The sequence below is a fragment of the Polyodon spathula genome, chromosome 19 (assembly GCF_017654505.1).
Source record: "Polyodon spathula isolate WHYD16114869_AA chromosome 19, ASM1765450v1, whole genome shotgun sequence".
Classification (NCBI taxonomy): Eukaryota; Metazoa; Chordata; class Actinopteri; order Acipenseriformes; family Polyodontidae; genus Polyodon; species Polyodon spathula.
Window position 1 is genome coordinate 18,344,385 of NC_054552.1, and position 72,089 is coordinate 18,416,473.

The following is a 72,089-nucleotide window of genomic DNA, read 5'->3' on the forward strand; positions in this document are numbered from 1 at the left end:
TATTTTTACACTAGAAGTTTTTCACTTCCCCAAAGTGTCAGTATCCCACTCAGATACTACAGGTTCAGTGCCAGTTAATGCCAGAAAATTGATTTGATGTGTATGCCCTCAATATTCAATGGTCATTGAAAACCTCAGAATGCTAACTGCAGATGCCGGAGAGACAGAAACTCTCACCATTGCTCCTGAACCTCCCTGGACCACCCTGTCATGTTCCAGCTTTAAATTCTCATTTTATCCCTCTCAGGGCTAGCTAATAAACTGGGAGTCTGTGTTAGCTGGGACTTGCAGGACTTGGGCCTCTTTACTTCAACTGTTTTCCCTTATGAAGATCAGTTGTTTGCAGTTGGCAGGCCCTTGCACATTATCTTTACTGACTACACTGTTTCTACTAATGGTGGATCAATTCACTAGTTTTAACAAGTCATTCTTACTGTGGCAAAGTGGCTGGTAAAGGGAACAGGAGTAGCGGTGATGCGATGCAGGAGTGATAGGCAGACAATGATACCTCCGTGAATTCGTGTTTATTTATATTCCAGGTCTAGTGACAGTCAAATAATAAATCCCTGGCAATACACAACAATGTGTAAAGCACAGGGATAACAAAACAGGGCACAGTCCCGAACAAAAACAAAAAGACGCGGTCACCAGTCCTGGGTGAGTGCAGACGTGCAGATGTTCGGTGCAGACACAGGTTGTGTGGTGTGCAGTGGTGCTCCGGAATGTGCTGACCCTGGCGACAGCTCCAGAGGTGTGCTTAACTGTCTAGTAGTGAACACAAAAACAGACAATTATACGAACAGACACAATAACACACAACACATATTTAATTCACTCTGAGAGCTCCTCTATCAGTCCTTCTCTCTCCCACCGTTTAACCCAAACAAAAGAAAAGATCAGCATTACCCTGGCCCCTATATATACTCCCACATGACATCTAGGTAAATGATTGCAGCTCGTTTACCTTTCAGGTCAATGCGGTCTTACAACAGAGTTTCACTTCTTTCCAGGCTGACCGACTTACCAGTCATAGAAACGAACTGTCAGGCCAGCCCTTTCAGATACTTCTCCTCCTGTTCTTTAGTGCCCTCACAGGTCTGGAGGTAGATTTATCACCAGAACTCATTGTATTTCTGTCACTCTTACTTACTGGTATCACAAGTTATTGATAAGAAGAAACAATGAAGGGTCCCTGATTGGCTCCCCTACTAAAGGCACGATCGTGTAGTGTGAAGGGTGAATCATGCAATCCAGCTGTTGATGCTATTATACCATTCTTCCACTGCTAATACCAAGCATCGCAGCACCTAGTCATGACGTTAAGTGAAGGGAAGAAGTTGTTTCACACACTTGGTCTATTGTTGTTTTTTTTTTTTTTTTTTTTTTTTAATAAAGCTATAACCCTAACCTTAACCCTAACCCTAACACTCTTCTCTCCCACAGAACAGGGGGACTGAATTAAAGTAGTTTTAATTGTGTTTGTTTGTACTTTTCACAATGGATAGTACCATGGAGTAATGCAAAAGTGCCACAGAAAACCCTAATATCGTATCCTGCTGTTTTCATTCTTTATCCAAATTGAAAACAAACATTAAATCTACTAAAACAAACCTAATAAATCCCATCTTAAAGACACTGAAAAAAGACCTTGTCAAAACATGTCATTTAATTTCTCTTTCTCTTTCTCTCTCTCTCTCGTGGAGGATTGTGGGAAGGGTTTGCAGAGAGGTGGAACGCTAGTGCGGTAGGACCAGGAAATTTAAAACTTTATTTATTTATTTAATTATTTTGTTTGTTTTGATAGTTACTTGGTTGTTCTTTTTGGGGTATGTATGTGTTTGTTTGTTAATAGGTTAGTGGTGTGTGTGTGTTTGTTTGTTCGTAGGTTAGTGGTGTGTGTTTGGAGATCCCGTAATGGGGTCTCATTCAAGAGGGTTGGGGGCTCTCACCCGCCAACACAGGGTCCGTTGACTGCCTGACCCCGGGTTTTCGGTGGAGGAGTGCCTGCTGGCAGTAGGAGAGGTGGTGAGGTTTGAAAATATTAGGTCAGCATCAAGGTGTCGCTGGTAAACAAGCTGGTAGAGGAATGCTTTACAGTAAAAGGTGAATTTGTTCAGGTTTCCCCTCTAGTAACCCCAGTAATGAAAGTTTTATTTCTAATGTGCCCCTGTTTTTAAAAAATTAGCCATTATAAAAGTATTTATCTTGTTATGGTAAACTTGTGTCCCCAATTAAGGGAATCCCGCTGGGTTGTAAAAATAACAGCGTTAGGCACGTCATGTCATTTAGAAGACAGGCGTTTGTGTTACTAAAAGATCCTAATCAAGTAATAAATGTAGTCTGGAATTTTAATGTAGACGGGACAAATTGTGTGGTGTTGTGAGACGATGAGGTGTTTTTACTGCGGAGAACAGGGACACCAGAGGAAAGCCTGCCTGAGAAGGGAGGCTAGAGCAGAGACAGGGCAGGATCAGGGCAATGTTGGTGGGGAGGAAAATCGGGGGTGTTGGGGGTGAGCGGGATGAAAAGTCAGCTCCTGCATCACAGTTACAGAGCGAGCCCTTGCTGACCAAAGAGGAGATGATCCAGTTGCTGAAGGAAACCGGAACAGAACCACCAACACAAAGAGACCCAGCCGTAATCTGTCACTGACAGGTTCGGAGTTAAATACAGCTACTACTGAGAATGGTGAAGAACCATTCAAGGTAGTAGTTAAAAATAAAAGATTTCAACAGAAGGCTGCAGAGCTGCAGGATGGCAGAGAGCAGCCGGTGCAGAACTCTGAATCCATGCAGATAGAGAGACTGCGAGCTCCAGACGGGGCGTCAGTCCCTCCCAATGTGGAGGAAGAGAACACAGCAGGCGGTAAGCCAGGCGCAGTGCAAATTTCTCTGCTTGCTGAATCTCAGACACCTGAAATAGTGACAGCTGTGGCAGAGACCGGTGTTGAGGAGTCGGTGGGAGCTGCGGAGGAGCGGATTCTCAGGGGTGAGCAAGAGGACGGCATGGAAGAGATGGAGGGGGAGCACTCTGACTCCTCATTTATCTCAGACATACCTGATAGCCAACCCATCAGTAAGAAAAAATTATACACGCTTGAGCAAGGAAATGATTTTATGACAGAAACAAAAGGGAAAACGTAAGTAGAAACAAAGAGTTTTTTCCCTGATTTAAGGTTATTTATACACTCCGCTCACATTATCACAAGGATTGCAACACTAGAAGAATTTGATCAGCCAAAACGTTACAGACTCAAAAAAATGTGGTTCAAAATCTCTTCTTTAAAAATGGCTGTGTTTTATGAAACTTATTTTATTACTTGTTTTAGTCTGTTAGTTTTTTTAGCCATCATTGAAAAGTGCGTTTTTGTTTCTTTTAATCTAAACGGCTGTAGAGAGTCTTTTAAGAGGGCACAGCTAGTAGAGTTTTTAGAGCAGAAGCAGGCAGGGGTGGTGTTTCTGCAGGAAACGCACTCTGATCAAGAGAATGAGGAGCTATGGCGAACGAAGTGGAAGGGGTTGTGCGTGATGAGTCACGGCATTAGTACTAGTGCAGGGTTAGCCGTGCTTTTTAAACCCAGCCTAGGGGCAGTTTTATTAGATATGGAGTAAATCGAGAAAGGGAGGATTTTAAAAGTAAGTGCTAGGCTGGGCAGTACAGTGTATGTTTTTATTAATATTTATGCCCCCAATAGAGGGGGGGGCAAATTTTAATTTTTTAAGAAATTAAAGCAAGCTCTGTTTAATATTAATAATAATGATGTGGTGGTACTAGCAGGAGATTTTAATTGTATTGTTAATTTTAATAGTGATAGAAATAATGATGATTCAATCAGAACCCAGCAGAACATCGTACTGGCATTTCAATGTAAAATGACTACAAGATGTAAAATTCAAACAACAATTCAAACTTTTTTGGATACTTTGGAAAAAATAAAAAGGACAATATAAAGATTTAAGACAGTGGTGGGACATTGGCAAAATACAAATAAAATGTTTTTGTCAACAATATACTATAAATGCAACCAGGTCACTGAACACAGCCATGATAGAGCTGGAGTCAAAAATCCTCCTCCTAGAGGAAAGTTTAAATTCAGAATTTAAAGAACAGACCCTGGAGAACCTAAAAGAGCAGAAAATCGCGCTGGGGAGCTTGCTGAAGGAAAGGGTGAAGGGAGCGATTGTGTGTTCCAGATTCATGGAGTTGAGAGACATGGATGCCCCCACCAGTTTCTTCTTCAACCTAGAAAGGAAGAGACCTAACAAAAGACAGCTGTCCTGTATCAGGACTCCTGGTGGGAAAGACCTGCACACCCGGGAGGAAATCAGCAGACAGGCGGTGTGTTTTTACAAGGAACTTTAACCTAGTGGATACTGAGAGGCTGCTCCAGGGGTTACCCAGCCTCAGTGAGGAGGAGCAGATTCAGCTGGATGCACCGCTGACCCACCAGGAGATGACCGCCACTGTCAAGCAGCTCTCCAGCAGAAAGGTTCCCAGGATTGATGGACTGCCAGCAAAATTTTCTAATATTTTCTGGGATATAATGGGGGAGGATTTGCTCCAGGTTCTGAGAGAGGGCCTCAGCCACAAGAAACTGCCTCTTAGCTGCCGTAGGGCAGTGGTTGCACTTCTGCCCAAGAAGGGAGACCTTTGCCAGCTTAAGAATTGGTGACCTGTGTCACTTTTATGTTCTGATTTAAAGATTTTATCAAAAACAAACGCTAATAGATTAAAAACAGATTGGAACTGTGGTACATATGGACCAAACATATTGTATACCGGGTCGCTCTATTTTTGATAACTTGTTTTTTATTAGAGATTTTTTTATCTGTAAATGACATTTGTGATTTTAATTTAAGAATGGTCTCCCTGGATCAAGAGAAGGCTTTTGATAGAGTTGACCACACCTACCTCTTTAAAACACTGGAGGCCTTCAGGTTTGGCCCTGGTTTTATCTCTTATATTCGGCTTTATATTCCAACATTTTTAGTATTTTAAAGACCAAAAATGGGCTGAGTCACCCCTTCCCAGTGTGCAGGGGTATGGCAGGGCTGAATCCTGTCTGCTATGCTGTATTTGCTGGTTATAGAGCCCCTGCTGCACCTGCTCACGGTCAGGTTAGCTAGATGAACAGTGCCCTCCTCGTTCTCCACACCCTCCTCTGCCACATTGAAGGTGTCTGCCTACGCAAATGATGTGACTGTGTTTGTGAGTGGGGATTCTGATGTCCAAGCACCTCAGCAGACTCTAAATGAGTTCCAGAGAGCATTTTCTGCCAGAGTAAACTAGGCAAAATGTGACACCTTCCTGTCGGGCAGCTGGGATGAGGGCAGCCCTCCTGTCCTGCCTGAGGGGCTGGAATGGAACAGAACAGGCATTAAAGTGCTGGGGGTGCACCTCGGAACAGAAAACTACATGAAAAAGAACTGGGAGGGTCTGTTGGAAAAGGTTGTGGGGGGGGCGGCTGCAGAGATGGAAGGGACTGCTGGCCCAAATGTCCTTCAAGGGCTGGGTGCTTGTTATTAATAATCTGGTGGCATCTAGTATGTGGCACAAGCTGGTATGCCTGGACCCACCCTGGGGCCTGGTGGAGCAGATCCAGAGAGTGCTGCCGAAGTTCTTTTGGAGTGGGAGACACAGTTTGAGGCCAGCAGTCCTGTACCTCCCTAGTGATGGGGGGGGGGGGGCGGGGGCTGGTCAGCATTTTCAGCAGGGTGGCAGCCTTCAGGCTGCAGGCGGTTCAGAGACTCCTGTACACTGAGGAGGAGGCTCATTGGAAGAGGCTGGCCTGTTTCCTTCTCAATAGAGTTGGGGGTCTGGGGTTAGGAAAACACCTGTTTTTAATTGAGAACACCAGTTTTTATAAAGCAGGACTTCCTCCTTTTTATCAGAGTATTTTAAATGCTAGGTAGTTGGTGAGAGTGGAAAGGGATGTGGAGCCCTTGACAGGGCAGGGCCTGTTTGAGGAGCCCCTATTTTTTAATCCACTCTTTCGAGTTAAGTTCCTCCAGTCGATGGCGCTCTTTGCCAGTTTTTTAAAAGCAGGTGTAACCAGGATGGTCCACCTGTTAAACCTTGAGCTCTTCTGCCGGCTAACTGCCTCCCAGCTAACTGCACAGCTAGGCTGGCACTCAGAGATGCTTGCGGAAAGACTAATGGGTGAGTTGAGGAGCTGCCTCTCCCCTCGGCTCAAGGCAGTCCTGAGGGAGGAGTTGTCCAGAGGCACAGAGTAGAGACAGCTTTACTTATTTCCAGGGATGATTGTGTCACCAGCAGTAGGTGAGGAAGGAGAGGGAGGTGGAGAGAATGGAGGGACTTTGTTAAATTGCAGAATGTGGAGGAAATAGTCACACAATGAATAGCAAAAATATATACAAACTGTGTGTTAAAGCCATGGAGTATAGTAGGCTAAGGGGTCTGGTAGACTCCAAGTGGAGAGCTTACTTATCTGTAGAGGAGGGCCACAGACCGATGTGGAGGGTGCTGTACAAGTCGCCCCTCGCCCAGAGAGTAGGGGATCTGCAATGGAAGATTCTACACTGCATTGTGTCCACAGGCAGGTTTCTCCATACAGTGGAACCCAGTATTAGTGAGCAGTGCGCTTTCTGCTCAGCAGAGGAAACTCTTTTTCATGCCTGCAGTGAGTGTGAGAGGCTGCGGCCACTTTTTAATTTACTGCAGGGAATCCCTGAATAATTTAGGGGTTGTTTTTAGTAAGGAGCTTTTTATTTTTGGGGTCCTGTACAGTTTTAAAATGAAAAACAGGTGTGTTCTTATTAATTTTTTAATTGGACAGGCAAAATTGGCTATTTTAAAGACAAGGAAAATTAAACTCTCTGGTTCTGGACTGACCAGTTTAGTGGTTCAGTTCAGGGTGCTCGTGGTCAGTCAGATCAGAGCAGAGTTTGAGTATTTTAAACTGGTCAGTAACCTGGAGGTCTTTCAGGAGAGGTGGTCTGTGGGAGACGCCTTGTGTGCTGTGAGTGAGGAGGGGGAGCTCCAGTTTTTGTTCTAATTTTAATTTTATTTTTTTACAGAGTTTTTATTTTGGCTTTAATCTGTTTTTAACAGAAAAAAACACTTTTTTATATGATCCTTTTATTTTGTTTATAATCAGTTTTTAAGGAAAACATGATATATTTTATTTTTAAATTCTGCTGAGGCAGTGGGGATCTTTTGTTGTGTTTTACCTTTATTGAATTTTAATGGATTTTATTTGGAATGTTTAAATAAAGGATCTTAAAAGTCAAAAGTATCTCTCTGTCTCTCCGATCAAAAACCATTTTTCTGTAAATGGACCAAAATCAATAAAAAGCAATTCATCATGAACCCCGCCCCCCCATAAAAATAGAACCTAATGTTTATGCTTGCAATTGATTTAGTGTGTTTTTATATTTAAAAAAAAAAAAAAGTTCAATCTTTCTTGTAAAAAAACATATGCAAACATTATATTGGCTCATAGTCAATGCAACATAGAAATCTCAATCTCAAAAAATAACTGAACAATGAAAATATGTGGACTTTCCTACTGCATCATTATCTTGCTTCCTTATTCTTCATCTGTTGAGAGACATACTCTTCACTTTGAGTAGCATTACGCTTTATGAGAGATGATGAAAGGGTCTAGATTGGAGTCCACAAAGGTCACAAAGTAATTGTAGCTCCAAAATAGCTTTCATACACATCCAGTCATTATATACAACAGGTCTCGTGTGAGCAGTTTTGAAAGAAACAACTTTCTTTAACTTAAACTTGTACTAGCTTATCCTATAGGTTTAAAACAAACATTATATATATATATATATATATATATATATATATATATATATATATATATATATATATATATATATATAATATATTAATAGAAAGGAGGAGGAAGTGTGCAGAGCTCTGTACATGAGTGCACATATGGGTGGGTGTGTGATGAAGGAAATTGTGTTTAATTGAGTGATTGCAGTGTGATTGGAAAGTGTGGAATGTGGCCAGGTGATAATGGAATGATTGGTTGTCAATTACCCCTGGTCACAATCTTTAAAAGGACAAAGGAATGACTGTTTGGTGTGGGTTGTGTAGGGGAGTGTGGAGCTGAGAAGGAGTGTAACAGTGAAAGTGTAAGAAGGGTACCGTGATGGCTGTGCTTGGGTGCTGTTTTGTTTTTGTTCAAACAGTTATTTTGTTCCTGTGTATTTTGATTCCATACGTATATCGTACAATTACACAAAAGTGCTTATCTGCAGTTTCTGTGTCTGGGCTGCTCTCTCTACCGCTGGGCAGCCTTGACTGCCAGTCATGTTACACACACATATATAGATATATATATATACATTGAACAAAAATATAAACGCAACATGTAAAGTGTTGGTTCCATGTTTCATGAGCAGAAATAAAAGATCCCAGAAATTTTCTAAACGCACAAAAAGCCTATTTCTCTCAAATTTTGTGCACAAATTTGTTTACATCCATGTTAGTGAGCATTTCTCCTTTGTCAAGATAATCCATCCACCTGACAGGTGTGGCATATCAAGAAGCTGATTAAACAGTATGATCATTACACAGGTGCACCTTGAGCTGGGAACAATAAAAGGCCACTCTAAAATGTGCAGTTTTGTCACACAACACAATGCCATAGATGTCTCAAGTTTTAAGGGAGCGTACAATTGGCAGGCGTGCAATTGGTAGAGCTGTTGCCAGAAAATTAGATGTTCATTTCTCTACCGTAAGCTGCCTCCAGTGTCGTTTTAGAGAATTTGGCAGTACTTCGAACCGGCCTCCCAACCGCAGACCACATGTAATCACGTCAGCCCAGGCCCTCCACATCCGGCTTCTTTACCTGCGGGATCATCTCAGACCAGCCACTTGGACAGATGATGAAACTGTGGGTTTGCACAACCAAAGAATTTCTGCACAAACTGTCAGAAACCGTCTCAGGGAAGCTCATCTGCGTGCTCGTCATCCTCACCAGGGTCTTGACCTGACTGTAGTTCGGCATCGTAACCAACTTCAGTGGGCAATTGCTCACCTTCAATGGCCACTGGCATGCTGGAGAAGTGTGCTCTTCACGGATGAATCCCAGTTTCAACTGTACCGGGCAGATAGCAGACAGCGTGTATAGCATCGTGTGGGCGAGCGGTTTGCTGATGTCAACATTGTGAACAGAGTGCTTACCATGGTGGCGGTGGGGTTATGGTATGGGCAGGCATAAGCTACGAACAACAAACACAATTGCATTTTATCGATGGCAATTTGAATGCACAGAGATACTGTGACGAGATCCTGCAGCCCATTGTCGTGCCATTCATCCGCCGCCATCACCTCTTGTTTCAGCATGATAATGCACAGCCCCATGTCGCAAGGATCTGTACACAATTCCTGGAAGCTGAAAATGTCCCAGTTCTTCCATGGCCTGCATACTCACCAGACATGTCACCCATTGAGCATGTTTAAAGAGGAGTGGAACAACATTCTACAGGCCACAATCAACTCTATGCGAAGGAGATGTGTTGCGCTGCATGAGGCAAATGGTGGTCACACCAGATACTGACTGGTTTTCTGATCCACGCCCCTACCATTATTTTTTTAAGGTATCTGTGACCAACAGGTGCATATCTGTATTCCCAGTCATGTGAAATCCATAGATTAGGGCCTAATGAATTTATTTCAATTGACTGATTTCTTTATATGAACTGTAACTCAGTAAAATCTTTGAAATTGTTGCATGTTGCATTTATATTTTTGTTCAGTGTAAAATAATGTATGGGCTGCAATGTATTACGAGAAAATATTACATCAAGGGGTTCCCTTTCAATGGAATGACAACCATTACCCAATGGGAAGAGCCCTCATATAAAAAAGCAATATATAAAAAAGCTGCCATATCAGGGCCCTGCTGTGAGGAGGAAGTCCCTCACACCTCCTGCTGAAGAGGGACGGACTCACAGTAGCATATCACCATTTTGACGGCGATTGAACTAAGCACTGGTCAGAACTTCGACCTTGGCACCGATTAACTTCCACCGACCGGGCTCTGCGCGGTGCCGACCTCAACACGGATAGACTTGGCACCGATAGATTCGGCCCTGACCGCAGTCGCTCTCGGCATCAGCCTCGGCACCGATTGACTCGGCACTGACTGCTTGGCACCAACCGCATGTTCTCAACGCCGAAGCCATTATATTCGGCCCTTATTATCATCTGGCTTCGTCCACGCTCTCTGGACACCTACACTGATCGATGCATCCTCAACGCCGAAACAGACGCCTGTTAATTGGCGCCAGTTTATTATACCCGGCACCGACATGTCGTTCGACACAGTCCGCGCCATGTCAGTGTTCTCCACTGGATCCTCCATTGGCATCCACCAGTGCGACCAGTGCACAGCTCAGCTCCCCAAGCAAAACAAGCATTCGACCTGTGCCAGGTGCCTAGGGCCAGAACACGCGGCCAGGGCGCTGGCGGGTGAGCTGGATTGCTCTCCCTGCTGCAAGTTCTTAAGAAGAACTAAGTACAGGAGAGTCCTCTTCCCAGCAGCCTCTCTCTCCCCAGAGCAAGGGAGAATAAGATTGATTGTTCAGGGCCCCACAAAGGTCCTTAAGAAACCGACCTGCCATGGTGACCAGGGACACTCCTGGATCACCGTCACTCTCTCAGCCACCAGTGCAAAGGTGCAGATATCTGTCCATAAAGGTGAGATGGTCGCCACTTAGACGACACTGCTCAAGGGTACATTCTCCAGGGGGTACCGCTCTCCTTCCCCAAGGAGGCACAGACGCTTTCTGTCGGGGTCACACAGAAACGCCATAGCTCGGCTGAGTGGCATTTCCAGGAGCTGGAGGAGACAGTGAGGGCTCAGCAGACCCTGTTAAAATCTCAGGGCAGATTGCCTCATATCACCGGGCACCCCAACCACCCCTGTCCCGATCTCCATCTCCGGCACACAGACCTCCGAGCTCAGACGAGCTGTCTTGCACAGCCGTAAGGTTGGACGTGTCTGAACCCACCACGTCAGTTGGGCAGTCCACAGCAGGTGGCTCTATAACACCCCTTCCGCATGTATCACAGAGGGAGGAGTTCTGGGCCCTGATGTAGCATGCAGCTCAGTGGAGCAACCCAGTATCTGGTCCCTCAGCCTCTAGAACAGCAGAGGCCCTGCTACACAATGCAGGAGCCCAAGAAGCAGGTCTAGGCATGTTCCCCACCATCGGGGACACAGTCACAGTACTGGTGCAGGGGTACACCCTTACCAAAGGGGAAAAAGATCGTAACTGCCTTTCCAAGCAATGCTGAACAACAGACGCGATGCTAAAAAAAAGGCTTACGCGTCCATGGCACTGTCAGCTAGAGTGGCCAATGCTATGGCCATACTGGTTTTATACTAGACACAACTGGCTGAGAGGCTGCAGTAGAGGGCAACAGAGATGAACACAGGAGAGCTATTGGTGGTAACAAGGTGATAACCGACCTAATGGGGGGAGTTAGGTCAGGCATCAGGCAGGTCTCTAGTGGCGCTGGTAGCTGCCTGAAGACACCTGTGGCTAACTCAGGCCAAGGTGGTAGAGTCCGAGAAGGTGGTATTATTGGATGCCCCTATTACACCAGGGCAAACATTTGGGACGACTATTGATGTGAGCTTTGAGAGGTCTCACAAGGCTGCGGAGGTTGTCTCGAAGTTCTCTCGCCTCCTTGCCTACCACCAGCGCCCAAGGTGGCCTTCACAGCCTGCAGGGGCAACTGGGCAACAGAACAAGCAAGCAGCCAGAGGAAGAGCTGGCGGCAAGGGACCACCGCCGGCCAGGGGTAAATGGTTCTCCAGCTGGAGACCGATGCCGGGGGCTAAGAAATACCTGCCCCCTCCCAAGCCCAAGGGAGACCACCCCTGAGGGGCCCCGGCTGCCTCCAACCCCCCTCACAATTGGACTGACCCAAGGAAACGACCCATGGCAAGGCTGCACCCAGGACTCCTGGGTGCAATAGCAATCGACAATGAGACACGGATACGCTTTACAATTCTGCTTAGGTCCGCCACCCTTCAAGAGTGTGCTCCTCACAACCGTCGAACCAGCGAGCGTGATACACCTTCAACAGGCGATCGCCAATCTTCAACAGAAGAATGCTGCACGCTTGGTAAACCCAAGCAATTCCCTCAGCGGCTTTTACTTCAGGTACTTCTTGGTGCCCATGAGGGACGGCCATTTCAGACCTATTCTGGACCGCAGGGTCCTCAACTTGTTCCTCAAACAGAGGAAGTTCAGCATGTTGACAGCACAGTGTATCCTCCAGTCCGTCCAGCCGGGCGACTAGTTCACATTGATCGACCTGCAAGACGTTTAATTCCATGTCCCAATCCGTCGTGTGCGAAGAACATATCTACTCTTCGCCTTTCAAGGCAACGTGTACAAATTCTGCATGCTGCCGTTTGGACTCTCCCTGGTGCCCCACACTTTCTCAAAGCATTGATGCAGCACTGGCTCCACTCAGGCTGCGGGGTATTCGGATCCTGATCTATCTGGACGATTGGCTAATTTTCACATGTTCCAATTTTGAGACTCAAACTGAAATCTGTGAGCATGCTTGCCTCACTGTCGGAAGACAGGATTCGGTCTTTGGAAGCCACACCCTCCCTATTCAAAGTGGGTGCTCTCCTACAGGTCAAAATATATCAAATTTGTTGGGGCTGATGGCAGCCACCTTGAGAATCCTTCCACTAGGGCTGCTGAGAATGCGCCTGCTTCAAGCCTGGGTAAATATGCTTAAGGTGCACCCGGTCTGAGATCAGTACTGGCTGGTATGAGTGTCTAGACAATGCCGGAAGACACCAGAGTGGTGGCTCCGTCCCGGCAATTTGCGCTTCGGATCTCCCCTCGGATCCCCTCACAGAAAGGAAGTGGTCGCTATAGACGCCTCCAGCCTCAGCTTGGGAGTGGTCTAGAATGGGAGAGGAATAAGAGGTCAGTGGAAGGGACATTGGCAGCAAGCACACATAAATGCCCAAGAGTTGCAAGCAATACTACAGTGGTAGCCTACATAAAACCACCAAGACGGCTTGTGCTTGACGAGCTTTTAATACACAGAGTAGACTCCTGTCCTGGACGCACAGAAACTTGCGTTCCATCAAGGCGATTCACCTCCTCAGTGTGGACAACAAGGCAGCAGGCACCACTTCAAGTGGTGAAACAGATTTTTTGTACTGTACGAGTCAACCTCTTTGCCACAGCCGAGTCCACTCATTGCCCCCTATGGTTCTCCATGGAGAGAGATGGGGGCAACCTGGGAGTAGATGCGTTAGTTCACCCATGGCCACAGGGGCTTTTGTATGCGTTCCCTCCACTACCATTAATAACCCTGACACTAGAGAGGATCAGGGTGGAGAGAGCACAGGTTCTGCTAGTTGCACCCAGATGGACGAGACGCACCTGGTTTGCTCTCCTCTCCGACATGTTGTCGGGGCAACCGTGGCAGCTCCCGCTGCACAAGGACCTCCGTTGAACAGAGTGGTCTGTTCAGACGAGGTTTGCCAGATGCAATAGTAGAAACATTACAGTCTGCTAGGGCGCGGAGCACTAGAGCCCAGTACTCATACAAATGGAAAGTTTTCCAAGACTGGTGCATTGCCGAAGGTCACGATCCTGTGGCCTGCCCTATTGAGACGATATTAACTTTCTTACAACACCTGTTTGATGCAGGAAAATCAGAGTCCACTTTGAAGGTATACCTGGCAGCAATATCAGTGTGCCATGACAAAATTGACTCTCTGTTCCCTGGGGCAATTTCTTAAAGGGGCTCCGAGGCTTCATCCTCCCATGACAAGTATGGTCCCCAAGTAGGGTCTAGAACTGTGCCCTGTTTCCTTGAAGGTGGTGTTTTTAATAGCCATTACGTCTGCCAGACGAGTAAGTGAGCTTCATGTGCTGTCCATCAATGACACATGTATGGCTTTCACTGTAAATGACTCTCGGGTAACATTAATAACAAATCCAGCCTTTTTACCAAAGGTGGTATCTTCATTCCATATTAACTAACCAGTGGTTTGGGAAACTTTCAGACCTCTCCTGTCCTGAGGCTATTGCTGTGAGGCTCTACTGTCGGTAATCCGGAGTCATGACAGCTTTGTTACAGCTTTCCATTCGGTAATGGTTGTCATTCCATTGAAAGGGAACGTTAGGTTATTACCATAACCTTGGTTCCCTGAAAGAGAACGACAACTATTACTCTTCAAGGTCGTGCCGCAGGTGACCTCTGATTTCGAAAGAAAATGGTGATATGTTACTGTGAGGCTGTCCCTCTTCAGCAGGATGTGGGAGGGACTTCCCTCTCACAGCAGGGCCCTGATAGGGCAGCATTTTTATATAGGGTTATGGTAATAACGTTATTTGACTTCATATAACGCGAGAGCGCAGCGCCACGAGATGAAATGTGAATCAATTAATCACAACTGTTTGCTTATGATATAAAAATCATATTGAAAGACAATTCCAAGTAATATAAAGTACTAACATATTGCTATTTACTGCAAATGTTTCATAACACTAGCTAATGTTTAATATTTTTTACTTACATGTAATTTGACAATTTGAAAATATTTGCTTAAATTTAATTGGAAGTTAGCCGAAGTTATTTAAAATAATGTAAGCTTTCAAGTTTCAGACTAATTGCATGCTATTTAATTTAGGTCAGCTGAACAGAAATGTAATTTATTGAGAGATTTTTTATTTTTGTTAGTTATAAAAAAAAAAAAAAAAAAAAAAAAAGTGCGATATAGTTGTCCATTTTCTGATACCATTTGAAAGAAATATTTTGAATAATAGCCTTTTCACACTTCCACACTGGAGCCGAGCCCTCACAGTAAGTTTTACACTTGTCATTTTGTCTAGCCGAGCTGAGCTGTGAAACTCTGGCCTCGCAGGATATCTGATACTGGCTCGGTGCTGAAAAAGATTTCACGGGAATTGAAAAATATAAACCATAGTTCAAAATAGTGTCATGAAAAAAATAAAAAAATAAAATAGGATTACAAAAAAACTAAAGAGCATAACAATAAAGTGGGTCAGACAGCAAAAAAAGTAAATATTATGATTTAATGGACGCAGTTCTTGGTCACAGACGTGCAACTACCGATATGGTCATTAAAAATACTGTATATTAACATTGAATGTATAAAAACAAGTTGTAAAGAAAATATCTTTAAATATGTTACGTTTACATTTTGTTTTTTAATAAGCCTACTTTAAAAATATTAGTGTCTATCTAACATTTTAAAGTTTATTATTAGACAGTCCACTGCCATGTTTGTAGACTACTTTAAATTACTTTACGATTTCAGCTTGAGTGTCTAAGTAAGATGACACTGGCTGCAACTCTATTGTTGTTTTTATACACAAATAAGCTTGCTTGATTAGAAAAGTGTCATGAATGATACAAGGAACTACTTACACTCCTTGGTTTGATTAAATGAGTAGTACACAACGAAATATGAGAGCTGAACATTAATTTCAACAAAGAACTGACAACTTGTTAATAAAAAAATGGTAGCCTACTTCAATAGGATCAGTAGCCTACTATATTAAATTGAACCAAAACAATAAAAAAGAATATCGATATGGTTCTCTCTTACCTTTTACAATGAATATACTTTAATTAATAGAGAATAAAAAAATACTAAGATATCAACTACCTATCCCAAGTTTAATTAATTGTTTTTGTAATGTACCAACGGCTTCTGTTGCATCGTTGATAATAGTGCAGACTGTGGAAACTAATGTTTGTGTTGGGGTGCTGTGGAAGGGTGGTGAGCTATGACTGACACACAGGAGACAGCATTTTATCTGTAATGCCACTCAGGCGCACTGATTTATTTTTTACCTGCAGAGGGAGCTGTTGTCAGCTGTTGATAACAGTAAACATGACCACAGGGTTACCAATACCGGAGTCCAGTCAAGGGGAAAACAAAACACTATTAACAAAACTACAAAATAAAGGTGCTGCACTCTGTAGCGTTTCCCCGATCGTCGCTACCCGCACAGTCCATGTCTCCGACTTACACTCCATCCTTCCCTCAGACTACGGTTAATACTTCTGGGCTTGCCCATGGTTTCTCTGCTACCCCTATATTTATTCTATTTTATTTTATTTTGTTTTAATTCTCCGGCCATTCTTGGTCTGGAAATACAGCTTCCGCTCACTTGTTTGTTGTCCTATAGGGACCGACCTCACAACCATTCTGAGCGAGAGAGAGAGAGAGACCACACATCCTCATCCCATCTCGCCGTGAATTGTCAAGATTGACAGGTGGATTTTACGGATTGCTGCTCTCTTCCTGCAGAACCATGCATGCACCAGATTGTCAGCACATATCACCCCTGTTACAGGTGCATATTTTTTATCAATGTCATTCTTCCATCTGCTGTTGTCAGCCCACTTTTACTGTACACTTTTTTTTAGCATTTTCTGCTTCTTTTTGGGAAATTTCTAGCTGTATTTTCTGCTCTTTTTGCTTTGAACAACCCGACTTGTGTTTTGAGGGCATATTCAATATACCATACGTTATGTACTTATTACAACAACTGTGGAAAAGTTAGCTTACTTCCAGCAAGTATTTTTCTTCCAAGCAAGTCTATTATGGAAAATGGGGGTGTGATGTAGGAGTTTGCACAAAGAATTAAAGTTGACTGATAGGTCTATGTGTTTATTTTTTCAGAAGTATTTGTGATTATATACCTTGTTATTTAACAGTTTTTTATAATCTTTATAAACAGCAGCTGTGACAGAAATGGAACCCCCTCCCTGTAAATGGAACAGTCTGTTGTGTATTAATCGACACTGACCTGTTATAAAGCTTCACACTGAGTCCCGCCTACGTAGCTCTGATTTGATAATGTGTGTTTTGACTGACAGTACAACTTTGCCATGGCTTTTGAACCACCGGGAGAACAGTTTTTTTTTGTGTGTGTGTTTTTTGATAATGGACTTTGAAAAAAAAAAAAAAAGGATTGGTATGGGCAAAGATATTCTAGAATATCTTTGGTGTGGGCCCCAGCAGAGACTGGTGCAGTCGCATCTCTTGCACCCCCCCCCCTGATGTCGGCTCTGGAGGGGAAGAGGGAATGGGCTTGCTGAAGCGTCTCGTCTCCCAGAAAAAGCTGCAGCTCCTCTCGCAGCAAAAAAAGTAAATACATTAGGAAAGATAACCACTTAATAGGCCTAATATTTATTTAGTTATAAAACAAATGATGAATGAGATGTATCTGTTATAAAGTGCCAGCACAGCTTTTCTTCAGTTCAGATACTGTATCAAAAGGGAGAGACAGAAACGAAAGCACTGTATATAAGTCAAAATTTAATTACGTATGCTGTATCAGGTATATTTAAACAGAATATATAAAGTCGCATTTATTATCTAACCTTGACTCACTACACAATAGCCCTCCTCTCCAGGCGATATTTACTACAGTGTGTGTGTGTGTATATGTATATATATGTATATATATATATATATATATATATATATATATATATATATATATATATGTCAGAGGGCCAGTTTAACATCTTATCAAATGTCTTAACATAATATTGGACTGTAAGGGTTTATCTTAAGCCTTTGAATAAAACCACTAAGCAAACAGTGGCAAATCCATACACACACATACACACACACACACACACACACACACACACACACACACACACACACACACACACACACACACACACACACTAATCTTACAATACTCCCTGTGATGATCTGTTATTTGTTGCGTGTTGTGTGTTTAATGTTGGTGTATAGGCATTGGTACACAGGATATAAATGGGTCTGTTTCACGTGTGTTTAAAAATCTATATTTATATTTAGGCACGAGGATTGCATAGCTTGGCAGCAAATGCAACCTTGAATATTAAAACTCAGGACTGCTATACTTCTACTTAATGTTATTATATTATGTTTCTTATTTATTTAAATAGTTTAGTTTTTTATTACTATAATCAAACCACATACCTATCCTAGTTCGATTGCTTCTGGCATATTAACTGTGATCCATAGAATTTGCCATTCTGCTCTCGCTGAATCAGAATGTTTTAAGGCTCTGAGATTTTAAAAAAAGGAGGTTATGAGGGAGGTTTGGAAGTTTCAGCAGGTTGGTCTGACCTTCAATGCAATGAACTTCTTCATACAGGCCTTACACAGATCTGCTAATAATACTTTCTACTGGTTTTATATTCTTTAAAACACATTACAGTCATTACAGTATTTGTTTTTTAGTTTTACAAATGTTCAATTTGTATCCCAAAGATTGTCCTGCTTCCAGTAGCAATGACAGTCTTTAAAATAAATATACCTGCAAAAACTTAAATCTTGTTAGCCGGGCTCCCAATATACATTCTCATTCCCATCATCACTGGGCAAACAAATTTTAACTGAATCTGAGCCCATCAAAGAACCGCACACTTGCAAAAGGGTCTAATGACTTCTAGCACAAAAGGGACATGCCAGAACTGTCTGACACAAGACAGGCCTTATTTATAACCGCATGCGAAGTAGAAGATGATTTAGAGGCTCCTATTACCAGACATGGGGGAACAGTTACTTCCGGATCAAAGATGCATAAGTTAATTGAGGCATTCAGTGACGTTTTTTTCTGACTTGCCCTGTAGAACTAACCTTGTTAAATATGCTATTATCACTCCCACAGGTGTCATGGTGCGAGAGAGACCTTAGCGGATCCCAGGAAGTCAACAAGGTGGCGTAACAAAGAGGTACGGGCAATGCTCGAACTTGGGATGATTGAACCTTCCAGGAGTGAGTGGTGCAGTCCAATTGTGATAGTCGCCAAAAAGGATGGCACCAACCACTTCTGCGTTGATTTCTGGAATGTAAACGCTATTGCCAAGTTTGTTGCCTACCCCATGTCTTGGGTCGACCAGCTCCTTGACACACTGGGAACGGCTAGGTTCATCTCCACTTTTGACCTAATGAACTGATACTGGCAGATCCCATTAACTCGCAGCTCTAGAAAGAAAACTGCATTTTCAACTCATGATGGTCTGTTCCATTTCATAACCATGCTGTTTGGGCTACATGGTATGCCCGCTGCCTTTCAGTCTCTAAGGGTAGCCTGGCTGACAGCCAACTTGAGTAAATGTACGTTTGCCAAAACAGAAAATCAATATTTGGAATTTATGATGGGAAATGGTTGGGTGAAACCCGTTGCCACCCGTGGTTAATCCCTTAGTTGACCTCACCAAAAAGAGTGCTCTGAATTAGATTAAGTGGTCAGGAGAATGTACGGGGGCGTTTGATACAATCAAGCAGAGACTTTGCCAGGCTACAACTCTTATCACACCAGATTTCACCAAGAGATTAGACGCTTCGGATGTGGTTTGGTTGCGGTTTTGTCTCAAATGGTTTACGGAGTAGAACACCTCATCATGTACTTCAGTACTCAGTAGTTGAAAAGGAGTGCTTGGCCATTAAATGGACTACGCACTTTTTACGATACTACCTGCTGGTACATTAATTTGAGCTCGTCACAGACAACACCCCACTCAAATGGTTAAGCACAATGAAGGACAGTAATGCCCGAAAAACTTGGTATCTGGCATTGTAGCCCTTCAGATATCATATTATTCACTCTGCAGGGAAAGACCACCAAAATGCGGATTGTTTTTCGCAGGGGTGGATTAATAGGAAAAGTAGATTCACCTGAGTGTTCCTTTGGCTCTACTCTGTGTGACAGAGACAGAATGATTCTTGGTGAAAAATCTCTCTCCTGACCTGTGAGGGCATTATATAAAGGGAAAAGAGTGCCCTGGACTGGATGGCCTGACAATTCATTCCAGGGTTTGGTGGAAGTCAGCCATCTAGAAAGGGGGCACAGCTGTGGTACATTAAGACATAGTCCCAGAGGGAAAGCGATGTGACAACCACGGATTGGAGGAGAAACTGCTGCACTCACTAACCAAAGGGGCAAGACTGAAGGTACAAATATGGGGCGTGGCTCGGTGATCTGTTCCTTTGTTTATGGTTAAGAATGTTAAAGGACAAGAGAAATATAACCATAAGTGTTTTGTTTGTTTGTATTGGCTAATTGTAAAACAATGATCCGTCTTAAAACACTTAATCATTTAACAATACATTTTTAACATGGTAAAAATAAAAGCAGTTTAATTCCTTAACCCTTTACGATCCTATGTTGGGCTAAGTCCGACATTACAATTTTCCATTTCCAGTCCAATGTCGGACCCTGTCTGACATCATCAAAAAGATGTAAACCACAGGTCTCTAGTGGTTTTTTCTCCGGAAAAAGCCAAGAAAATCTTTCATTGGCCAAGTGAGGCCAACAGGAGTGAATGAAGCCTAAAAAAATAAAAAATTAAATAAAAGGGGCGTATCTGAGGAATACAGATAGCCCCATGCACCACAGAGATAACACAGACACAAACAAAGGAGATAGCTGCTTCCACATTGAGTGCTCAAAGAATATCACAGACATTTGCAGAGCTTTTTGAGATGTTATAGTAATAAAAAAAAAATTTGACTGGGATCACATTATTGAGGAGTTTGGTGATAAAACGAGTGATCAGAAGAGGATTTATCAGTATGCATGTCTATAAAGAGTATGTGAAAAATACAGTGAACAAGGGGTGGGGCTTGGCTGGAGATGCAGTACTGATGTTCTTGTCATGCACTGCCTTTTAAACCTGTTTTACTCTGAAAAATATATATATATTTTAAACAGCGCGTATAAAATAAACAGTGTGTGTGAAAATAAATTGGACCTGACGCACCTGATAAGTGCTGAATAAACTGACAAGATGGAGGATAACCAGGCAGATGAGATCAGGAGTCACACAGATTAAGAATATATTTATGCACACTTGTATTGCTGGCGAATCAAAAACAAACAAAAGATAATTGTAAGCTTCAAGGGAAGATGCCGCATGGTGCAGCTACACACAAACATGTGAGCTAGATAAGGTTGAACAGGATTTGTTCAGACAGACACCTTTGCATCAAGCCCCAGTATTTCTCATGTCAATCAGCCAACATCTTTGTGGAGCACTGGGATTTCTGTATCATCTGGCAGTCCATCCACTTCTCCAAAGTGACATAACTTTGGCAGGATTTCAAGAATCCCTGAGGCTGAATGGGTGCCATTTGATTAACTAGTTTTTTTTTTAATAATATTTTGCCATACATTTAAAGTAGTTTTTGCTGTTTATGGATTTCAAAGCCTAAAGTAATTGCAGCTAACAATTTTTACTTTTTGATTTAATGCACTAAATTTGTCTTTTATATGTATTTATTTTGCACTTGTGAGTTTATATAGTTACAGTGAACCCATAATTAACAACACCTGTTTTGTGTTATTGGAAGGGGTGTGGGTAATTCACTGACTAGGAGACAGACAGGTGTACTTGAAAACACCACACAGGTGCCCAGTTTTATTTGCAAACAGTTCTTGCTTTTTCCGGCAGAGGGCACTTTTGACCGTGGGCTGCCTATCAACGATGATAGACAGCACCACGGAAATACCACAGCTGGTAGGTGAACAGCAAGTGCACTCGCAGGTGCTCAAGGAAATAATAATGAAAACAGAAGGCGAAAAGAACAATGGAAAATAAAACAGTAATAAAACTACAAATAAAAGGTGCTGCACTCGGCAGCGTTATCCCAGTCGTCGCTACCCGCATGACCCGGATCACCGTCCTACTCTGTAGGCTAACTAGCCTGTTCTATCACAATACGCCGGGGTCTGCCCAAGGGTTCCCCGCTCTCTCTGTCTCGCTATGCAGCTCTTTGTTTCGCCTGATTCCCGGTCCTGGATCAGAGCTTCCGCACTCTCGTTGCGTCTAAGTGGGCAGACCTGAGGAAACAACGGAGCGTTAATTTATAGGGCTAACAATCTCCCAAGACGCGCCTCTCAGCCATTCAGAGAGGGGGAAAGTCCACACACCCACTTTCCCACCTCCCTGTGTCACTGCCATGACTCACAGGGGGTTGTTGGATGACTGCCGCCCTCTTCCTGCAGCCCGTGAACACGCCAGCAGAGTCAGCACAGATCTCTCCCTGTTACAGTTATATTACAAATTTAGTTTGATATTGTCTTGTTGCATACATGCTATTTATATTACGACATTTTCTTTTTGTTATATTGGAGACTGGGTTGAGTGGTACGCTTTATTTTGGTACACTGAATAACTCCCACAGATAAGGCACTGTGGCAGTGTGGCTAGTGGAGGGGAACAGGTGTAGCGGTGATGCGATGCAGGAGTGACAGGCAGACAACAGTTTCCAGTGGAAAAGGTGCTTTTATTTATAATACAGGTCTGGTGACCGTAAAATAATAAATCCCCGGCTATACACAACAATGTGTAAAGCGCGGGGATAGCAAAGCAGGGCACAGTCCTGAACAAAAAGAACACACGGTCACCAGTCCTGGGTGAGTGCAGACATGCTTGTGGTGGGTGAAGACACTGTATTTTGTGACGGTTCTGTGCAGTGGTGATCCGGATTGTGCTGACCCTGGTCGACAGCTCCAGATAGGTGAGTTAACTGTCTGGTGGTGCAAAACACAGACAATTACAAAGACGGACACAACAATATACAACACGGAATTCTTTTCACAACGAGAGCTCCTCTCTCGGTCCTTCTCTCTCCAAGCGTTTACCCAAACGAAGGAAAAGATCAGCGTTACCCTGGCCCCTATATGTAATTCTGCATGATATCTAGGTAAACGGTTGCAGCTACCTTATTACTTGCAGCTGCCTCTCGTTTACCTTTCAAATCAATACAGTCTTATAACAGAGTCTTGCTTCTTTCCAGGCTGACCCACTTACCTGACCCGGAAACGAACTGTCAGACCAGCCCTTCAAGATACTTCTTCTCTCATTCTTTAGCACCCTCACAGGTCGGGAGGAAGATTCATCACCAGAACTCATGTTTCCGTCACAGGCACTCTTCATTGAGAGGAACAATAGTTCCTCATACAAGTTAGAACAACTTTTTTTTTAAACTACCTTGAGTCTCTATAGAGCTCCAAGAGTGTTGCTGTTTTCACCATGTTGCAGTAGCAAAACAAAATCTCTTAAATGTAAATACCTCTTATACACAATGAGATATAAGTCATCAAACGTCTTCTTCTTCTTCTTCTTCTTCTTCTTCTTCTTCTTCTTCTTCTTCTTCTTCTTCTTCTTCTTCTTCTTCTTCCATTTACTTTAAGAGTGTGTAGTGACTATTCAAACATAAAAGCTAAATAACTGGACATCTACCATGTGATTCCACATGTTGGTCAATGTAAAAATAAACCTTGGAACGCAAGAAGTTTGATACCCACACCATTTATATTAAATAATGTATTTGTGTGTTAAAAAGTGTTAATTTTTTAAGCTTACATCCATGCCTGACTAGCTTTGGCTGAAAACCTGAAGGTTCTGCTTGATTCCTATATAAAAAGTACAAGTTTCATTCATATATATATATATAAGAGGAACGGTAGTTCCTCATACAACTTTTCTTTGGTGTTTTACTCAGTGCTGTAGTCGAGGGTATATGCAGGTAAACAGCGATTACCCACTTTGAATTTGGGCAGTATATTGTTTACCCACTTTTTATATAAGGGATACAGAGTTTACTCACTTCTACTCTTCCGTGGTGCAAATCTTGGGTTAAAGACAATGTATTTTAACATCGAGTGTCTGTGTTATATTCAGAGAATGTGAGTGGAGTGAAGCAGTGACAATTCTATTCACCACTCATAATAATAATATCCTCCGCTCGCTCTTTCCTCTCCGCTCCCCTGCTCCAGACAAAATGGCATTATATATATATATATATATATATATATATATATATATATATATATATATATATATATATATATATATAAACCTAGCTGTTTTTCCCCCATCGTGTTGCCGATTGCAGAGGAACAGATATATTGTACATTCAGAAAGGAATACCATTTAATTGTCCTTGTTAATCACATACCTTGACCTATGTAAAAAAAAAAAAAAAAAACACACACACAACAGCTATGACCAGCAAAGAAAAAAAACAACAAAGTGCTTAGAGAAGTTATCTGATTGAATTTGAAGACGCTTTCTCACTTACTTTTTGGTGCTGAAAAAATGCGTACATTTAAAACTTTGCATATCATTCATATCAAATTAAGGTATACAGGGTTTATTTGTATGAATATCTCATAGGGACCTCAAAGCAGCCCATGAACACATATGAGTGAGTCAACGGGGCTGACGGACTACTAGTGTATGAACAATCACTAATTTAAGAGTGCAGAAAATATAAACAGTGTTCACAGCGCTGTATGGTGCATAATCATAGAACCGTATAAGAACAATAGATGCAAAACGTGATATACGCCATTCACAACAAAACTGAGCCAAAAGCAGGACTATTCATCTCACAGTACCTACTTTCTGATGTTCAATGTCCTTTGTCCTGAAAACAAGCTATACACCATGTTACATACAACTCAAATGATGACATATCCACATATCCACTGAGCCAATCGGCATGTAGTATCGCAGTCGCAGCGCCCACGAGGAGTATAGTAGCATATTTAATCTTGTAAATTGTGATTTTATGATTAAATGATGAATAAATGCATTTAAAAAAATGTAATAGTCAATTTTCTAACGGGGTGTAGCAATAGTGAATAAACATTCACAAATAATGCTCGATCGAACTGTGAAACCTCCTTTCATTTCCCTTACAATGCCAACCCTACTTAATGGTTTTTTATGATTGTGTTTTCCCTCTGCGCTGGATGCAATGTTTATCGTTTTAATTTACTGAAACACGTTGCATCTTTAGAAGTAAGTGTGAAGTCATTTTACAAAAAATTGGAGATTTATAATGGTTACGACCCTGGCTGAAGATGTCATTAGCAAAGGGGGCCGGTTGTACTAGCAAGGTCAAACAATAGGTCACGTTTTACTAAACATTTTAAAGCTAATAAACAAACAATTACCATAATGAACACTATCATAGTGTGTTGCTTAAAGATAGTAACATAATATTCATAATAAAGTTGAGCTCTTATCTATAAACAGTAACATGTTTAAAGTTTGGGACTTGCTGTCTGTAGCTTGCTGTTGATTATCATCAGCGTATTTTAAGTGATTGAAAGCTAAAATTGCTTTTTTAAAAACACACTTTTATATCAATACAGTATTGCTGAGCGATAATCAGTTAATTTGAAAACCAGGCTTTAATCATTGATAATAGGTGCACAGGCAGCAATTCTGTGAATGCTGCGGGGCTCAAGCACCAATTGGAGAAAATAAGGTTCTGCATTGTGCAAATAAATCAGCTGTTCTGTGAAATTATAATCTGGATGCTTCACAAGCAGAGCTGATTTTGCAGCATTTCAAAATATAAAATCCATTTATACAAAGTCTCCCAGCTTTCTTGAACAGATCTGTGGTTCCCTTATATCTGTTTTGCTCTCATTAGTATCTATAGTAGATACATAAATCATATCTGGCAATCAAAATGAATAAAGTGCCACGTCAGTCACATTGAATATAAAAGAAAAATAAAAGCTTTGTTTAAAAAAAATGCAATTCTCAAGTCTGCAAAACATAAGTGTCTAATTGTGGTTTGAAACTGGAAAATGAATGGTTACCATGCACAGGCATGATGGAAAATAGTATAAAGTGACTGTATCTGTACGTCACCTTTTTTTTTTATAACTCTTGTCTAAAATCCATGGCCGAACATATATTTAAGAAAAATAAAACCCTGCTCAGTTCTTCTCAGTGCTGTAAAGGAGAGGGGCCGGAAATGTCCGCTCAAGGAACTACACCGCTCCACTCCCCCGCTCCATATACAATTGGCTCGCTCAGTTACGCTCACACTCTGGGTGTTCCTATGCATGAGACTGACAGCTGAGACCTCAATTAGAACACTAAAATGGGTGCACGCAAATGATGCACTCATTGAAGTCAAACCATGGCCAAGAAAGCAAAGAGTATGGATATGGCCTTTTATGAAAAGATCTAATGCTTTACAAATGCCTTACATTGGCCTAAGTTCATAACACTGCAACGATCACTCTGCACAACTGAAAAGCAGTTGTACTGTCCTCCCTAAGGAGATACTACCGGCCCAATATCTATAACTAATTAGGTCAGCAAGAGTGACAGACAGCAAAAGCAGGGACGTCAGAGGTGTCCATTTCATGAACAAACGGTTTATTGTTGTAAACTATAATTTAATAAATGAAATATAATGCCAACAACTTATTGCAGATAGCAGTTTGTTAAGTGGAAGGTATAGGCGAGTAAGAAAGTAAAGTGAATTAAACAAACATCCAAACAAACTAACACTAAAGCGAAATGAATGTGGTGTCCGGTGATCCTCCAATAGGGGGAGAGGATGAACAGAGGGTGATAGCAAGGAATTATGGGAAATTGAGTTTTAACCTGCCCAGGCTACTGACCCTAATTAAAGGGACAGGTGAAACTTACTTGAATGAAACGCACGTGCGTGAAACGCACTTTATGGAGCAAGTGAATTGCTACAACACCTCTATAACAAGGAGAATAATGTTGTTTTTTTCAGCATTAAAATGTGTTAGTATACTACCCTTTAGCCCTCACATGCATATGTACCTTTTTAATGATTCATAACATTGTAGTTTTGTACCTAAGTAAATATCAATATATTCATACCTACCAAAATAGATATATTGTTTTCACCACTCATGGATGTACATTTGCAACTAAAAGAATACAATGTTTACATTCCATTATTTTACTTTCAAATCTTTTCTCATTTCTCTTATATTACTCTACTTATTACTTGCTTGTCTGTCTTGTCTATTTACCATATACATTCTCAAATAGCTTTCCCTCGCTTTATTCATTATTTAATGAAGTAAACAAAGAAGTGCTATCTATAACAAACATTGTCAATGTAAAAAAAAAAGTTAGAAAAACACAACAGCCATTTAAAGTGGTGATATCAAACACAAAAGCCCAAGTTAGGAGAAGCAATTGGGGCAACTGTGTCAAGCATCAATCAAATAGGCACAATTGGAAAGGTGCTGGGGCCCAACATTCACACAATTGTTGCTTCTAACTTGGCTTTTTTTTTCATCGCTCCACTTTACATTGAAATGCTTATTCCCTTATCAGCTGGGTTTAACCAGAATAAGTTTTTGTTATAGACTTAAAATTAACAATTTAGCATGTCATACAGAAAGGGCTTACGAATGATTGGACATTGATTCACATGGTCATTGCCCTATTGCGTGCAGGGCAATGTTAAGTTGCTTGATTTATTTTTAAAAGAGCAGTTAACAACGAGCAAGAGAAAGGTGATCAACACAGAGAATCTACAGCCAGCAGTTGAGTGAGGAGACGTGGGAGAAGGTCTAGGCTGGACAATAGCTGCCACTTTGAAGAGTTTTGATACTAATGTAGGAGAGAAGCAAGCTGAGAGAATTATATAGGGAATGAGATGCTGTAAATTGAGAGAGTGGGATAAACTGATAAGAGTCCCCTGCATAAAGCTGAGTACTTATATTGTGTTTCTACGGCTGTGTTTAGATAATAGAACCCAAAGCAATAGAACCCAAAGAAGAGGGCTTTACCATCTGGTAAGCCCACCTTGTGCCATTAAATGCTCAAGCTGAAGGCGAGGCTGTGTTTAAAAAAAAAAAGTAAAGTTTTTCTATTTTTGTTTTCATGATTTCATGCTGCACTAATTTTTGTTGCAAATGAACACAAACATTTCCCTCAATATTCCATGCGTAATGTGGTTTGCATGTGTGGTTTGATAGCCAGAGTTGGACGATGTTTGAGTAGTGGGTACTATTTAAGGGTAAATAATTACTCCATACTAAAATAAACCTTACACTCAGTTTTAGTAATTCAAATGATCTGGTAGCCGACATGTGCTAATGCTAATTGTGCTGTTTCATCAGTAACTTGTTCACAGTGTGTTCATAAAGCAGAGGGGACACTAGTCGAAATCTATTGCTTCTACAGTGTGGATTCTATTTACATGGAACACCTTTCTACTTCATTCTACAATTGAATGATCACTGGTGTATGCTGGGGATTTTTTTGGCTAAAAATGACAAATGTTTCTGGTTTTTCCCAAACTGTTTTCTTTAAGCGTTTTTTCTAGCTAATTATGTGAAACCCAAGCCAAAATCATGCAAACCCAGAAATACCATACTACCCAATATTGAAACTGCTTACTATAAACAAACAACACTCAATCTATTTACTCACTTGATCTATTTTTAATTTTATTTATCAAATGGAAGGCTTTATTAATTTAACTCAAACATTTATTATGTTTATCTTCAATTATTTGAACCGCAGTGCAGTTCCAGCTATAAATAAATGGCTTTAAGTTATTTCATTGTATTAATGGAGATAAACAAAGTGTATGCTAGTTAACTATAATGTAAAAGTATATATATATATTTATATATATATATATATATATCATATAATATATATCTATATATATATATATATAAAGTAGAATATTATTTCTCTTTACCCAAAAATCAAACAAAAGACTTTCCCTGACAACACCCTACACTGGTTTTGCCGCCATTTTTTCTCACACTTTCATCGGCGAGATAGCCAGTCACATGACTTTTCATTGGTGACTAATCCTATGATGTCATGTTGATTCTACAATATGTTCTGGCAACATGCAGACTAGTGTCCCCTCGACTTAAAGTTTATTCGAACTTTACTGGCTTTGTCAGAGAAGAGAGCACTGTCCCTGTGTTATGATATAATAAAGTTGCTGTAAGTACGGCTGACAGCAAACACTATTCTCCAATTAAAAAAAAAAAAAAAAGTTGCACTTTATTTCCTATACTATATTTAAATAGATAAATTGAATGTATAGGACAGCAAGGATAAAAGGAAAATGCAGGAGTCCTTCACATATCTGACTGCGGTGGGACCAGAGTATGGGCGGATAGGTAAAAAGGCGGATAAATGAATCCTGTTTTAAATAGCATTAAACACAGATGACACAATTATTATATTCAAACTATGTTTGTTTTGAGATTCAGCTTTTATTAGCCAGCTCCCCTAAATCCCTTGTTTAGAAAGAGACCGGGTATTAATGATTGTGACAGGGTAGCTGCCATGTGGATGTGCACAGAGTGCATATAACACAGTTTACAAAAGCTCTGGTGGGATCTGCAATCTCTGAACTATCTTCTCTGTTCAATAATAAACAAACTCTGGCTACTCGCCCAGCTGTCGGCGGTTTCTCCTTGTTTACTCTTCAGTATCCAACCCTGGATCTGATTCTCTCTCACTCACTCACGCACACTCACGCGCACGCACTCACGCACACTGTGCTGATCATGGTGGATAAACGGTTAGGGTGGATATGTGGCAGGCAGATACACAACATATTACTGTACATAAATTAGGACAAATTAGGTCCTTTGCCAGAGATAGGGACCTCATATTTACCAATCAGGTTAAAGGAAATCTATGATCCATTTTCTAATAAATATTAGAAAATTATTACGTACCAGACAATCAGCTTCCACGTAATGGGAAATGTGGGCAGGAAGGTTAGCCTATTGTAGATGTACTACCAGTATTTTAAATGTACTGTAGTAAACATTTTTACTGGATCATTTTTATATCATTAACCTTATGACTCCGTCACCAGTTTTTTTTTTATACAAAGTCCATCTCTTCAATGTTACAATTTATTTGATTACACTATGTAATACAATTTTTGTTCCTGGGTAGTAAGTGTTATTTCCTAATTGCTTATGCTTCAAAAGTATAGAAAACAGCTATTATTCCCCACAAACTTTGCTTTTGTGATCAGGACAGTGATATTTCAAAATATCACTATATCCAATGGGAAAACGGGCAAATGTGTGTCTTTTCGTTCACATAAAGTCAGAAAAAAACAACATATGAATCGAAATTAACATGTATTTATACTAAAGTAATACAAAAAGTGAGTAGTTTTTCGGGATTTACGATTATACTGTATTTACAGTATAATCGTAAATGGACAAGCGATGACAACGGACAAGCGATGAAACGGGCCAAAATGAAATAATCAAATACATGTCAAACTCTTTTAACCGTCATTGAAGTGAAAATGTTATAGGGTCGGTTATGTGAGTGCTCACTGTATAAGAATCATAATTGGATCTGTAGGAAAATATATATATATATATATATATATATATATATATATATATATATATATATATATATAATATATAATATATATATATTTATATATAGAATAAATATATATGCAGTATAAAATGTTTCACAAATACAAGGATAGTACACAGTGCTTTCTTATGGAAAATTTATTCATTTGTTTTTTTGTATTTGTGTAACGTTACGTCTCGATTTTTGTTTTGTTTCCTGTACTTTTTTATTACATTATTTTAAGCAAAATGAGGCAGACTGCACATGCAGTACTTCCTCACAAACTAAAAACTGTGTGTAAGGCCAAATTGGAACTCAGACCGAAACACTGAAGTATACCCTCACGAATTTTAATATCAATGAGATGGTTAATGAAATAATAATGAAAAACCGCTAAGAGAGCATGAAACACCGTTAAGAGAGCATGAATAACTCTTACCCATGTATGAATAACTCTTACGAAGACGCATGTGAACGAGACGCCACTAAGAGCATGAATAACTCTTACCCATGCAAAGGACAGGTGGCTAAGAGAGCATGAATAACTCTTAGCCATGGGAAGGACACGCGGTAAGAGAGCATGAATAACTCTTACCCATGAAAAGGACATGCCGCTAAGAGCATGAATAACTCTTACCCATGGGAAGGACACGTGGTTCACAAACGCACGATGAAATGTACTGTAGTAATCATCCAGGAACTGTATTTAGGCCTCTATACTGTAATGGAACATGATTGCAGGGCACTGCACAGTAGCTTTAAACGTTCACACACACACACACGCACGCACGCACGCACGCACGCACGCACGCACGCACGCACGCACGCACACACACACACATATATATGTTGTACAATAGACACTGCTTTGTGAATCTGAATCATGCTCCTCTTATTTGTGTTGCTAAACTTCATGTGAACTGTTGTTTAAAACTCCAGGGGCACTTGTAAATGAGATTTTAAAAAAGAAATCAATTGTCAGATTCCACATTCACCTTGAACCTACTTTGAGTAAAAGGTGAAACATGACCTCAGAACGAAGGCATGTATTTTAGAATGCTTTTGGTTTGTGATTTTTCCAGACCAGCATTACTGTTAATGTTACCAGATGAGGAGCTGATGTGTATATGTTAAAACAAAAAAAAGAAGAAGAATTGAGATAGGTAATGGTAATATTTGTTAATGTATTCTAATAAACAAATTCCAATATATCACATTTTCCTATATGAAAGATGCACATGTAACAGGGAAACATTACTGCTGGCATCACTATATTATGTACATACTATTTTTGTAGTCGCTCCCTATGCTACATTAAGTTTACAGGGAATTAGGAACTTCCTACAGCCAGCAGGCTGGTGTTTATTTTAGTAGAGAGCAGCACTATAATCTGAAAGGCATTGGAAGATATTGGTGACCTCCAGGGAAGTATATTGAAATAAAAGGACAGATTTATTTAAATAAAAAACAATACTTTTCTTTAAAGAGTACGTAAATAAGGGCCAACAATACCATAAATTCAGTTTAAATGCCAAAAAGATTTGAAATATGACACAGTTGCTTCTTTGCCAACACCTCATTACTTTACACAACTGAAAACAGGAATGGTGATTGCACCAGTCCGACCTAATGAGAAATACTGGCTACCCTTAACTCCAATTAGGACTATTAAATCAAATCTCACACAATTATGAATAAAATATAGATTTATAAGCAATTTCTATATTTTTTTCTGAAAGGAATTAAAAAACCAAGAAGCTTTGCACATCAGCTTGTATTTGAGTACTGATTTTTCTATGACTGACGTGTTTTCAATGTCAACTTAATTCCTTCATGCAACCTCTTGAAATTGACTGGAAATGCAGCATTACAGGAGTCATCAATACATTTTCAAATCAATTACCTTAAAAAAATCGAATTCACCTGTAACATAATGTGTGCATTATTGCCCCCCTACAAAATAAAGGTGATACCAGATTTAGTAGATTTTTTTGTTAGCACCATGTACCTTTAATAAACAGCTTTTTAAATGTGATTTATTTTGAGCATGTGTCCCAAATGAAATTACACATCATTAAAAGGAAGGTTTGGACATACATTTCATATACAAGACAAAAACGATTTTTACAAAGCAGTTGATCAGGCAGCTGGAAAGCCCTCTTCAGAACACAGTTCTAATAATAAAATAGTTCATGTAAACACAGCTGTAGGACTGATTTCATTTGGTCTGTTTTCCTCCTACTACACTTGCTGCAGATGGAGACTTATTGAAATGCACTCTACACAGCTATTTCAGTAGGCACTGTACGCAGCACGAATGCACAAATATGACAAGCCCAGATGTCGCAGAGTAGGGTTATTAAATCTTAGCTGCTTGCATGTTGTGACAGGCATGATATGAATTATGCTGTGGGGAATAAATGAATATTCCTAAAAAGAACTGTCATTTCTTATAGAAAGGAGGTATTTAATACTGCAGAAAAAAAAAGTCAGGAAAACTCTGGAGGAATCCTATGTCAGGGGTAATTTTTTTGTACTTGGCGCCACCCCTCACCACAGTTGCTAGAATTATAAATCACAGATAAGAACTCAATGACAGTGAAGTCCTAAGTTTTTGCACTCATTGCAAGTTCTACTGCTCCAATTAAGCAATATAACCCAAATATGGCTTTACCATCTGGTAAGGCCCTTCGCATTGTGTTAAATGCCCAAGCCAAAATGGATAATCTAACAAAATTGGCATTTCAAATTACTGTTTTATGCAGCACTAGTTTCTGTTGCTGATGAATACAAACAATTTATCCAATATTCCATGAGCAATGCAGTTTGTTCAGAATTCCATCTGTGATCTGGTAGCCTCCAGGCTTCAGTATCGCACCAGTGGACTATGTCGATGGTGGATGTCACAGGTAAGTATTCACCAATAACTTTCAACTATACTTTGCAGGTTCTTGACACACAGATTTGCCAAATGAACCACCCAAAGAGCACACAACACCACAGAGGGAAGAAAAAATAATATAATTTGAGAAATGCATATCTATTCACAATGTCAATTTCTTAACACAGTAAATATCACAATGTAATTGGCACCAGGTAGGACAAATAATAATTCAGTTGAAATAATGATAAAAAAAGAAACAAGAAGAATACAACATAAAGAAAATTAAACAAAGAATACAGATAAATGAACACACAGTCCACTCAAGGTCTTTTTTTATATTAGAATTGAATACTTAAGTCACTTGTAGCTGTCCCAAGCCTGCCCCCTTCAGGCCAATCCACAGAAGTCCTACCATCTCCAGTGTCCTCCAACTCAGAAAGCAGAGCAATTTATAATCCAGGTGATGAGCCAGTCCACAAGCCATGCCCACGCCTTCCAACAGACTCCATCACCGAATCAGCAGTGCTTCTCAAAAAAGACATACAAAGCATTCCCTCAGTCACTTGGTAAGTGTCTGAAAAAAAGCACTTTGCAGGAAACAAAAAAAACATTCTAAACAGCAGCCATCATTATATTGCATGTCCCTATTTTAAAGTCAATTTTGTTTATATTTCTTAATCTCATTAAATCAATATCTGTTTCTGCAATACTGATCCTTTTGCAGTCAAGAAAAATAGCAGCCTCCACTGGAGCACATGTAAACAATGGAAAGAGCCTAATATTTCTGCCATTCTAATCCCATCACATATAGGCAACATTACTTCATCAGATGTACTTTCCTGGTTTATTTACTTTCTCCCCTCTAGGCATTCCACTACCGGAGCTTTTCAAAACAGCCACCACTTGCAAAGGTAGGTCCCGTCTCCTTCTGTTCTCCAGTTTGTGGTTTCTGTTCCCTTTTATATCCATCTCAATCAGGGTTAAGAACATAAGAATGTTCACAAATGAGGGGCCCATATTTCTCGTTTGGTTGTTAGTAGCTTATTGATCCCAGAATCTCTTCAAGCAGGTTCTTGAAGGATCCCAGAGTGTCAGCTTCAACAACATTACTAGGGAGTTGGTTCCAGACCCTCACAATTCTTTGTGTAAAAAAGTGACTCCTGTTTTCTGTTCTGAATGCCCCTTTGTCTAATCTCCATTAGTGACCGCTGGTCCTTGTTTCTTTTTTCAGGTCGAAAAAGTCCCTTGGGTTGACATTGTCAATACCTTTTAGAATTTTGAATGCTTGAATCAGGTCGCCATGCAGTTTTCTTTGTTCAAGACTGAATAGATTCAATTATTTTAGCCTGTCTGCATATGACATCCCTTTTAAACCTGTAATAATTCTGGTCTCTCTTCTTTGTACTCTTTCTAGAGCAGCAATATCCATTTTGTAGCGAGGTGACCAGAACTGAACACAATATTCAAGATGAGTTGTTACTAATGCATTGTGAAGTTTTAAAATTACTTCCCTTGATTTAAATTCAACACTTTTCACAATATATCCAAGAATCTTGTTAGCCTTTTTTATAGCTTCCCTACGTTGTCTAGGTGAAGACATTTCTCAGTTAACATAAACTCCTAGGTACTTTTTATAGATTCCTTCTTCAATTTCAGTATCTCCCATATGATAGTTATAATGCACATTTGTATTGCCTGCATGCAGTACCTTACACTTTTCTCTATTAAATGTCATTTGCTATTTGTCTGCCCAGTTCTGAATCTTGTCTAAATCATTTTGAATGGCATTTGCTGCTGCAACAGTATTTTCCACTCCTCCTATATTTGTGTCATCTACAGATTTAACGAATTTGCTTACTATACCAGAATCTAAGTCATTAATGTAGATTAGGAAGAGCAGAGGATCTAATACTGATCCCTGTGGTACTCCACTGGGTACCTTGCTCCATTTTGAGGCATCTCCTCTAATTAGTACTTTATGTTTTCTACATGTTAACCACTCCCTAATCCATGTGTATGCATTTCCTTGCATCTCACCTGCCTTCAGATTTAGAATTAATCTTTTATGCGTGACTTTGTCAAAAGCTTTCTAGAAAGCTATATAAACCATATCATATGCTTTGCAATTATCCATTGTTGATGTTGCATCCTCAAAAAAATCATAAAGGTAACAAAGGTTTGTAAGGCTGATAGGGCAAATGGAGGTGAATTTACATTGCAGTAATGTGTGGAGCAAGTGACAATTAGCTGTGGTAGGTGCAATTGACCACCCATATTGCTATCCGGGCACCTGTTCCAGTTATTCTGTTCTATCAGGATTCCAGTTGTATTTGGAATACTGGGAAATTTGAATAGCTACTCCATGCCATGTAAACAGGGTATTCTGAATGAATCAGTCCGTATTCTGGTTACCAGTATTCTGAAAACGTGATACTAAATACCCATCTAGTATTAGGATACTATCGGAACACTAGCGCTTCTAGACACCTTATTCGGGAAAACCTTTTTTTTTTTTTTTTTTTTTTTTTTTTTTTTTTTTTTTTTTTTTATAATCTAGAATATATAAGACGATGGCTTGTGTGCCCAACAAAGCCTTTGCAAAAACTGTGCACAAATATATTAGTACTTGTATGACCACAAACTGGTTGTCGACTATGCAATATCTTCTTCTTTAAGTTTTTTTTAATAGATCAACACTCAATACCTATCTATCTATCTATCTATCTATCTATCTATCTATATATATATATATATATATATATATATATATATATATATATATATATATATATATGTATTTATTATCCTTTATTTAACTAGGTAGTCACATTGACATTAAAACCTCTTTTACGTGAGACCTAGCCAAGCAGGTAGCAGCGAGTCAATCGGACAAAAATAACAAATACAAAATAAAATACAATTAAGACACAAACACATTTAAAACAATATATAACATTTAAAACAAAATACACAAATGTAGTTGTGACAGGGTCTTCCTCGTGTCACGCGTGTGGTCACCGCTGTTCAAGCATACAGAGAGACAGACGTGGTGTTGATGTTGAAAACGCCGGCACAGGCGCACAGGTTTTATTAACATCAAGCAGAAAACGATAGTAAAGTAAAGGTGGTCATGTGACGTTACTGGCGATGGTAACGCACAAAGTACAAGTACATCAAGCTGTACAAAGAGTGCAAAATAAAACACAGAACAACACTATAAATCAAAAGGTGCCGTGAAAACGATAAGCAATCCCCATGTTTTTATACTGACGCTCTGCTGAGACACGCCCACCTGCCTGCAGGAACAGCTGATTGCTTTTAGCTGCTGCTCCACGCAGACGGGTAATCGTCCCCAGTGGAGCGCCACAGCAGCTAAACAATTAAAATACATATTAACAATTAACACAAAAACATACAATAAACTACATATTTCCATGTGCAAGTCTTACGCTTTGCCACTGTAGTCAACTATTTAAAACACTCTTAAATTGCAATAAAGATATCTGGGTCGGCAGCTAGTTTGGACTGGAAATCATTCCAGGACCATGGGGCATAATAAGCAAACGATCATTTACCAGCCTAAGTACACACATTTAGGATTTTAAAATGCAAAAAAAGAATGAGATCTGAGGCTATGGTTGCTATTGGAAGCTATAAGGTATTCATTTAAATAAGTATATTCAATAATTTACATTGAATAGCCTTATATATCAAAATATATCAGTGCTTCAACCCGTGTAAAGCCAAAGAAGTCCAGCCTACCAAATCGTATAATATACAATGATGAGTATTAAATCTTGTATGTGTATTGTACCTCAATGCTGCATGATATGTCGAATCCAGTTTATCTAAAGTTGATGGTGATGCAAACCTATATACTGCATCACCATAGTCAATTTGCAGCAAGACACACAAGCAATAAGCCTCTTTTTTTGTTTCCATAATAACATATATAACATGTTCATATCATAGTGATGTTTATAGCGTATTCCCATGTCCAACAGACGAGTGTGAAAATATGCACTCACCTATGTCCAGCACACTGCCTTCCTTCTGTTCCTTTAATACGGTCCTGTTAGCATATGGTAATGCATCGGTAATTAGAAACATGAGATGCAAATGAATTCTTGGGGGACAATCAATATGCACATAGCGCATAATAGCTGCGCGATAATTGCGATGCGCTAGTTCCAGTAATTGCACACCGCTAGTTCCAATAACTGTGCACCGCTGGCTCAAATAGTGTTGTGGTAACAGTCCACTCTGGAGTTGGGTACAATAGTACAAATGTACAATAGTATAGACCCCCCTCCATCCGCACACACCGGATGGGCGGATCAGTTATGTGTTTTATCACTGTATTGATATGATGGGCAGGGTAGTGTGTTTACATATACAGTTATATATGTTCTTCACTGCTCCACAGGCATATCGGCATCCAATGTTTACCATCAAAGTATGGAAATGAAGACTGAGAGAAGGATGAAGAGGGGAGGGGGGCCCTGCTTGCTATCTTTGCTGTGTGTTGCCACGCATCTGTAAATTAATTGTATAAATACGTCATACTCCCATCTTGTGGCCCATTGCTTTATTTGGCTATTCCATAGGTTGCTGTGCATTATGAGTGAGGGGTGGGCAGCTGCTGTTCAGAGAGCCAAACACTGACAGGTCGCTCTTGCTGTGAAAGGCATGCCGACGTTTTCCTAAAGTCCGACTGGTGATACGATCAACCAATCGAAGACCTGTATTTTCTCTGCAGCAGTCCAATCATAAGTTAGCTGAGGCGGGACAAACAGTTGTGTTAACTGTAATGCTGAACGTTTTTAGGGAAACTAAGGTTTTGAATGTCGGTGTTACTAATTGTACAGAGACTGTTCATTTATTGAGAAATCATAGTAGGCTACAATTAACATTTTAGGAGCGTATTTAGAATTAATTACTATTCTTACAAAAAAAATGGCATACTGAAAAAAATCCATTCAGGCGAAACTCAAAACCTTACAAAATAGGCTTAATCATGATGTTCAAATGGGTGAGTAGAATGAATATCAGAAAGCATTTCTGTGTATTGTGTATATGACAATGCTTGATTGATGTTTACTTTACAGATGAATGAACTTGTTACATTTACAAATCAGAGAGTGTGCTACCACGGTAGACTTTGTCACAGCACGACTTATATATATAAAAAAAAAATCATTCATTTAAAAAAAAAATTACTTCAAAAACATACAGCTATGTCGGAACATCTGGCCTTTAAAGAAACCAATATAGTATTTCCTTGTGATACAATATTGTCCATAGTCAATACATGTTCATTAATTTATCCGTTCATTAATTTGAAAATGCGGCACCTAACTATGGAGCCAATTGTGTATTTGAATGGTCCATGTCTATGTGTGCACGATATATTGTGTGGTCTCGTCTGCTGTCATATCGGTACATACTGTGGCAACACCAATGATAGCAGCTTGTCGGGTAATGCCATTACTAATGGTGACTGTCCATCATTTTGCATTCTCGCTTGGCTGTTGTGTGCAGTTGCTATATTGGTAGTGAATGCGCAGACGGTTTTGTGAGGCACAAACAGATTTGCGAATTGCTAAAAAAATTACTGCTATATTCCAATGTCTCGCAACTGCTTTGTGCCATTTTGGAACATCTCTCATTTTGTGCCAAAGCACTATTTTTTTTCGAGGCACAAATTTAGTGAGGGGATTACGCTAAGATCGAAGATCAAAGAATACTGATCATGTTACTAGTTCAGTAACTTGTTCAGTGTGTGTTCATAAAATTTATTCAAAGCTTCTTGCCTGGCTGTGTTAGAAAAGAGGGCAGTTGTTATTGTGAAATGATGAAATAAAGTTGCTGAAAGTTGTTGCATCCAGTTGTTTGATGTCTTCAAATCGGAGACTAGTTGCTATTGTGGTTACTATTGCATCTGACAACAAACACTATTCTCAATTTTATATAAACTGTATATACAAAAGTAAACCTTGAAGTATCTCACTTAATTCAAATGCTTCTAAATACACTAGAACAGATATTTAGGGTTTCTGGGTTTCATGTTTTATTTCTGAGTGTTCCATCTGCCTTTAATGTTGTAATTAGTGTCATTAAACCATTTCGGTTTCTACTTTAATCATGGAACAACGATTATGACAAAATAAGCTAAACTATTTTTCTACCTATACATTCCTAAACCACAACGATGATTGCTTCATCCTCGCTGCTTGGAGATTGTAGCTACAATACTAACTGTTTCATAAAACAAAGACTCCATCCTTGCTAACATCATCAAATAAAATGAATAATAATTGCGATGATTCATTATGTGTTGGCATTATAGGAGCACTACTTAAAATCCAGAGCAATTAATTTTATTGCACCGCTTTCATTCTGCACATTATTCATTGCAGTAGAATGAAGTCTTAGTTAATCGACATAAAACATATTTAAAGGCAGGTACATTCGTCAGAAGAAGAAGAAAAAGTAGTTAGGTAGTAAATGCATTGGAGCCCCATACTGAATCCTAGTATGTCCTTATACTAAGATAAAGGAATGACTCAGACTTGTTACAAACAAGTGGATGTCTCTTTGTAGCATCCTGCTGTAATATAACATATATTTATATATTTTTTATTTTATTTATTGTATTTATAGAACACTTTTTATACAAATGTATTGCAAGGCAATATACAGTACATAGCAGGAAAAAAGAACAAAACACAATACATTTGTATAGCATGTCACACATACATCTGCCATAGTCAGACCATTTAAATGACATTTGTAAATAACAGAATACACATAATAATACAAAAGTAGCAATTTTAAAGTTACATTAAAACCCACTAAGATAATAAAGCCATTTTATAAAAGTGTGTTTTAGTAACAGTCCCAGCTTCCCTGAAAAACGAAGGCAGAGCAGTCCATAATTTAGGAGCTCGACAAGAAAAAGTCCTAACTCCTGTTGACCCTAGGAATAACCAGCAGCCCCACATCCTGTGATCTCAGAGTGTGGTTTGGAAAATAGGGGGTCAGTAACTCCTGCAAATAACTAGGTGCTAATCCATTCAGGGCCTTTTAAATTGTAATAACAAAATCTTAAAATCAATTCTATACTGCACAGTGAGCCAGTGTAAATAGGCCAAAATAGGAGTAATATGTTAGTCCTAGCAGCTGTATTCTGAACAAGCTGCAAGCGGGATGCCACACATTTTGGGATACCAGAAGAAAGTGCAATAATATTAGGTGAGATTTACTGGAATTATGTTGTTAGTATGTACTTTAATACAGAAGGTTACAGTTGGGAAGATGGAAGTTAGTATACTGTATGGTAATACGATATTAAAAGGGTAAATAAATCGATACTTGTTGGTGTCACAGTATTGTGCTTGAAGAGAAAAACATCATATAAAATGCACTTGTATGAAAGCAGATTGAGAGTGAATATGTAGTTAGGGTTAGGGTTAGGGTTAGGGTTAAAACTTGTATGAACAGCAATTGAATGACCCTTAGTCGGTTGGCTGTCACCAACTAGTCCATGGTTCAGTGTATCTCACAGAGTCAGCTGCCAAGGTTCAATTGGCACGGTAAATTTCATCACGTTTCAGAGGATCAGGAACTCATGATGAAAAAAAAAAAAAAAATGAAACTTTTTAAAATGTTAACCTTACTGTGCACTGCTGTCTATAACAAGGAAAGCTGTTTTTGAAAAAAAAAAAAAAATGAAAAAAAAAATTTAAAATAAGAAACAAATAAAACAAACAAATACCTCCTATTATGTAACTTCTTTCCATTAAAGGCGTATTGTATAAAATAAGAAATTCAATTTAAAAGTCTAATGCTTTTTTGTTCAGACAATGTTCTCCATGTATGTAGGGTTGCAACGTTCTCACTGTAAGACATGGCTTATTTCATTGCATTTCATGCTCTATGTGTTTCACGATTTAAGCATAATATTTAATAAAGCAGAAAAAATTGCACATTCAAAATGGATCATTGATGTAATTGTAATTCATCCTGTAAGTGGCTTACCTGGTAAGTTAAAGAGTCAGGAACGCAAATTTGAGCCCAGGCCGTGTGAAGTTGAGAATCTTCGTTGGGGATCCCACAGGGAGTGATTCATTAGCTCCTGCAGGTTAGGGAGGCAAAATCAGCAGCGACTGCTTATTTCTATGATAGACCTGTGCTACAGTGCACCCTACTGGCCAGGAGCCCAGTGAGCTCAAAGCAAACACCTACAGGCTGTTCAGTTGTTTGTTAAGAACCGCTATTGAGCTCCTGGGTGTAAAGAGACAAATTGGCTTATTTGCTGGATTGGAGAACTTCCTGTGACATACAATTCTGCTGTATGTTGTGGGGATTGCTGTAGTGAGGGAACAACAGTGACTTGGGATGCAAAGAGATAAAGGAAGATTAAAACATAAAGCAATTTACATTTTACTTTAATTGCTACCCAGTACTGTAAAATCAAAATATATACATTGTACCTTTATTTACAATGTATCCTGTATGTCACTATAACAAGTATCAAGTCCAGCTATCAAACAAACCTGACTCCCAACTCCTGGATCTGTTTCCGTGCCACCTTAGCCAATGAATTGCCATTGTATTGTAATCTTCAACCTCTGCAGCATGGGGAATTAGGAACTTGAGGTTCACAGTGCATGAAGAGAGGAAGTGTGACAGGTTGGATTTCATATTTATCCTCAGGATGGAGGCACTGCTCTAAAGGTCACATCAAAAGAGATGTATGGGACAGGAATGAAAAGAGAAACATGCACCATGAACAAAAGTATGGCTTAAGGCCAGGACAACCAGCCAAGTCAATGTTGTACTATGAATCAAAGCTCTGCTCTGGTACAGGGAAACTGAAAGGGTCACCATTCCTTTCATTTGAGGGGTCACCTATTTGCATCTTGATGAAACCAAGGCTTGTTTGGATTTTCAAACTCTGGACTCAAAGCACAAGAGGAAGGCTTGCTCTTTTAACCCTTTTGAGAGTTCTTGACATTTGTATTTGAGCTCAATTCAATGTAGCTTTATCTACAATGAACAAATTACAACAAACAAATCAAATTAATAGAATATAAAAAAGAACCAATAAAGACACAACAATTGAAGCTCGACAGGGTAATTCTATTGTAACTCCTAATTCTGAACATGGACATCTGGCTGCAGACAGTTCGTGGTCTGATGACAGGCTACTCGTCCGATTGGTGGGGGTGGTGGTGTGGTGGGGGGGGGGGGGGGGGGCAGAACAAAAAATTGAGGGGGCTACACCCCACTTTGTGCGGCATGGATAAAATACTTTAAAAAATGTTGTCTTAAAACTAGCATTCACAGGCACATGTATGAAAATGGGCTCTGGGATTGCAGAACAGGCAAGCCGTCACTGCCACTGTTTTCTCTGGTTCGCGCTCTGGTGGGACGGGGGTGAGGACTAAAGAAAATTCATAATACTTGTCCTTTCTGTGAATCTTGTTTTCTGTTGATGCCATCGATGTGAAAACAGCAACTTTTTATGATCACCGTATTGGTTTAAAAGCAGGTATAAGTTTGATAACTAAATACTTTGAAAATGGCAACATTAACAAAATTGAACTATAACTATATCTAAGCCTTGTTTCGTACAACCTGAGGGGGACTTTGAATCATAAAATAAAAAGTATAATTGTGGTTCTCCAGGTAAGAAAACCAGTGGTGTTTAGCCCAGTAAGTCAATAAATAATATTAATAGTAAACTGTAAAAAAAATATTCACCGTTAGGTTAAGGCGTGTACTGGTGTGAATGTGAATGAATGTGAATGAATGTGAATGAATGTGCACGCTGAGGTTGTGACTAAAGTGTACTGATTGAGAGCAGCTTCCTTACAGAGTTGTAAAGAAGGACGGGAAGGGTTATTCCCAGATAAAGTGCAGTGATTATTTGCTCCTGTATTATGGCGTGTTGTCAATAAATATTGCTTGTTAGGACAAATGTCCTGTAGACAGAGGCGACATTACTAGCAACAGGCCAGATGGAAAGCTCTCATGGCCCGGATTTGGCCCGCGGGCCGCCAATTGAAGAACACTGCTTTAACCCTTTAAGGACTATGAACACTACAATCACACTGAAGTGTCATTCTGGGCCTGTGATCAGGTAACCACTTCCTTTCTTTGACGTACTGGGCCACCATACCCAAATTGAAAATGCAGACTGATAATGTTTCATGAACTAAATTTATCAAGTACAAATTCGAAGATGCTACTGTAAAAAAATAGATTTTTAGTGAATATTTATAGGAACAAAGTTAAATACAACTCAAAAAACTATGGTACTTAGGGAGCATCTCACTAAAAAATGCTTGCTCTTAAAGTGTTAACATCAATTCTATACTGCACTGGGAGCCAAAACATGGGTAATATGTTCACTCTTCTTGGTTTTAGTCAGAATTCTAGCAGCGATATTCTAAACAAGCTGCAAGCGGAACACCACACATTTTGGGAGACCAGAAAAAAAAGTGCATTACAATAATCAATTCTAGATGAAACAAAGGCATGCATTAGCCTCTCAGCATCAGAAATGGAAATAATTGGTCTAAGTTTGGCTATATTTCTCAATGGTAAAAAGATACTTTAGTAACTTCTCTAATATAAGTCTCAAATGATAGATCAGGATCAAAGATGACCCCCAAACTCTTAATTTCTAGTTTAAGTTTTGATGAGAGACTGCAAGAGTTGAGCTCATGTAATCCAATATTTCCTTTAAGTTTGTTCTGTGATCCCACTAGCATAACCTCTATTTCATTTGAATTCAACACTAGAAAATTCTGTGAATTCTGTATAAGGCATAATAACATCATGTACCTGTAACCTTTAACAGGTGAAAATAGCTCTGACCCTAATTGTTTGAATTAACTATAGCACTATTTGCACAGGACTAAAAAACAAGTGTCCTCAGAGTTGGTCAAAAGCAGAGGACATCTAGTAACCTCCCAGAGGTAGATTTGTTTTTATCAAGATGGTAAACTCAAAATGAAATGCAATGCAAAGGCCAGAGAAGGCACTTTTGTGCATGATTTGTAAACAGTGAACTAGTTCAAATAATACATATTGGTGTCCCTTATGGCTACATGTCACAAAGATGGCTATAGTGGGTGATGTCAGACCAGAAACAGGAACCAGGAAATAAACAACAGAGAGGTGGAGTTGGGTGGAGCTGAGCGATTTGTTTCACTCAGCATTTAATGAATGAACAGAACAGTAAATAAAAAGGTTGTAACAAACAAAAAACACAGGACACAGCACTTTTGCCAAAATAAAGAGACAAACAAAACGGACCATACAGACAAAACACGGTGAGCTTCTATTATTATCTATTACAATTACCTCTGTCTCCAGTCTCATTCTCCACTCACCGAACACACAACAGACAACACAAAATACACACAGGGGCGGGGCACTTTGCTATACATATATACCCCCCCTTGTGCAAAGCACACATGACCTCAATGGCCACCATCCCCCTTAAAATCCCAAAAGCCTTACTCAAAGTCCTGGGCCAAGAACAGGGACTTTAAAGGGTTGATGTGCGGCAATGTTGACAGTAGCCAGGCTGCTACTGGCCATGCTGTCAGCAGACTTGCTGACACTGGGACGAATCTTGCTGTACCACTGGCAGCGGAAATGCTGCCAATAGTGCGGCTCTCAGCAGACGTGCTGACAGCTTCCAGACTGACTCCTTCAGCCGGAGCAAGTCCAGCAGTGGAAAAGCTGGTGGGGTTGGTGGTCACCACCTCTCCCCCAAGATCTCTGGACTCGAAACTGCTGCAGGGGAAGGTGGTCTCCTGACCTCTCCCCCCTCCATAGCCGGCAGCTCCCTCTGGGGCTTTAGATTCCCACGGTCCCCCCGTCTGGGTGCTGGACTCTTGCGGTCCCCCCGTCTGGGCGCTGGACTCTCGTGGTCTCCCCGTCTGGTTGCTGGACTCTCGCGGTCCCCCCGCCTGGGCAGTGGAGACCCTGCTACCTGGGCTGCTGTTCTGTTTATACCTGCCTTCAGGTAGCAGAGGATGTGTTCCCTCTCATATGCCTCCCATTGCTCCCTGTCCATCAGCCACAGGAGCCCGATGGCTATGGGCATGGACTGGGCCTCCAGCCCAGCATTGTCCTGGATCCAGTCCCTCAGCCTGATGGTTTCTTCTGACATTTTTTTTTTTTTAAACAAGAAACTGCACTTCCTGCTCTGGTCTGCGTCTAGGAGGTGCTGGTAATCCCACGATGACACCACGTGTCACAAAGACGGTTGTAGCGGGTGACGTCAGACCAGAAAGAGGAACCAGGAAATAAACAACAGAGAGGTGGAGTTGGGTGGAGCTGAGAGGTTGGTTTCGCTCAGCATTTAATGAACAGAACACTAAATAAAAAGGTTGTAACATACAAAAAACACAGGACATGGCACTTCCGCCAAATTAAAAAGACAAACAAAACAGACTATACAGACCTCCATCTCCAATCCCGTTCTCCACTCAACGAAGACACAACATACAACACAAAATACACACAGGGGCGGGGCACTTTGTCACACTAAACTAATGATTTTATCATTTGAGTGAGTGATATGTCTGAAATTATATTTTCTCCTGTCCCCAATTTGTTTATGCCCAAGTTATAGCAATTTACTGAACTGTAGAATCTCAGGACAGATCATACCAATTGTATTATTACATTATGGTTTATTGTGAAGGCTGGTCTTGCTTTGAGGGGAATACCCCGGAAATGCTATATCAATTCAAATATAACACTTGTATGGTCTATTCGCAGGTTTCAGCTTGAAATTTTAAAGTCCCAATGTCGTTTAAAAAAAAACCAGAGGACTTCTGACAAAATGATCTGGTAAAGAAAGAAATGGGCTGTTTGCATTGACTAAATTTCACAGATGTCAGTAAAAGTTCAGAAACCATCTGTTTATATGGGGATTTTTAGACGTGTCAGAATTATGTCAACTAATTTTTAGATTTTTAAAGATGTCAATCATGTCCCCCCTGATTCTTCTTTCTTCCAGGCTAAATATATTTTTATTTAATCACCAGCGCATTTCACCAGCGCATTATACAACCTCAGAATAACCTCCTTAGATTGGTGCTCTACAATATTAGTTATATACCCAAGTATTCTGTTTGCCTTTTTGATTGCTTCACCACACTGTGTGGTTGTTGTCAGAAAGGAATCTGTTATCACAGGTCTTTCTCATGATGTGCCTGTTCTATTTCTACCACCCTGTGACAGAGATCAAATGGTTCTTGGTGTTAGATTCCCAGAGTACCTTGGACTAGTTAGCCCGACAAGTCATTCCCAGGATTTGGTGGAAGTCAGCCAACTAGAAAGGGAGCAGAGCTACAATACACTAAACCATTGACCAGGAAGGTTAACGACGTGGCATCCATGGATTGGAGGAGAGGATGTGCTAGTTAACCAAGGGGTCATGGTTGAAAGTATAAATAGGGGACGTAGTGATGTGATCTGTTCCTTGTAATGGTTATGCTATATGTCCGAAAGGACCCGAGTGAGAAACTGTGAGTGTTTTTGTTTGTTTTGTCTGTCTGTCTAAAGTCTACTGTTTGTATTGTTTGTTAGACTAAAATGATCTGGAGCTGTTGTCCACGGCCAGCACAAAACCTGGACAACAGAACACTAACTGTTCACAAATAATTGTACTTTCACTAATATTTACTATTTTTTACAGTGTTCTATTTAGTTTGGAAGGAAAAGTGAGCCCCCTCAATGGGCTAGCTACTTATAAATGTTAAAGGGATACTTTGCAACATCTGCATTTCTAAAATGCTTATCTGTGGATCTGTTTAATATCCTAGTGTGTGTGTGTTCTCTGTTTATCTATTGTTGTTTCTGCTTACATCATTTTTTTTTTTTTTTGACCATCTCTAAAGTGAGGTAATTTTTCAATTGACCAGTATAGGTGTGCTGCTATAATGTATGTCTCTTGAGGCAGCTTTGAGTAGATACATGTAATATCACTAGACAAAATATGTTTTAAAAAAGACATTACAGCTGGAAAAAGCTATCATATTTGTGTTTTTTTTTTATTTTCCTCTATCCTTCACCTGTGACACTGGAAATTAACTTACATTGTTGTGACAGGCAGACTCGTCTTTAGCTAAGTAAACATAAAATAGGAAAGCAAAGCACCATTGCAAAACAATAAGGGACTTGAGTGAAAGCTGTAGAGGGAAGGAAACTGGGGTTAATCCTTGCTTATCACATCTTTTAAAAAATGCATTCCTAGTAAAAATAAATAATTAACAAATTATTACTTGGAATTTGTTTCTGGTCTGCTTAGTCCTTTTTGTTTGTTTCATGCAAAAGCATATTTAAACATTTTTGTATACTTTATAACCCTAGAATTTGTACAAGATGGAATTTCTATAATGAGGCTGGTAGATCAAAGTGCTTTAGTAAACTCTGTGGGCATGCTCTGCCTGGATTTTAGATGGAGTTTACAAACACCTATTTGCTTTCCAAGATTAAGTATAGCAGCAACAAACAAGGGATGTAATATGGTTGGTATAATAATAACAGTAGGGGTACAATGGGCACACATTTTGCTGAATGAATCAGTCAGATATATATATATATATATATATATATATATATATATATATATATATATATAACTATATATATATAATATGTTATATGTTATTAGTATTAATGTTACAAAAACAAATAATAAATTAATTTAAAATATCAAATAATTTAAAATATTTTAAAAATTATTTTTTAATACAGTTACATTTTTTCTTCATTCACGGTGAAGTATCGCTTTCGAGCGTTACTGAGAGTTTTCCTGCCTAATTCTCATGTCAGTTTATTGACTAGAGCTGGTTTCGACCCCTCTTTTGAGATTGTTAAGCGACCATTACTCTCTTTTCATTACATTTGCTATACCAAGTTGGGAGCTGTTGTGGTGCTGTAAGGAGACCCCGAGGGCTCGTAGCGTCGTCCTCTACGCCGATTTAATCGGCCACAGAAAACCAAAAAAAAAAAAAAAACAGCTCGGTCCATGCGCCCTTCTCAAGCCTCAGGCTTTCCTAGCGCTGCTGCGCTTGCCCTCAGCACCCACACCGACTGAATCAGCTACACAGCCTGGCATTGACTGCGCTTCTACCTGCCGCCTTCAGGCTTGAAACAGCGCCTACCCGGCCCCGATTGACTCGGGGTGATCATTGACTCAGCACCGGTTTGATCACCTTTGGCGCCATCTACAGCCCGGCACTGACAGCGCTACCCATCGGCACCGACCTTGGCGCCGATAGACGCAGTACCGACTGCTCAGCACCGATCGTGGTTCCTCTTAGCACTGAGCGCAGCAGCCCCGCCTATGCACACGCCATGTCAGTGCGTTCCACTGGGTCCTCTGCGCGGCCAAGCTGCCAAGACAGGATGAACACATGTCCTGCGCCAGATGCTTGGGGCCAGACCATCCAGCCAAAGCACTGGCGGGTGAGTTGGACTGCTTTCCATGCAGAAAGTTCTCCAAAAGAACTAAGCGCAGGAGAGCAGCCCTATTCCCAGCGGAGTCTCCTTCCCAGAGCCAGGGAAGAATGAGGTCAGTGTTCCGAGGTCCTCAGCAGAGGTCCTCTAGGACCCCCCCCCCTCCACTCTCTCCACCACTGGTGCAGAGGTGCAAGCAAGATGGTCACCAGGGGACAGGCGGTCACCGCGCAGGCACAAACGCTCCCAGTCGGAGTCACCACAGAGACGCTCAAGCTCGGCTGAGCGGTGTTTCATGAGCTGGCAGAGATTGTGAGGTCTCAGCAGACAATGCTGGAGACCCTGTTTAAATCTTAAGGGAGACTGCCCCCTACCACTGGGCAGCCCCAACTTCCCCAGTCTCTCTCCCCATCCCCAGTGCCTAGATCTCCTAGCCCAGACGAGCTGTCTTTTACAGCGTCGAGGTCAGACATGTCTGACCCAGCCACATCCATCGGGCAAGCCACAGCAGGGGGCTCCTTACCGCCCCTGCCGGATGTGTCACAAAGGGAAGAGTTCCAGGCACTCATGCAACGTCCAACTGCAGCCACGGATGTTCCCTGGCTGGCAGAACAGGAGGGAAAGGGACACTAATAGCATGCCCTCCCCTTGTGCCAGGATTTTCTCGAGCTGGTTTGCTCTTCCTGGAGCAACCCAGCCTCCGCCTCCTCAGTGTCTAGAAGAGCAGAGGCCCTTATACACATTGCAGGAGCCCAAGAAGCAGGCCTAGGCATGTTCACCACCATCGGGGACACGGTCACAGGGATCTACCTTCACCAGAGGGGACAAAGACCTGACCTGCCTGTCCAAGCCATGCAGAACAACTGACGCTGTGCTGAAAAAGGCATATGCGTCAGCGGCATTATCAGTCAGGGCAGCCAATGCAATGACTATACTGGTCCTCTACCAGACACAGCTAGCTGAGAGGCTGCAGGAGCGGGCAATGGAGGCGGACATGGGGTAGCTACTGGCGGTAACAAGAGCGATGACCGACCTAATGGGGGAGTTAGGTCAGGCATCAGGCAGGTCTCTAACAACGCTGATAGCCGCGAGCAGATACCTCTGGCTAACCCAGGCCAAGGTCGTTGAGACCGAGAAGGTAGAGCTACTAGATGGCCCCATTACACCAGGGCAGACATTCGGAGCGAACATTGATGTGAGCCTTGAGAGGTCCTACAAGTCCAGGGAGGTCGGTTCGAAGTTCTCGTGCCTTCCTGCCTACCGCCAGCACCCAAGGTGGCTTTCACAGCCTGCAGGGGCAACAGGGGCTGAATACCGCCTGCCACCCCAAAATAGACAAGCAGGCAGAGGCTACCACTGCCAGCCAGGGTTAACCGGTTCTCCGGCTGAAGACTGAGGCCAAGGCCTAAGAAAGATCCCCCCCCCAAACCCAAGGGCAACATCTTGCACACTGGGTGGCAGATGCTATACGCTTGGCGTATGAACAGACGAACTCCCTTTTACCGGGGGACATTATGGCCCATTCTACCCGGGGCCAGGCAACTTTGTGGACTTTCCTTCATGGAGCCTCCTTAGATGAGTTATGCAATGCTGCTACATAGATAGATAGTCAGACATTTGCATGTTTTTACCACCTTGATGTTGCAAACCGAGCGAGACGCTCTCTGTGCTCTAGGGTGTTGCAGGCGACATGCCCTTTGGTGTCATATGGGTTCTGAGGCTATCGCTGTGAGGCTGTACTGTCGGTAATCTGGAGCCACGACAGCTTTGGTACAGCTTCACATTCGGCAATGGTTGTCATTCCATTGAAAGTGAATGTTAGGTTATTACCATAACCCTGGTTCTATTAACTGTAATAAGAACCATTCAGGATGATTGCAAACATTATACACATTTAAGGGAACAGTAAACAAAATATAAAGATGAATTTGAAGCTTCTTACTATTTAATATACTGGACTGTATAGGATTTCCAGGTGTTAATTCCCTAATTGTCTTAACCACCCAGCTGCCCATTTATTTTGGCAATCTCCATGTTAAAAATTGACTTTTTTTGTTGCAGATTTTTTCCTTCTTAGCCCTCAATTAAGGAATTTGGACAGTTAAAAAAAATGATTTCTTTTTAAAAATACACCCTTTGTTATTGTTATTATGAAAAATAGAAATACATTATTTCAATAGAACATAAATAACAAAATAACAATAATTTGTTTACAATTGTAGCATTATAACACTACAAATAACAACAAAACATAAATTAGTTTCCAATGACAGCATTATATAACAGTATAAATGACTTTTTTTTTTTTTACAATTGCAACAGCATCATAACAACAGTGCAGCAAAAAAAAAAAAAGGTAATTGCGCAGTCATATCACTGCTAATGTCTTTATCTGGTACATATAAATCAGAAAACCTGCATTGCAAATTTTCAATCAGGTCATATATCTGCCACAGTTTCAGGTAGGGGTTTGTATTGCTGTTATATACATTATTATCTGTGACGTGTAGGTACTTCATCAGCAGAATAAATTGGTTTCTACTTGTGAGTCTCTATTATAAACTGAAACAAGGGCTCATGAAAAATGCCTGGCTATAAGTAACATATATTCTGCCTCTTGCTTTATTGTAGCATGTAGAACAGACGTGAGAAACTTTGCAGATGTGCAGATAACCCCCTGCACGCTATGCTCATGGGAGTTTGTGGCAAAGTGCCCGCCCCTGTGCTATTTATTTGTGTTTTATGTTGTATGTAGTGTGTTAATGTTGGTGTATAGTCATTGGTACACGGGATATAATATGGGTTACAGCAGACACAAGTATTTAAAATGTATATTTATATTTAGGCACAGGGGTTGCGCAGCACTTCACGTACAGGTAAAATGTAATACTATGTGACCACAGGCAATTGCACTTTAGTAATTCACGTGCAGTTGTACTGAGACTCCAATTGAATGATTGATTAGCAGTTGAGTCTCAGTACAGCTGCATAAAAGCTGCATGTTTTCACTCACTCGGGGTTGTGTGCCTGGTGAGTTGTGAACAGGATTGGAGACAGAGGTAAAAGTAAATCATAATAGTAAATCATAATAACAGCTCACTGTGTTTGTCTGTGTAGTCCGTTTTGTTTGTCTCTTTGTTTTGGCTATCAGTGCCGTGTCCTGTGTTTTGTTTGTCTTTCAACCTTTTATTTTCTGTTTGTTCATTTATTAAATGCTGAGCGCAAGTATGTGCTCAGCTTCACCAAACTCCTTGTCTCTGTGTCTGTTCTGTGTTGGTCCCTGTTTCTGGTCTGACGTCACCCATTATAGCCGTCTTTGTGACAGAGTGACACAGTTGGACTCGCTTGCGATCCACGTGGAAATCGCGGCGTAAGCAGCTGGATGGTTAACTAGTAATAAAATAACTTGAATTGTTTTTAAAAGACCTGAGAATCATTCTGCAGTGCTCGCTGCTTTGCAATGCCAATCAGTAATTCAGTGGAGGGAGTTACATTGTCTAAAAATAATGATTTCACACTGTTCTGTAGCTCCCTACTTTGTTCTTTATTGCCACACATCTGTCCGCCTACACTGTAAGGGGGTGGGAAGAGTTCTCATGCAAACCAAAAGCATGTCTAATTAGAGCAGGGTGTCCTGCTGAAATGAGAATTCCTCTGTTTTGCCTTTAACACGAGAACCGCCGAGGTGATACGCATACCTAAAAATGCTGCCGGCAGTCATTATGACGGTTACATTTTAAACAACATCAGAGAGCCCAGGAAACCTGGAAAAGGACACAGACCAGCTTTCAGGGACAAGGAGTACAGGTAAGTAAATCACAATCTACCTAGTACAGCCCAGCTGTTTACTTCCCTTTGGCCTGTCTTTGACCCCTGCATGTCTCCACCTCTCTCTCATAGCCTAGAAAAGTCTACGTCACCTCTGCCCCCCTGGATACTGCAACCGGTAAGTACTTCCAACATCAGCTGTCCCAGCAGTGCCTTAAAACAATGCTCATGGAACAACTTAATGGAGGGTAAGTATGTGTTTGTAAAGTTCTCTATTGTAGCTAACTAATCAGAAACAGACTTTCAAAAGAATGAAAAGAAACTCTACTCCCCTTCGTGATCATCCCAAACTGGATGACTCTGGGGCCCGAGCAGCCTCTGCTTAAAGAATGGATTTACTGCGCACCCAGGCAAGTTACTCGGAAACATTCAGCCTTCCAACAACAGCTGTATCACTGCCTCTCTACCTCTCCTTCCAGATATTATCCCCCTCAAGCCAACCCGCCTGCCTCAAATGCAAAGGAAAGAAAAAAGCATGCAGCAAAATTAGAAATAGTACACAGGCTCACCCCGGCACAATTTGTAATGTCAACCAAGGGAGAGCACAGTTTTAATAAAATAAGTAACCCATGTTAAGACCAAAATACTGTAGTCATGAGTCTGTTTTTACTTCTTACTGATAGCTATACACAGTACAGAGCCAACATGAGGTGTAGTTAAAAAATACAGTGAGGTACCATAGCTAGGGATGGCATTAAGGGATTATAAGGTTCGAATCTGTGTCAGACGTATCAAAGCCAAGGGTTTTGAAGCAAAGGGTCGAAGCCTCATCTGAACCTAAATTCCCACGTCATCACGCTTTTTGTTTGTCCTGTCCCATATGCGTAACATCGCACCAGAGATGGGATGACGATACCTGTTCATTTGCATGATGATGATGAAAACTGCTGTTGAAACAATGTTCTTATGCATCTCCGTCTGGTGTTTAATGAGAGCTCTATTACCGTCTGAACCAACATGCACTGAAAAACAAGTATTAAGACATTGCTATGTCACCCTGAAAAAAAAAAAAAAAAAATGTTGTACTTGGGAAACATGGGATAGCAATTCGCAGTCAAAGGAAGATGTATATCAGTTGTACTGTAATGCAATAAAAATAAATGACACATTTCACACGTCATATTTCATTGTTAACTTATGATCTTTAACAACATATTTTTGTCACGAGCATCAAGGAAATTCCTGTAACGCCATGTTTGCTGTGTTCCAGGTCTAAACCTGTTCGATCATTCAGGGAAATTTCTATTTAATCTTATTATTATTATAGAGGTTATAAATGGATCATATATTACCATATCCATATACCCTATCAATGTGCATGTGTGTGTGACACAATGAAATACCTACAAGCAAGGGCATGACACTGCCTCCTCAACATTGCTAACTGGTGTACTGTAAAGCACTGATTTAAAGGTTCTTCGGACCAGAAAAGCATTGACAAATGAATCATTATCACGTGCCAGCATATTTCGGGGTTTGTTTCAACTTTGAATGAAGCAAACAAAACAAACTTGCCTTTGGGAAATGCTGCTGACACCTGTGATTGGTTCTCCCTAGCTAAAATGAAACACAAAATTCACGGAAAACCCCAAAGTAGGCAGATAGTGGTTTGCTTGGTTTCTGATTTGCTTGTATGAATTGCTATACTCCCACCCGCCACCAGAAGTCACTGTTGAGCGTGAAGCCCCCAATTGCTTCGAATCAGTGAAATAATTCTGAAGCAATTGCTTCAAGTAGCTCATTGCTTCGAAAAGATTCATTTTTCCCATGACTAACCGTAGCCAATAAATTAAAAAAAAAATGAAAATAACAGTCCCGATACAGAAAAAAAAAAAAAAAAAAAAAAAATCAAATTGGCAACTGTACTTGAGCTCCAGTAAAGCCCCGATGTCTAAAGAAATCAGTGGTCAAACGCTCCAGTTACTATTCCTTCAACCCCTTCTGAATCCTTCTTTCCAAAAGTAATTCCAATACAACACCATTCCACAACAACTCACAATGCCCCCTCTTGCACTTCCTGTGAAGAAAGACTTACTCCTTCCTGGTTCCCCGGCCACCCCTTTTATACTCCCTTTCCTAACCACTCACCCAATCACCAGTCTTGCTCTGTGCTCAAGGCGGGACTTCCTTGTCTCAGACTTGGTGAATACGCAGGGGCTGAAACAAATAGTTCAACAAAGAAAAAACAAACAAGTGAGGGTTTCAGTGCAGCAGATTCACTCATCCAGGAAACAAAAGTGAAGCAAAATAAACACACAGTGAAACAAAATAAACAAGGTTTGTCACCTCTGACAATAGTTAGAAGAGCTGGGAATAGCAGGCTGTACTCTTGGCTAGCACACTGTGATAGCTCTGCTTGGATTTTTTTTTTGGTTGCAGTTTACTCTCTATAAATCTGTTTTTACAGTAGCAAAACTGATATAACAGGGTAGAACTACTGATTACATGGGACAATGCAGACCAAACCCACGTTTTACTTGCTAGGTGATGTTTCCCTGTTGGTGTTATTGGTTGGTGTTGTTTGTTTCATACGGCTATAACATGGACTACATCCTGTCTGTATACCGGGTTTCAATAATTTTTATTGTATTTGAACTATGTTACTGTTTTTGTCCACAGAAATGCAGTCTTAATGTGTGCAGTTTTGGTTTGTTTACATTTTGTGTGTTTAGTTTTGCATGATAAGCTTGTGACTTTTTTTATGACACTGAGGCCCAGATGTATAAAAGGATTGCAAATGTTTTACGACTTTACAACAGGCGCTGAGGGATCTGAATTCTTGGATGAGATTTATAAAACACACGCAATGGCATAAACATGCAATTAAGACATGTGCTTTAGTCCTTGATGCATATTTTATTCTGTATATGCATATCTATAACAAAAACAATATCAATGTAAAAAAAAAAACAAGTTAGAAAAACGCAACAGCTGTTTAAAGTGGTGATATCAAACACAAAAGCACAAGTTAGGAGGAGCAATTGGGGCAACCTTGTCAAACATCAAGCAAATAGACACAATTGGAAAGGTGCTGGGGGCCAACATTCACACAATTGTTGGTTTTAACTTGGCTTCTTTTTTTCATCGGTCCACTTTACACTGAAATGCTCTTACAACTTCAAGTGGATTGTGACCATTTCCTTATGAAAGGCAAGTGATCATAGTTGTGAACAAAGCTCCTATTAGCCTCTTGTTGATTGTGTTTTAATGAATCCTTCAGAGGTTGCAAGTGAAGAAGGCACTGCAAAGTTGCATTTGCATAGCATGAGGTGAAATTGGGGTTGCTCAAGCCTGTGAATGGATATGTAAGTGCAAGTGTTCTCTTAGAAGATTGAGGCTTTTGCTGTTACTGAACATTAGTGATGGCTCGGTGAATGAAATGCATTTGATCTTTTGCCTTGTGTCCTTTGTGCATGTTGGTCTCCTTCAAGCTTATCAACTTAGGGTAATAAATCCATCTATTGTACTCTGCAACTGCAGTTTGAGGTGACTTAATGCAGTTGGGGTCAAAAAGTTGATAAAGTGGTGTGGCAATGTGCACCACCCCTGTGCATATTTTTGTGTTATATGTTGTATGTATTGTGTTAATGTTGGTGTATTGTATTTGGTATACGGGATATAATATGTGTTATGAACACAAGTGATTTAAAATGTATATTTGTATTTAGGCATGAGGATTGCACAGCACTTCACGTGCAGGTAAAACGTATTAATATGTGAGCACGGGAAATTGCACTAGATTAATTCACGTGCAGTTGTACCGAGACTCCAATTGAATGATTGATTAGCAATCGAGTCTCGGTACAGCTGCATAAAAGCAGCATGTTTTCACTCACTCAGGGTTGTGTGTTCAGGGTGAAGGAACGGGTGTGAAGAAGGAGAATTAAAATAGTAAATCAATTGCTACATTGTGCTGGAGGACCAGCATGGAAGATGTTTTGTTTAGTATTTGTCCCTGTGTGTCAATGTCTGTTTCGTTTAGTGATAGTACATTTTATTTGTCTATTTATTTTGGCTACCAGTGCCGTGTCCTGTGTTTTGTTTGTCTTTCAAACCTTATATTTTCGATCTGTTTAATTATTGAAATGTGCATCAGTGCCTTCACTATTTCAAAAACTGCGTTCTGTGTTGATTAATGATTCTGGTCTAACGTCACCCACTACTGCCGTCTTTGTGACAGGTGGATGCCACTTAAGGATGTAACTCTGGAAAGTACAAAGACACTTTGTCCAAAGGAGAAAATGGAGTTACTAAGATCCATCATAAATGTTTTTAGAGTCATACCCTGGCATTTGTAAATGGTGACTACATGAGCACCAACGACTGGGAACTGACTCTGTCCATGATTTCAAACTTTGAGCGTAATTGTTAAATTGTAAAATTTTATGGTTATCGTTTTGACCATACTTGTGTTTTCCATATAGTAGGAAACAGCTCAATTGCTCCATTGATGAGACCAGTGGCAATGTCAAAGCACAAGTTTGCAGCTTATTTTGACTCGTTGGTAGTTTCCAGTCTAGCTGTACGACTGCAGTCAGCCTTGTAGCCGTTCATTTTTTTTCAGCAAATTTCTCTGGAAGTTACAACGGAAGTCCACAGTCCATAAGATGAATGTCCTCTCCAGGCATACGATCAAGCATGGCAGTCTGGATCTGGTTACAGGCATCTACAGTAGGCATGGCGTAGGTTGAGCTTGCATCTTTGTCATCTAAGTCTTTCATGTGTTTGATAGTTTGTTTTTTGTAGCTGGAAATATCTTCTCTTTCCATAGGTATCAAGCATAAAGTCAGCAATATGTGATCAGCTTAGTTGGTAGCTCCGAGTCGGGCACAGTTAACACTAGAACTACCGGAGCAGTCTTATTGGCGCATCACATTTTTTAAATGTATTTTTCTCAAACCCTCAGGGTTGCAGAAACTTATGGAGATATAATACGTTATACCTAGAACAACCGCAGCTGTCATTTTGACTGTCTTAGTAAAAACAGTGAGTTTGGCTTAGTGCTGCTGAAGTTGAGAGCTTCGCGCTTGTTGTGAATAGCTACAGGAGACATTTTCAGACGTGATTTATCTATCAACAGTAGTAAAAATACTTATTTTCTATTTAAAAATACTTATATTCTAGTTAACAAGTAGACCAATACAACACAGGACTGCACAGCAAGTCTTAGGCGTGATTACATTGAAAAAAAAAAGGTTACTGAATAATAGTGTACCAAACCAGCTATTGCAAGACTGGAGATGGAAATTACTGTTGAACAGCTAACAGATTTGGATTCATGCACACATTAAAAGTGTAAACAGAAAACAATCGAACAAACAAATCTCGGTCTCTATTCTCTATTGCTTCACAGAGTGTCGTAATCTCCCGCTGCATGTCAAAAGTCGTCTTTGAGTTCCTTAAACCAATCTGTTTTCTAGCCCAGCATTTGCAATCGTAAGTCCCCTTTCCAACAGTGTTTGTGTTGTAACAGGTTTCCCTCATGTGTAAAAACTGTGTCACAGACAATATCCTGAAGGAAAACAAACAATAACATTAAAATGTTTGATTTACAAAGAAGTTATGGGAAAATACAAGTGAGGATATTGGAATTAAAGGTAAGCACTATGTTTGTTATGTTAAAATAAACATGCTGTTTTGACTACATTTAAAACAGAACAGTTTCGTAGCATGCGATGCTGTAGTGGGTTTATAATGTATTTTAATAGAACGTAAAAAAGATCGCTGCAGTAGTTCTAGGTCTGTATGTATGCCTGGTACGCGAGGTTACCAAAAGTTCTGTCCTGTTTCTGGTGCATAGTAAGTGTGAGTTCATCATATGCAAACAAATTCCACAGATCCACAGATCCCATGGAGCCAGTCAGTTTGTGCAATTCCTCTTGAGTAACTGGCACATAAGGCAGATATGTGGAAGCTGTAGCAAATCCCTCAGAAGTAAGATTTTGATTTTTGCAGACCTCTCTCTTAATAGGGAGAGTGTGGTCTCCAACGACCAACTCCTGTCTTCCGATAGTGAAGCAAGCATGCTCACAGAGTTCAGTTTGAGCCCCAGGAACACTGTGGACTGAGACGGTACGAAGTTGTTCTTCTGTTGATATATTGATAGGCCTAATTTCGCCACATGTCTTGTGTGCACCTCTGCAAGTACTTTTGAATGCTCCCAAACTAACCAGTCGTCCAGATAGCCCGCAGTCTGAGTGGAGCCAGTGCTGCATCCATGCACTTTGAAAATGTGTGGGGCACCAGCAAGAGGCCAAATGGCAGCATGCAGAATTCGTATGCGTTGCCTTGAAGCTCAGATATTTACTGTGCTCATGACGGATCGGAACGTGAAAGTAGGTGTTTTGCAGGTTGATCGATATGAACCAGTCACCCGGTTGGATGGACTGGATGATACACTGTGCTGTCAATATGTTGAACTTCCTGTTTGAGGAACAAGTTGAGGACCATGAGGAGCACACCCTTGAAGGGTGACGGACCTAAGCGGAACTGCTGAGTGTATCTGTGTCTCATTGTCGATAGCACCCAGGAGTTCTGGGTGCAGCCTTGCCATGGGTCTTTGCCGTTGGTCAGTCCAGTTGGTGGCAGCCAGCGCCCCTCAAAGGTGGTCTCCATTGGGCTTGGGAAGGGGCAAGTTTTTCTTAGGCCTGGGCCTCAGTCTCCAGCCGGAGAACTGGTTACCCCTGGCTTAGAACATAAGAACATAAGAAAGTTTACAAACGAGAGGAGGCCATTCGGCCCATCTTGCTCGTTTGGTTGTTAGTAGCTTATTGATCCCAGAATCTCATCAAGCAGCTTCTTGAAGGATCCCAGGGTGTCAGCTTCAACAACATTACTGGGGAGTTGATTCCAGACCCTCAAAATTCTCTGTGTAAAAAAGTGCCTCCTATTTTCTGTTCTGAATGCCCCTTTGTCTAATCTCCATTTGTGACCCCTGGTCCTTGTTTCTTTTTTCAGGCTGAAAAAGTCCCTTGGGTCGACACTGTCAATACCTTTTAGAATTTTGAATGCTTGAATTAGGTCACCACGTAGTCTTTGTTCAAGACTGAACAGATTCAATTCTTTTATCCTGTCTGCATATGACATGCCTTTTAAGCCCGGAATCATTCTGGTCGCTCTTCTTTGCACTCTTTCTAGAGCAGCAATATCTTTTTTATAGCGAGGTGACCAGAACTGAACACTATATTCAAGATAAGGTCTTACTAGTGCATTGTACAGTTTTAACATTACTTCCCTTGATTTAAATTGAACACTTTTCACAATGTATCCGAGCATCTTGTTAGCCTTTTTTATAGCTTCCCCACATTGTCTAGATGAAGACATTTCTGAGTCAACAAAAACTCCTAGGTCTTTTTCATAGCTTCCTTCTCCAATTTCAGTATCTCCCATATGATATTTATAATGTACATTTTTATTTCCTGCGTGCAGTACCTTACACTTTTCTCTATTAAATGCCATTTGCCATGTGTCTTCCCAGTTCTGAATCTTGTCTAGATCATTTTGAATGAACATTGCTGCTACAACAGTGTTTGACACTCCTCCTACTTTTGTGTTGTCTGCAAATTTAACAAGTTTGCTTACTATACCAGAATCTAAATCATTAGTGTAGATTAGGAATAGCAGAGGACCTAATACTGATCCCTGTGGTACACCTCTAGTTACCACACTCCTTTCTGAGGAGCACAAGAAGCTGGCTTAGGCAAACTTAGGCTTGCGGTGGTCCCCTGCCGCTGGCTCTGCCTCTGCCTGCTTGCCTACTCTGGTGTGGAGGGCGGTGTTCAGAGCATTTTACCCCTGCAGGCTACGAATGCAACCATGGGCTCTGACTGTAAGCCGGAAGAAGCAAAAACTTGGAGGCGACCACCGTGTCTTTGTAGGACCTATCAATGCTCACATCAATGGTCACCCAAAAAGTCTGCCCCGGTGTAATGGGGGCATCCAGCAGTGCCACCTTCTCGGTCTGGTCTCCACGAACTTGCCTTGTGTCAGCCACAAATGCTGGCGAGTGGCCACCATCACCGCCAGCGACCTCCCTGATGCATGACCTAACTCCCCCATTAGGTCAGTCATCGCCTTAACCACTGCCTGGAGCTCACCTGTGTCTGCCTCTGTAGCTCTTTCTTGCAGCCTCTCTGCTAACTGCTTTTAGTAGAGTAACACTATAGCCATGGCATTTGCTGCTCGGACTGACAGCGCTGCCGATACGTACACCTTTTCGAGCATCGCATCCGTTGTCCTGCAAGGCTTGGATGGGGAGGTTGGGTCCTTATCCCCCTTGGTGAAGGTCGAACCTTGTGTCAATACCGTGACTGTGTCCCCGATAGTGGGGAATGTGCCTAAGCCAGCTTCTTGTGCTCCTGCAGTAGGAAGTAGAGACTTTGCTGTTCTGGAGGCTGAGGGTGCAGACACTGGGTTGCCCTAGGAGAAGCACAACAATTCCAGGAAGTCCTGGGATAAGGGGAGGGCATGCTGTGGGTGCCCTTTCTGCTGGGTCCTGTATGACCTCTGCGGAGGATCTTGAACCACTGATCTCATTCTCCCATGGCTCGAGGAGAGAGATTCTGCTGGGGATAGGGCTGCTCTCCATCGCTTAGTTCTCCTCAAGAGCTTCCTACAGGGAGAGCACAGTGCTTTGGCCACGTGTTCTGACCCTAGGCATCTGGCGCAGGATCAGTGCTTATCCTGCTTGGGCAGCTTCACCACGCACTGGCCACACTGGTGGAACCCAGTGGAGGACCGACATGGCTTTGCAAGTGAAACTGCTGCACTCAATAGTAGCATGGTCGGTGCCGGCTGTAGACGCTTCTAAGAGATTCACTGGTGCCGAATCAGTCAGGGCTGGGACCGGCGTCGAGTCGAGCGCTGTCGGTGCCGAGTTCGCCGTTGAGAAGTGCGCGGTAGGTACCGATGGGTAGCATTGTCGGTGTCGGGCTGTACACGGCTCCGAAGGGGTACCACAATACCGAATCAATCGGTGCTGGGAACGACGCTGAGGAGTCAATTTAGAAGCGAGTAGTTTTTACGATTATACTGTATTTACAGTGTAACCGTAAATCTCGAAAAACTACTCACTTCTAAATCTTTTGTAGTCATTTTTGTATTACTTTAGTATAAATATATGTTAATTTGGATTCATATGTTGTTTTTTTCTGACTTTATGTGAACGAAAAGACACACATTTGCCCATTTTCCCATTGGAAAGAGTTTTTGAAATATCACTGTCACTGAAAGAGTTACTTTGAAATATCACTGTCCTGGTCACAAAAGCAAAGTTTGTGGGGAATAATAGCCATTTTCTATACTTTTGAGGCATAAGCAATTAGGAAATAACACTTACTACCCAGGAACAAAAACTGTGTTACATAGTGTTATTTGTGTTGTATTTAACGTGATGTATATAGTGTTTTGAGGACAAAGGACACTGAACATCTGAATGTAGTCACTGTGAGATGAACTATCTTGCTTTTAGCTCAGTTTTTGTGCGAATAGCGTATATCACGTTTTGCATCTAAACTTTTCAGAGAGAGAGAGAGAGAGAGAGAGAGAGAGAGAGAGAGAGAGAGTGTATTTTTCTTAGCTCAGTTTTGGTGCGAATAGCGTATATCACGTTTTGCATCTAAACTTTTCATATATATATATATATATATATATATATATATATATATATATATATATATGAAAAGTTTAGATGCAAAACGTGATATACGCTATTCGCACCAAAACTGAGCTAAGAAAAATACTCTCTCTCTCTCTCTCTCTCTCTCTCTCTCTCTCTCTCTCTCTCTCTCTCTCTCTCTCTCTCTCTCTCTCGTGGAGGATTGTGGGAAGGGCTTGTAGAGAGGTGGAACGCCGGTGCGGTAGGACCGGGAAATTTAAAACTTTATTTATTTATTTATTTATTTATTTATTTTTTTGTTTGTTTGATAGTTACTTAGTTGTTCTTTTTGTGTGTTTGTTTGTTCGTAGGTTAGTGGTGTGTGTATGTTTGTTTGTTTGTTTGTTTGGAGGGTGTTTGGAGATCCCGTTATGGGGTCTCGTTCAGGAGGGCTGGGGGCTCTCACCCGCCGACACGGGGTCCGTTGCCTGCCTGACCCCGGGGTTTCGGTGGAGGAGTGCCTGCTGGCAGTAGGAGAGGTGGTGGGGTTTGAAAATATTATGTCAGCGTCAAGAATGAATAAAGCGCTAGTAATATTTTTAGTGGAGGTGTCTCTGGTACACAAGCTGGTAGAGGAAGGATTTACAGTGAAAGGTGAATTTGTTCAGGTTTCCCCTCTAGTAACCCCGGTTACGAAAGTTATTATTTCTAATGTGCCTCCGTTTTTAAAAAATGAGCAATTAGAAAAGAATTTAGCTCGTTTTGGTAAACTGGTGTCCCCGATTAAGGGAATCCCGCTGGGGTGCAAAAATAACAGTGTTAGGCACGTCATGTCGTTTAGAAGGCAGGCGTTTGTCTTACTAAATGATCCTAACCAAGTCATTAATGTTGCCTGGAATTTTAACGTGGAAGGGATGAATTGTGTAGTTTTTGTCAGTTCCGAAACGATGAGATGTTTTTACTGTGGAGAACAGGGACACCAGAGAAAAGCCTGCCCGAGAAAGGAGGCTAGAGCGGAGACAGGGCAGGATCAGGGCGATGCTGGCGGGGAGGAAGTCGGGGGTGTTGGGGGTGAGCGGGAGGAAGAGTCGGCTCCCCCAGCGCAGCCGCAGAGCGAGCCCGTGCTGACCGAGGAGGGGGCGATCCAGAAGGAAACCGGAGCAGAACCACCAACACCACGGCCTCGCACAAAGAGACCCAGCCGCAGCCTGTCACTGACGGGTTCGGAGGATAATACCGCTACTACTGAGAATGGTGAAGAATCATTCAAGGTAGTAGCGAAAAAGACACGAATTCAGCGGAAGGCTGCAGAGCTGCCGGATGGCAGAGCGCAGCCAGTGCAGAACTCCGAACCCGTGCAGACAGGGAGACTGCGGGCTCCAGGCGGGGCGTCAGTCCCTCCCAACGCGGAGGAAGAGAGCACAGCGCAGGGTGAGCCGGGCGCGGTGCAAGACTCTCCGCTAGCTGAATCTCAGCCGCCTGAAATAGTGCCGGCTGTAGCAGAGACCGGTGTCGGGGAGTCGGAGGGAGCTGCGGAGGAACGGATTCTCGGGGGCGAGCGAGAGGACAGCGCGGATGAGATGGAGGGGGAGCTCTCTGACTCCTCGCTTATCTCAGACATCCCTGATAGCCAACCCGTCAGTAAGAAAAAGTTATACACACTTGAGCAGGTAAATGATTTTATGATAGAAACAAAAGGGAAAAGGGGAGTAGAAATAGAGAGTTTTTTCCCTGATCTAAGGTTATTTCTCCACTCCGCTCACGTTATAACAAGGAAAGCCACAATAGAAGAATTTGATCAGCCAAAACGTTATAGATTAAAAAAAAAAAATTGTTCAGAAAATTAAAAAGGATCTTAAAAGTGGTTCAAAATCTCTTGTTTAAAAATGGCTGTGTTTTATGAAACTTCTTTTATTACTTGTTTTAGTGTGTTAGTTTTTTTAGCTATGATGGAAAGGTGCGTTTTTATTTCTTTTAATCTAAACGGCTGCAGACAGTCTTTTAAGAGGGCGCAGCTAGTCGAGTTTTTAGAGCAGAAGCAGGCGGGGGTGGTGTTTCTGCAGGAAACGCACTCGGATCAGGAGAATGAGGAGGCGTGGCGAGCGGAGTGGAAGGGGCTGTGCGTGATGAGTCACGGCGCTAGTACCAGTGCAGGAGTAGCCGTGCTTTTTAAACCCAGCCTGGGGGCAGTTTTACTAGATATGGATGAAATCGAGAAAGGGAGGATTTTAAAAGTAAGAGCTAGGCTGGGCAGTACAGTGTATGTTTTTATTAATATTTATGCCCCCAATAGAGGGGGCGAACGAATTTTATTTTTTAAGAAATTAAAGCAAGCTCTTTTTAATATTAATAATAATGATGTGGTGGTACTAGGAGGAGATTTTAATTGTACTGTTAATTTTAATATTGATAGAAATAATGATGAACCACACCCTCAGTCCTCCAGAGAGTTGGCTGCATTGTTAGAGTCCAGTGACCTGGTTGACATATGGAGATGCCTGCACCCCAGTTCAAGACAATACACCTGGTCTCAGTATCACACAGACTGTGTATATAGAGCAAGACTAGACCGGTTTTATACTTCAAAAAACGATTTAAATAAATTTATCAAAGCAAGAATCATCCCCAGTAGTCTCTCTGACCACCACTGTCTATTAATTACAGTATTAATTCAATCAGAACCCCACAGAGCATCTTACTGGCATTTCAATGTAAAATTATTACAAGATGTAAAATTTAAGCAACAATTCAAACTTTTTTGGATAATTTGGAAAAAAGAAAAAGCACAATATAAAGATTTAAGACAGTGGTGGGACATTGGCAAAATACAAATTAAATGTTTTTGTCAACAATATACTATAAATGCAACCAGGTCACTGAACACAGCCGTGAGAGAACTGGAGTCCAAAATCCTCCTCCTAGAGGAAAGTTTAAATTCAGAATTTAAAGAACAGACCCTGGAGAACCTAAAGGAGCAGAAAATCGCGCTGGGGAGCTTGCTGAAGGAAAGAGTGAAGGGGGCGATTGTGCGTTCCAGATTCATGGAGTTGAGAGACATGGATGCCCCCACTAGTTTCTTCTTCAACCTGGAGAGGAAGAGAGCGGACAGTAGACAGCTGTGTTGTATCAGGACTCCTGGTGGGAAAGAACTGCACACCCGGGAGGAAATCAGCAGAGAGGCGGTGCGTTTTTACAAGGAACTTTATAATAATGAAATGTGCAACATAGAGGACACTGAGCGGCTGCTCCAGGGGTTACCCAGCCTCAGTGAGAAGGAGCAGATTCAGCTGGACGCACCGCTGACCCACCAGGAGATGACCGCCGCTGTCAAGCAGCTCTCCAGCGGAAAGGTTCCCGGGATCGATGGACTGCCAGCAGAATTTTATAATAATTTCTGGGATATAATGGGGGAGGATTTGCTCCAGGTTCTGAGAGAGAGCCTCAGCCACAGGGAACTGCCTCTTAGCTGCCGTAGGGCAGTGGTTACACTGCTGCCCAAGAAGGGAGACCTATGCCAGCTTAAAAATTGGAGACCTGTGTCAATTTTATGTTCTGATTTAAAGATTTTATCCAAAACAATCGCTAATAGATTAAAAAGTGTTATTGGAACTGTAATACATATGGATCAAACATATTGTATACCGGGTCGCTCTATTTTTGATAACTTGTTTTTTATTCGAGATTTTTTAACTGTAAGTGATATTTGTGATTTTAATGTAGGAATGGTCTCCCTGGATCAAGAGAAGGCTTTCGACAGAGTCGACCACACCTACCTCTTTCATACACTGGAAGCCTTCGGGTTCGGTCCTGGTTTTATTTCTTATATTCGGCTTTTATATTCCAACATTTTTAGTATTTTAAAGATCAACAATGGGCTGAGTCAGCCCTTCCCAGTGTGCAGGGGTATAAGGCAGGGCTGTGCCCTGTCTGGTATGCTGTATTCACTGGTTATAGAGCCCCTGCTGCACCTGCTGAGGGTCAGGCTAGCTGGATGGACAGTGCCCTCCTCGCCCTCCACACCCTCCTCTGCCACAGTGAAGGTGTCTGCCTACGCAGACGATGTGACTGTGTTTGTGAGGGGGGATGCAGATGTCCAAGCGCTGCAGCAGACTCTAAATGAGTTCCAGAGAGCATCTTCTGCCAGAGTAAACTGGGCAAAATGTGACACCTTCCTGTCAGGCGGCTGGGATGAGGGCACCCCTCCTTTCCTGCCTGAGGGGCTGAAATGGAACAGAACAGGTATTAAAGTGTTGGGGGTGCACCTCGGAACAGAAAACTACATGAAAAAGAACTGGGAGGGTTTGTTGGATAGGGTGAGGGGGCGGCTGCAGAGGTGGAAGGGACTGCTGGCTCAACTGTCCTTCAAGGGCCGGGTGCTTGTTATTAATAATCTGGTGGCCTCTAGCTTGTGGCACAAGCTGGTATGCTTGGACCCACCCCAGGGCCTGGTGAAGGAGATCCAGAGAGTGTTGCTGGAGTTCTTTTGGAGCGGGAGACACAGTTTGAGGCCGGCAGTCCTCTACCTCCCTAGTGATGAGGGGGGGCAGGGGCTAGTCAGCATTGCCAGCAGGGTGGCAGCCTTCAGACTGCAGGCGGTTCAGAGACTCCTGTACACTGAGGAGGAGGCTCATTGGAAGAGGCTGGCCTGTTTCCTTCTCAATAGATTTGGGGGGCTGGGGTTAGGAAAACACCTGTTTTTAATTGAGAACACCAGTTTTAGTAAAGCAGGACTTCCTCCTTTTTATCAAAGTATTTTAAAAGCCTGGCAGCTGGTGAGGGTGGAAAGGGATGTGGAGTCCTTGACAGGGCAGGACCTGTTTGAGGAGCCCCTATTTTTTAATCCACTCTTTCCAGTTAAGTTCCTCCAGTCGATGACGCTCTGTGCCAGTTTTTTAAAAGCAGGTGTAACCAGGATGGTCCACCTGTTAAACCTTGAGCTCTCCTGCTGGCTAACTGCCTCCCAGCTAACTGCACAGCTAGGCTGGCACTCAGAGAGGCTTGCAGAAAGACTGATGGGTGAGTTGAGGGGCTGCCTCTCCCCGCGGCTCAAGGCAGTCCTGAGGGAGGAGTTGTCCAGAGGCACAGAGCAGAGACAGCTTTCCTTATTTCCAGGGATGATCGTGTCACCAGCAGTAGGTGAGGAAGGTGAGGGCGGTGGAGAGAATGGAGGGACTTTGCTTAAATTGCAGAATGTGGAGGAAATGATCTTTCACACAATGAATGGAAAACAGATATACAAATTGTGTGTTAAAGCCACAGAGTATAGTAGGCTAAGGGGTCTGGTAGACTCTAAGTGGCGAGCTTACTTGGCTGTAGAGGAGGGGCACAGGCCGACGTGGAGGGTGCTGTACAAACCGCCTCTCGCCAAGAGAGTGGGGGACCTGCAGTGGAAGATTCTACACTGCATTGTGTCCACAGGCAGGTTTCTCCATAGAGTGGACCCCAGCATCTGTGAGCAGTGCGCTTTTTGCTCAGCAGAGGAAACTCTCTTTCATGCCTACAGTGAGTGTGAGAGGCTGCGGCCACTTTTTAATTTACTGCAGGGAATCCTGAATAATTTAGGGGTCGTTTTTAGTAAGGAGCTTTTTATTTTTGGGGTTCTATACAGTTTTAAAATGAAAAACAGGTGTGTTCTTATTAATTTTTTAATTGGACAGGCAAAATTGGCTATTTTAAAGACAAGGAAAAATCAACTCTCTGGTTCTGGACTGACCAGTTTAGTGGTTCAGTTCAGGGTGCTCGTGGTCAGCCAGATCAGAGTAGAGTTTGAGTATTTTAAACTGGTCAGTAACCTGGAGGACTTTCAGGAGAGGTGGTGTGTGGGAGACGCCTTGTGTGCTGTGAGTGAGGAGGGGGAGCTCCAGTTTTTGTTCTAATTTTATTTAATTTTTGTTTTACAGTGTTTTATTTTGGCTTTTATCTGTTTTCAACAAAGAAAAAAACACTGTTTAATATTGATTTTTTAATGATCCTTTTATTTTGTTTAAAATCTGTTTTTAAGGAGAACATGATATATTTTAGGATTTTTTAAATTTTGCTCAGGCAGTAGGAATCTTAACTTTTGTTGTGTTTTACCTTTATTTGAATTTTAATGGATTTTATTTGGAATATTTAAATAAAGGATCTTAATAGTCAAAGTCTCTCTCTCTCTCTCTCTCTCTCTCTCTCTCTCTCTCTCTCTATCTATATATATATATATATATATATATATATATATATATATATATAGTAGTTAATCTCTGTTCCTGCAGGCAGGCGCATCACACAGGGCGAGGCAATCCACACACAAGTGGAGGGCGGGCACGAACCCGGGACCTTTTGCACTGAAGCATAGCGCCGATACCGCTGTACAAAAGAGCGAGCAAGTCCATTAGCGGATTTGAGGCTGGCAATGGAGTGTAGCGGGCATGGGGGAAGGCAGGAGCAGGGCTGGTAGGTGACGTAATCACATACAAAGACATAAGCCTGATATATGCTCCTTGCAAAGGAGCCAGCTCTTTATTACAGCGGTATCGGCGCTATGCTTTAGTGCCAGAGGTCCTGTGTGTCCGATTGTGGAGCTGCATTTGTGCCATATAAAAATGTGAGGCATGTCATCCTTGTGTGTGTGTGTGTGTATCCATTTGCCTGCGGTTATTGTTCTTATACAGTGCTACGATTATGCACCATACAGCGCTGTGAACAAGGTTTATCTTTTCTGCACTCTTAAATTAAGGATAGTTCATACACTAGTACAGCCAGGGTGGTCCATCATTCCCGTCGACTCACTCATATGTGTTCCTGGGTTGGTTTGAGCTCCCTATGAGATATTTGGATACAAATAATCCCTGTATGAAGCTAATTTAGAACAAGTCATATGCAGTTTGAAATGTACACATGTTTTCAATATCAAACAATAATAATGAGAAAGCGTCTTCGAATTCAATTAGATAACTTTTCTGAGATGTCGGCTTTTTTCTTTGCTGGTCATAGCTGGGGATTTTATTTACATTTTTTTTTCACATTTGATATTAGAAAGTTTCAGTCTTTTGGTACTGGTAAAGATGGTAATTCTAAGTGATCTAGTTTTGCCACAGCAACATGGTGAAAACAGCAAAATTCTTTGTAGAGAGTTTCAGTAGTTTCCAACAAGTTTGTCTAACTTGTAGGAGGAACTACCGTTCCTCCCAGTATAATTCTGGGGTGTTTCTGAACGAAACTGCTTCAACTGAGAGGAGATTTTGCAAAACTCTATGAAATATTCTGTCTAATTTATTAAAGCTGCCGGTAATTGCGGGCCTCGTATTTGTTTGATTATTTTAAGAACTCTGAAAAGTAAGTGTTAATTTGCAGCAGTCAGACAGTAGGCTGTATAAAAGGCGAGGTGACGTGGGAAACTTGTCTGCAGCAAGAATGAGACACTGTTTTCAAGGAGAAAGAAACATTTAATAACATTTTGCAAACAGCTATTTTTTAACCCTTCTGATCAAGTTAGTTCGTAAATTATGGTTTATAATACCGGTACCGTATTGTTTTGTACTCCAATTTTCAATACATGTTTCATAGCTTACATGACAAAACAGAAAGTCTGCAAATAGAAAATATAGAATTCATATTAAAAAAAAAAAAAAAAAAAAAAAGTTCTAGAAGCACCGAAAAAGGTCTCCCCACAGTGCAAAGCAAGGTTCTAACGTGAGCCTTTACTTCTTATAAGAACATTGGAAGAGATTAAGAAAATATGGAACGATATTCAGAGGTGCATGAAAGAAAGTCTCATATACAATACGATATTTAATACAATTAGGACTCATCATCCACCATTATTTTATTAATGGCTACATAATGTATTTTTGTAATATGGCATTCTGGTATTTAACAATACTGATTCAGGCAGTATTGCTAAATTCGAGACAGATGATGAAGCTTTTAGATCATATATAGCCTACTATACAGATATGCTTTAAAATCATACACAAAGTAAGAAATACAGACAAATATAAGAAATAGGAGAGTTGTAACTGCATACGACTTTAAGAAGATATAAGTCGTAGTTAAACGGAACACTGTTCGTATACAGCTGTATTGCTGCTGAAAATATTGCTTTACAACAATGGAAGGATTATCCACCCTTTTGACTGCCATGGATGTAAGTAAATAAAACATAATGTTTCTGAAGTTTGAAAACTCTATACGCCTGGAGTTATTCTATACGAAATAAGAAGCTGAACTAATATGCGAAGCACAGTAACTGGATGATGCATCGTAATGTATAAGCAACCTACTACAAACTCTGAAGTGGTAGCGATTTGTTTATTAAGAAGCCACCTCACGCACAGTCCATATTTTATTAAGTTCTGCTTGTAACCAAATCTCCAGTTCCATATTGGTAAATGTCAGTTTTCGCTTCTGAGCATCCTCATCACCATGGCTAGAACCATGCTGAGGTCTTTGTGTGCTATTCATAATTTTCTTTTGGAATGTGTAGCCTACACACGCACAGATGGTCACTGACTCACGGAACTCAAGAATACCGCACCGCTCCCCTGTTAAGGCCAGGCCAATTTAATTTAAAACGAGCATTGCAATTGCCTACTGTTAATTACTTTTTTGATTACATTTTATTATTATTATTATTATTATTATTATTATTATTATTATTATTATTATTATTATTATTATTATTATTAATAATAATAATAATAATAATATATTAATTATTAATAATTCTTATAATTAGAATTTGGTTACTATCAAGAATTGAAACCAATGTCTACTCACCATTGTAGGAACGACTAGTGTTATACTTCTGTCCATTCCTGGCATCATTCAAAAGTTTTTTGTTCCCCATGAACTCAGAATACATGTCTTTGCATTCTTCTAACAAATTGATGCAGATCTGGAGCTCTGCTTTCATGCTCTCCACTTCCAGCCTGTTCCTCTTGTTTCTCCAAGCAGTGGTCATCATTGAGAAAACCTGTTCTGTATGAGCATTGCTGCATTGTATGGAGAATAGGTTGGAGCTGATTTTCTTCGTGTTCTTGAAGTTTCCCTGGGCTTTGCTGAAAAGTTTCAGGTGCCTCTCCTCACTGGCCTGGCAATTCATCTCAGGGGAGGATATAACGCTTTCCACAATGCCGAATTCTTCATACAGCACATCCATGTCAATGCATACCTGAACACGATCGCAAAATTCTTCAAAAGACACAGCATTTGCAAGGGCTAATTTGGACACTTTTTTGTGAAAGTTGTTTTTAGACAAGTCATATCTGTCACTCAAGTACTTCTTAGCTCTTTTTATAAAAATGAAAAAGTTACTCTCACATTTTCCTGCCACATCTGGTATTAATTGCTGCAGTCTGCCGTTAACTGCGACCCAAAAAACTTGTCCCGAATCCTTCTCTTCAGTTTCCTATTCATGTCACTCATACACAGAGAGGACGCTGAATGACTTGGCCTCTAAAGCTTCAATACAATCCTTGAATAGTTTCAGAGTGTGGCGAGAAAGATAAAGTGCAGCCACTTCATTAACAATCCCCTCGTCCCCGAATCATTAGCATAGTACTTTGGGGCACTCTTCCTCACATAAACTCCGAAAGTAGCTTGTCAGAGATTTCCAGCATTTCAACAATCTGTCAATAGCTGACACTAGAGGAAGCCACCTGGTCACAACGTGCCTCAAAAGATTGCACTTCTCCACTTCAATGAAGTCACAAAACTCCCTCAACTGCTCTGTTCTGCTCTCAGAAATGCTAAAGTGAGCATATACCCTGAGAATGATTTTTTCTGCATCAACATCAAGGTTTCCGACAGTGTACCTTGTTGAATTGTGCAAAATATGTGCCAAACAGTTGCAAGAATGTCCTTTTGGAAATCTTTCATATTTTGGTAAACATTGTTGTGCTTCATTGGTTAATATATGTGTCATTTATTTAATCTCGCACTTATATTGGTCCTGTGAATACCCGCAATGGTCCTATGCGTGTGAAAGTTTCTCTAAACTGAGATCAAAGGCACTGAGTTTGGATAATATTTCTTTTGCAATTGCTTCCGAGGTTTCCTGGCTATCACTATAAAAATCCAAAAGTAAATGCTGGATCCTGTTCTCAAAATTAAAAT